The 72,089-nt window shown below is 40.2% G+C and overlaps 1 protein-coding gene and 1 long non-coding RNA gene across 2 annotated transcripts; one reads left to right on the top strand and one right to left on the bottom strand.

Moving 5' to 3' along the window:
- The first annotated feature begins 29,839 nt into the window (after positions 1-29,839).
- Positions 29,840-32,391, top strand: LOC118595134 (disintegrin and metalloproteinase domain-containing protein 21-like). Its single transcript, XM_036205380.1, has one exon. It carries the CDS (start codon positions 29,849-29,851, stop codon positions 32,099-32,101), a length of 2,253 nt encoding a protein of 750 aa, XP_036061273.1. The 5' UTR covers positions 29,840-29,848; the 3' UTR covers positions 32,102-32,391.
- A 1,198-nt stretch (positions 32,392-33,589) lies between these two features.
- Positions 33,590-65,821, bottom strand: LOC118595135. The gene is made up of 5 exons (XR_004946477.1): positions 65,443-65,821; positions 64,866-64,928; positions 55,836-56,044; positions 42,367-42,542; positions 33,590-33,708 (listed from the first exon to the last, which is right to left on the bottom strand). It is a non-coding gene; the product is annotated as an uncharacterized LOC118595135 (long non-coding RNA).
- Positions 65,822-72,089: the final 6,268 nt, after the last annotated feature.

Raw genomic sequence — 72,089 nt, 5'->3', positions numbered from 1 at the left:
CTAGGCAGGGGGTGCAACAGGAGTAGCAAGAAGGCGGATAACGTTGGAGACGATGGATCTGGGAGAAAGGAGAGATGAAGCCAGAGGGAAAGGAAAGAGAGAAGAAACAAAGGTCTCACTGGACACTTGAAGGCCTGGAGCATCATAGATCATATATGTCTCTCTAGAGACACACATGTAGGATTGAGGAATGCATTTGATTTGAGCCAAGGCCTCGTTCAGATTGTCTTGCACATTACATCTACAGCAGATGAAATATGGTCTTGTGGTCACAGAATATGTAAAGAATATGGTCACAGAAGAAGTAAAGTCCCAGGCCAACTATGGAGTCAGCTGGAGAGACAGGCTTTTGCGGTGATAAATTGTGTATCAAATAAAGCTTGCCTGAGGATCAGAGGCCAGAAATAGCCACTAGATTAAACATAGAGGCCAGGCAGCGGTGGCACACACACCTTTAATCCGAACACTCAGGAGGCAGAGCTTCATCTGGATCTCTGTGAGTTCAAAGCCACCCTGGACTACATGAGATTGATTCAGTCTAGTAGAGAAACAGAGCCAGGCAGTGGTGGCACACACCTTTAATCCCAGTACTTGGGAGTCACATGCCTTTAATCCCAGCATTTGAGATCTCAAGCCTTTGCTACCAGTGTTTGGGAAGCACACACGCCATTAATCCCAGCACTAGGAAGGAAGTGGAATGGCAGGGCAGAGAAAGGTATATAAGGTGTGAGGAGACAGGAACTAGAGCTCTTCAGCTGAGGACTCAGAGGCTTTCAGTCAGAGGATCTGTGGAGACAGGATCTCGCCTTCCATTCAGCCTGAGGATTTGGAAGTGGTGAGAAGTTTCTCTAGTGGCTTGTTCCTTTGTCTCTGATCCCCAGGCAAGCTTTATTTGATACACAATGTATCACCATAGGCTTTTAATAGTCTTGAGATGGAATACCAGAAACCATTCCCAAACCCCTCCAGCGACTGCCCAAGTCATGCTTCAGAAGTGTGCTTACTCCAATTTGCCACTCCAAGGATGCTAACCCTTATTATGTAGTAGTGTCCCTTGGTTCTTTCAGTGGACACAGGCAGAGAAGCCCTAATAACATTTGTTTTCTTTATCTCCTTACAGCTGTGTTGTCTTTTTTCCCCAGAAGCAGCAAAGAAACCACTTTCAAACATGTGTACCCAGATTACTTTCCAGGACTGATACAGTTGAGGCTCCAGCATAGGAGAATTCATTAAAATCAGTCAGCAAATGCTTATTAAACACCGCCTTTCATTAACAACTTTTCTAGAAGTGAGGGGGTTCAACAGGATTCTCTTTTCATATTGCTTGTATAAGTGCCTTGGTACGATATGCATGACTCGAAGGCTCTCAGGAGGGAGTGGTTTCCATGCCTGAAGAATAGGGAGGTTTTATAAATTTGATTTCTCTGAAAATGCATTGTAAACTTTGAAAAATTCGTGGAATGCTGAAGGAAGGTTGTCTACTCTAGGATGGACTGTGCGGTAATTGGGAGATGATGGCAGAAAGGTCACAGTTGTCTTCCATTACCTACTAAGGAAATCAGAGGGAACAGTAGGCAAGAGAAAGATAATTCTGCAAGTGTGTTTAGCTATTAGGTAACTTTCAGCAGAGTGAAAAACGGCCTTGAGAATTCAAGTTCTCTTTCATGAGAAATGTTGCTGTCACCTGCACTCTAAGACTGTGCCACCTCAGCTAGAACTTGAGACTTGTCCAACAGACAAATGGCACATTCATTGGCTGTTTCCTAATCCAACATTGTTGTAACCTAACATTGTACTTTCTGTGCCAGGTTCTTTAAGATAGGTACATCTTTTCTTATCAGCAGGCCTAGAGCTTTACAATAACATGTAAAGCAGCAGGCTGCTTTAAATTAAATGATAGAGGGTAAACATTTTTTGTTTTGGTTTTTGCTGTTTTGTTTGTTTGGTTTTTTTTTTTTTTCCATTTTTGGAACTGAGGACCGAACCCAGGGCCTTGCACTTGCTAGACAAGCGCTCTACCACTGAGCTAAATCCCCAACCCCAAGAGTAAACATTTTTAAATGACTGGAGGTAGTAGCTTACCTCCCAGGATAAGCATTTACATTGAGTCAATGATAGTAAGATAGTCATAGCATCAATAGAATAATTTTTCATAGCATTAAAACATTTTAAAAAATATGGTTCTTTATCCCTCAAGTAGACTTACAGAGTACTTGCTTCAGAATACCCTTTCTTTTCTTAGCTGATTTTATCAGCTAGTCCTTGTAGTCTAGTGAGTGTTTCAAGAAGACAGTGGTCAAGACCCATAATGTGGGAGGCACTGGCATTGCTATTAACAGTGACCAGAACCCTAATTCAACTTCTTAAATCCCAACTGCATGACAGCATTCCAGAACTGAAGTGCCGAAGCCCCCGTCTCTGGTCTGATATGGAAGTGTATTAGAATGATTCTATTGCTTTTGCCTGGTGGAGTCTTTCATCAGGGACAACCTGCACTAATTGGTTCAGGAAGGCTCAGTGAGTCTCTGATGGTCTTGTGGCCTGACTTGAGACCGTTCTGGACCTGGTTGGCAGGTGTTCAGCCTGCAGGAGATTTACTGAGGTTTGCAGCAACTATCATGTTACCAGTGTAGAATGTGAGCTTGAGCAACATCATAGTCTACAGAGGTCTTAGGCAATGGAGTTGGAGCAGTGAGAGCAGGGACCGCTTCAACACTTCCTCATCTTTATCTACCTGACTGTTCAATGGTGTGTATTACTAATATCATGCCCTGGATTTGGGAAACCTGTATCTTACATAAAAATTTTGTGCTACATTGTTTTATTAGCTGAAGATGTTTCCCCATTTTCATTTATGGGTTTCTTGGGTCTGTCTGTTAACCAGTGTTTTTTTCAGTACTCCATCCTAAAGCCACTTCATTTTAAACATAAAATAATCTACTTTTAGAAAGGTTGTGTGATGGTTAATTTTAATGTCTTCTTTCCATACATAAATTAGAATTACTCAAGTGTGAGGCCTCATCTGCAGAATCACCCTGATTGCTTTAATTGGTGCGGAAAGACTCACTCCAACTCTGGGTAGCGCCTTCTGGTAGCAGCCTGGCTAAAAAGGGGCATGGCAGAAAGAAGACGGTTTGCCTTCTGTGCACTTGACCTTCCTTCTTGCCCACTTCTTCCTCCCTTTGGCCACAGGGTTGGTTTACCTTGTTGCTGCTGCTGCTGGTGGTGGTGGTTCTTAGCTGGTATCAGCACCAGCATTTCCAGGCCTCCATTGTTGATTAAGTGCTAATGGTTCCCAATGAAGCTCCCAGGTTTTCAGCATCAGATTGGGACTGCTGAAGTACCTAGCCTCGTGGACTGAGTGGCTACCAAGTCGTTGGTCTGTGCAGTGACACCAGCCAGTGTGGTACTGCCCCAGCTGCGGAGGCACACAGCCTCTCAGATGTGAGACCACTGCTGTTCCTATTGTAATTTGAGCTAATTTAATAAATTCTTTTAGTATATATCCACCCTTTCAGTTACGTTCCTCTGAAGAATCGTGCCTCTATAAACGGAAGTACAATTAGAATCAGCTCAAGTATTAAGTCTTTCCCGGGTACGACTCGTATGTGAAGAACAGTCAGGGAAAGGTGCTCCAGATTCTGGTTAACTAAAGTTCTCTGTTATGGAGTTAGCTTAATAGGAAATTTCACCTGAAGCAAGGGAAGGCCAGAGACAGTCATCTTTTAAATAGGCAGATGGGGTGACAGTCCTGCCATTGCCACATCCTTGCATGGCCTCATAACTGGGGACAATGAAGGAATGAAGAAATGACAGACAGAAATGCTGGGCTTGCATGTCCTGGGCCCTCTGATGGAGAAGCTGCAGTGGCCCGAAGCTCACCATTTTTACTATGTACAGGCAAACGAACAGAGAGGATGGGTTCTCTCCTACAGTTGGACAGGGGCCAGGACTAGATGGTCTCAATAGGAGCAGCTTCTGAAGGGCAACAGTCTTGAGGCTGTAAATACCCAGTGGAGAAAGCTACAGTGGTCATTTTCTACACAACTGCCAGCATTGGCCTTCAGACCAAGAAGGAAACACTGCTATTGCCCTGTGGGTCTGAGGCTTAGGGGTCGTTGATGGCTCTACCCATTTCAGCAGCACATACTCACTCAGGGTGTCCTCTGCTCCTTAGTGCCATTTACTTTTGAACTGAGATGGCCTTTTTTGGGGTTATTGTCCAAAAGAAACCTTGTTGGGGAGGCTTTTTGTCTCTCGGGCAGGATGGCAGAACACCCTGCCCACCCCTATCTCACCCAGTCAGGTTCCTGCTGTCATTCAAAATGACCCCGTCTGAAAAGTGCATTCTGCCTGGTTCGATTCTAGGAGAAAGGGGATCGTGCTGGCTACTTTTATGTCAACTGGACACAAGCTAGTGTTATCTGAGAGGAGAGAACCTCAATTGAGAAAATGCCTCACTAAGATCCAGCTGTAAGGGATTTTCTTAATTAGTGACTGATGGGGGAGGGCCCAGCTCACTGTGGGTGGTGCCATCCCTGAGCTGGTGGTCCTGGGTTCTATAAAAAGGTAGGCTCAGCAAGTCAGAGGGAGGAAGCCAGTAAGCAGCATTCCCCCATGGCTTCTGCTTCAGCTCCTGCCTCCAGGCTCCTGCCCTGTTTGAGTTTCTGTCCTGGCTTCCTTCCATGTAGGACTACAACATGGAAGTGTGAGCCAAATGAACTCTCTCCTCCCCAAGCTGCTTTTGGTCATGGTGTTTCACTGAAGATAGGGACCCAGTCTGGTTCCACATCCTGTTGAAATATATAAAAACCCACACTCCCAGGGTGGGGAGCAAATGATGCTTCATCTCTGAGTCCTCCTCCTCATCCCATGTTTTACAGGGTATTCTGGCTTTGTGGACGTGTGTGTGTGTGTGTGTGTGTGTGTGTGTGTGTGTGTGTGTGCTGTGAATGTGTCTCTGCGTGTGTATGTGTGTGCTGTGTGTATATGTGTACATGTGTATGTGTCTCTGTGCATGGTGTGTGTGTGTGTGTATGTGTGCTGTGTGTGTGTGTCTCTGTGTGTGTGTGTGTGTGTATGTGTGTGTGTGTGTATGTGTGTTATATTTTGTTGGAGTCCATCTTGTGTGTAGTGGACTGCAAACTTCTTGTCATATAGTTCTCTACTTAGTGGAAAAATGGACTCAGGAAGGGAGTACTAGCAGACAGCAGAAATGTGAACTTAATTTTTTCTATGTCTGAGGTAACCTTGCTTGCCACTTGCCTAGACTCTAGGAGCAAAAATCTTACTGTCATTTGCTAGATAAATATGTGTCCATCAAATTGCCTTATAAATGATTATGTTTATATATATAAATTAGGGGTTCTGTCAGCTTTGAGGAAAGAAGCTTCTTTTTCCAGTGGGTATTGTTAATTGCAGCAGCTCATTCCTGGTCAGAATGCTGACAAGTGAGTGCTGTGTTGACTGTTCAACCCTAAGGGGGAAGCCTATATCACCTCCCTCCTCGAGGCTCCATATTGCGGAAGAGGGGCAGAAGGGAGGATGTAGGATGAGGGAGGAGCAGGGTACTGTACTGTGTCCTTCTGGGCATGGTATGGCAAGTTCTAGGCCAACCAGGGTTACCTAGTGAGACCTTGTCTTAAAACAAGAGCAACAAAACTTCATGGTTCACTGTGCCCATCTGGATGGTCCAAGGTGATTTTCTTAAAGTCAGCCATTAGAAACCCGAATTCCATCTTCATGTATAATTCATTTTTTTTCCCATGTAAAATAGCATGTTTACTTTTCAGGCACTAGAATGTGGACCTTAGCCTACCACAAGGATGGTTGTATTATTTGGAAATATATACACACACATATAGTCTCACCCACTAAATACTTGAATAATTTTATAAAACCACCTATATGTTAGTGCTGAACCTTTAGATTGTCTTCAGATAATATCAAGAGCAATGTGAACCAGCAGGGGTCTTTCTTTTTCTTAATGTATACTCATTGTGCAAAATCGGGGCTTTCACTATTAAAAGGAGGTCTGACTCCCCAGAACTGGTCCAGGACCTACCCAGACACCAAATTCTCAGCACAAAGGAGATTTATTATTCCTGAAGGACAAGCAAGGTGAGCAGGGCTGAGTGGGGGTGGGGAGGTGGGGGGTGGGAGGTGGGGAGGTGGGGGGTGGGAGGTGGGAGGTGGGGAGGTGGGGGGGGGGGGGGAGGCTGCAAAGGCAGCTGAGGTGGGGGCAGCAGCAACAAGAAAAGCAAGAGAACACGAGGAAGTGTTTCTGCAGGAGTGAGGATTTTAAGGGGAGAAGTGGGGAGTGTTGCTAGGGTGATTGGTAAGTCCTGATTGGACATGCTAGCTAAATAATTAAATTTTGATTGTTGGACCTTGGTGTTTTGTCTCAGGAATGAGTCAGTGATCAAGTAAGGGAATGAACCTTGGAGGCGAGCTTTAGGAATGGAACAGTTCTGAGCAAGGGGGAAGAAGAGGGCAAAAAGGCAAAACCTGCCTGCAATATTTGCCATGCTCGGGCCTGTAGCAGCCCTGTCAGCTATGCCATTTACATACATGTATGTCATGTACGTTGTCCAGTGGCCATGCCAGAGGAGTTGCAGTCAGCAATGGAGCTGATGGGATACAACCCAACAGTGCCATGGTGGGTGCATCCTGGAGGGGCAGAGCCCAGAACGCCCCTGGCTTCTGCTGTGCTTCCTCCTGCCTGCTGCTCGTATGCCCCTGCTGTATTTGGCATGGTGTGGTTACTATTCGAAAGGGTCCCTCTGTATCTAGTACAGTGTGGTTGCTTTGTGGAGAAATCCCACTCCTCACTGGGCAATCGACTTTCCGACCATAACAAAGATGATTTTTTTTTTTTTTTCCAGAGCTGAGGACCGAACCCAGGGCCTTGTGCTTGCTAGGCAAGCGCTCTACCACTGAGCTAAATCCCCAGCCCCGATTTTTTTTTTTTTTTAATAAGAGCACCAATGCTCAGTTAAATCAATAATTTAACTGAACTTTCTGAGTCAGCTCAAAAGATACAGGTGCCGAAGACAGTGAGGATGATTGGGGAAATGGTTTGGGTTGTTTTGCCAATTGCTCCAATAAGAGATACAAAAAGGCAAAAATAGTCTAGAAGTCACCTTCTCCTTTGTTAGATGTGAGATGTGCCACGGATGTAAAATAAGAACAAGGAAGCCTCATGCATTATAGCATGAATTCTACCTGTGGAGAAATAGGCTGAAGATCAAAGAATGTAATTAAGCCCCTACACCCAAGATTAGGCCTGAGTTCCTTGGCCATGTAGCTTACAGAATTAATCATAGGTTTCAGTATGCACCTTGGAAAAATGAAGTTGTGAAAGAAGATTAAAAGACCCTATTGTGTGTAAAGAAAAATAGATGGTTGGCTGACTACTTGAGTAAAGTTTTGTAGGGATCCTCTACACTGAACCGCAAATAGTGACCTGCCACTACAAAAGGGGCTGGCTGAAATAGACTTGCTTTCAACTTTATTAACCAGTAAAAAAAGCAGCATTGCTTTGGGGTAAAGATGTTATGGTGGTAGAATTAATATAAAAGAAAATGTTGAACCACCTGTGGGCTTCTGAGAAGACCATCTACCTTGTGATCATAATATGATTTCTTCCTGTAAGAAGATTCTCATTTGTATTTGGAAATTATGCCCTGTGAAGTGATCTCCTCCTTTCGTAGAAATCTTTGTGTTAGGAGCTATAAAAGGGACAAGAAGGAGAAGAACAGGGAGGAAGGATAAAGAGAAAGAGGAGAGGAGGAGAGGAGGAGGAGAGGAGGAGGAAGAGAGGAGGAGAGGAGGAATCATCTCAGGTTTCTATACATTTACTTCTTAGCTTTGGAAGTGTTGTGTTCATAGACAAGCTGGCTGAGAACCAGAGGGCAGCTATGTAGGAATTTCTAGGTCCTATTCAGGCAGTCTAAAGAAACATTCTTGTTAAACTGCATCTGTGCAGGTAGGAGGGAAATAGAATTTTTATTAGCAGCTCTCTAGTTCTATTTGAAAGTCACTGACATAGTAAGACATTGGCAGTCACTATGGACCCTTTGAAAGTAATAGAATTAAGTTCAATGAATAACAACAGAGAATGGTCATAGGATTTGTAGGGAAAAGGGTGTGTGGGGTCCTGGTCCTCTTAAGTAGGGAATGCTAAGTCCAGGAAAGAAGGGGGGTCACATATTTGGTCCTGGATTGCTTATTTACTTCTATCATCTGCCCCTCAGAAATGCAGTGATTCATGGAGAATGAATGAATCAAGAATAGATGTAATTCCATTCAGCTCCTCCACAGAATCACCCTTCTCCAAACTTCATCACAACCTCAACCTACTCTTTCTCCCTTGCTTTCCTTCATCATCCTCTTTCCATCCATGTCTTTCCTCAGGAGTCCTTTTAAGCAGTAGTAACCACTTGCCTGAGAACACTTGTAGCACGAGTGGTGGCATCTAACTTTAGTACACTGGTGCTACAAGCTGTAGAGTTTGGGCTTACAAAGTGATCAGCTGGGCCATCTGTGGAATCTGGATTGCTACTGGCTTCCTAGTCACCATGGTTGACTCTCTGTGAGCAACTTAAGCCACCCAGATTAGGTTGATACTTGAAAGCAAGAACCCCAAAATGCTGTAAATATCTACAAAGCATTCACTGTATGATGAGATCCACTGCTACAAAATGGCCACTGCACAGTCTGTCCTTCCTATAAAGCAATTTATGGTGGAGTTAAAGAAATCTGGCAACTTGAGAGATGACTCCAGAACCTGCACTATCAATAGGAATAGATGAGGTCACTTAAATAAACCTCTGAGAAAATTAGAGAACCTAGGTCAAAGTCATATTAAAAACTTGCATAGAGGCATGAAGCTTAACAAGATAGGGCCATTTATCTAGCTGGAAACAGAGAAAAGAAAGCAAGAAAGAGAGAGAGAGAGAGAGAGAGAGAGAGAGAGAGAGAGAGAGAGAGAGGGAGGGAAGGAGGGAAAGAAAAGAAAGAAAGAAAGAAAGAAAGAAAGAAAGAAGGAAAGAAAGAAAGAAAGAAAAAGAAAGAAAGAAAGAAAGAAAGAAAGAAAGAAAGAAAGAAAGAAAGAAAGAAAGAAGGAAAGAAAGAAAACAAACCCAGGGAGTTAAATGTGGAATTTGGTGTTAATGTTCCTGGGAAATGTTTCCTGCTCTGAAGGCTGTATGTGAGCTGCTGCACAGCAGAGCAACACTAACAGCATCATTATACAAGGCAGGAAGACACAAATCCTGGGCTATCGAGAGGGTGACCTAAGAAGCCATCTTGGCTTTTCATTAGAAGGCCAGAGAACTGCCTCCCCATTCAAATACACTTATGGCTCTGGAGGAACATCATTGCAAATACTTTCCAAACTTCTTCTCTTGGAGGCACACAGCACTTAGAGTGCCAGAGGTTACTGACTATCAAGGGTGTATTCGCATGGCATTCGACAAACTAGTTGCTATTCAGACATTCCTGTTAACCCCAACACAAGATGTCTAGCTCCTTAATTTTTTTGTGGAATCCAATTTCTTGATCTGTAGCTTGGCTACGCCCACCATCTCTTGAGTATAAATATATTCTAACTTTAGGTATAAAAGACAACAAAGTTACTTTGTCTAAATCTTTAAGTTGGACATGAAACCAAGAATGTAACTATGCATTGCTGTCTATATTCCCATCATCCAATGCAGTTAAAGCTTTGCCTGGGATGGCTCCTCTAATTTGGCACTTATACTCTCTTTGCTAACTTTATCACTCTGGGTCCTATTTTTTCTCATCAGTTAAGGATAAAGTGAATAAATAAATGTAGACCACTTAGGATGACACCCGATGTCTCAGATCTAGTCCAAATAAGGGATATGTACATGTAACAATGTTTGCACATATGTACAGTCACTTAAGTTGAAATTGATCCTTCACAGTTGAAAGTGGAATTAAAAATACTCTTTCCTTTCATTAAGTGTTCTCTTCCCAGGGGTCCAGAGTATAAATACTGCAAGTAACATGGGAGTAGGAAAGCTTGCAGAGGATGAGAAACAGGGACAAGTTGAATGCTGCCAGCCTAGGATTGAGACCTATTTGAAATGTCTCCATTTTACTTCAGACTTTATCTACAAGGTTGCTTTTCACATAGATGCCATACAGGGCTTTATAAGGCAGATTGACAGCATGTCAATAGTAAGAGACCTTGATGAGTTGGGAACTAAAGAATGAGTGTGACATTTAACCAAGGAAACAGTGCATACAGACCCAGCTTGGGCTTAAGAGGAGCATGGCTAGGACCAGAGGTAAGTAGAGCAGGGAAATATTGACAACATTGTTTCCTGGCTTTTCTGTGTGTGTTCAGGGAATTGAACTGAGGGCCTTACACATGCAGGGCAAGCACTTTAATACTGAGCGATAGTGCCATCACTTCCCTGGATTTTATCTTTACTTACAGCTATGTTTTAAATGTGGACGGGTGACCTCAGAGGTCCATGTGTTAAAGGCATAGTCTCTCAGAGTGGTAGGATTGGGAGGTGGTGGAACCTTTGAAAAGCAGAGCCTAGCAGGAGTCCTTAGATCACTTAGGGGTGTGCTACTAAAGGGGTTACGATATTCTACCAGTCCTATCTCTCCCTGCTTCATTGTTGAAGTGTTATTGGTTTATTTTTCAATGTTCTCATAGCCTCTGTCATCTGGTTCCCTCAGCAGAGGTCCTAAGCAAAGAGGCCATCAAACTTGTACGAGAATCTCCAGAACCATGAGCTAATTACTTGTTTCAAGCTAATTATCCCATGTGTTTACCATAACTAAACTAATACATTTAGGAATTGTTGGAAGAAAATAAGTGTATTCAGCCAGACAAGGTGGCACATGCCTAAAATCACTTCAGAGGCCAAGGCAAGAGGATAGAAAGTTTCCAAGCCTGGACTATGAAGTGAAACATTGTCAATAAAATAATATAAAATAAAAGAAGAAAATTGAAGTAAGGATGGTGGAAATAAGAAAACAAAAAAAAAAATAGTAACAGTAGAGTGTGTTCATGTAAATCTTTGTTAAATGAGGGAGATAATGAATTTTCATTTTATTTGTGCCCAAACTGTAATATTTCGGGATTTATAATTCTATTCTTTAAAGTTATTCAGAGATTTCTACTTTGAATTTACCATCTTCTCCTTCCCCATGAGTTCCATCTATTTTAACTTAGGAAGATAAGTGCATAGTAACTTAGCTATCTTTTGTCCACCATTAGCTCTGTTAACTCAGAGACTCAGTCTTATCATTGATCCCAACCTGTTGTCAATAATTTGGAGGCTAGGGAGATTGTTGTTGTATTAACTTTTCCTGAGGAGACGAACTGAAAGGTTTAAACGTTCCCACTTTTACAACTGAATTTAGGTTTCAGTTCTCTGAGAGGGGCAAACAGGTGTCTCTCCAAACAAAGGGCCATTTATCAACAAATGACATTCAGGAATGAGGGAGTGAGCAGGAACAGGACCCGAGTCAGCCCTACAATGTCTCAAGGACAAATCCTACAACCCCCTTGAAACTTAACCAAGGATGTCCAAAGATAAAACCTCAGCCAACTAAAAGTGTACTAATGTAACTGCTTCTTGCTTAACCAATTATGTTTGAGATGACCTAACTGTCCCTGAAATTACTCCAGCTGTGTTTAAAAGGAGCCTGCCATTTTGTACAGGTGTAGTAATAAACACCCTTTGCTCTTGTATACTATTTGATTTTGGGGTCTCCTTCAGGGTTTTCTCAGACCCTTACATTTGGTGTGTTGGCTGGGAAACACGAGGGACCCCCAACTCATTAGTGGAGTTTTTTTTAGGGGAACACATTTTGATCTCTGCCAGTTGGTGACTCTGGGTGTATCCGGGTGTGTCTTTATACAGGTCAATGACCCCACATATGCCTGACTATTAATAAACGCTCTTTGTTCTTGCATACTATTTGAGTCTGGGGCCTCCTTCAGTGTTTTCTTGGACCCTTACAGAACAAATGTCTATTCTTTCCAGACAGGGAACCAGTTAGGTTTATTTACAGGATCATGGATGACTAAAGGCAGATGTATCACTGAAAATCCTACCCTAGCCTTGATGACAACTCAAAAAAGCTGCATCCCTAGAGTTCCAGACTAGACAAGTCTCCTCCAGGCAGCTAGGATGGTCCAAGAGTCTTCTCTCCCCAGAAGTTTTTACTGCTTACATAACCTTGGGGAAGAGGCCTTGTGACTCCTGTCAGGAACCTGAGACTTCTGAGGTATTTGTTTCCTGAGTCTCGGAGTGTCCCTCCTTGCCTCCAGGGGGGAATGTTTCAAATGGGAAGAAACTGCTACACAACTGTGGTTCAGTGGGTAAAGTGCTCATGGTACAAAAATGGGGACTTGAGCTTAGCTCCCTAACATCTGTTTAATAACTGGATAGAATGTCAAAGATGTATAACCCTGGCACCGAGGGAATGGAAGAGATAGGCAGATCTCCTGAGCTCCAGTGCCAGCTAGTCTAGCAGAATTGGAGAGTTTCAGTTTCAGTGAAGAGACCGGAGCTCAAAAAATTAGGTGGAAAGTGGTAGCAGACACCCAAATGTCAGTCTCTGGCTTCCACACACATGTTCACACACACACACACACACACACACACACACACACACACACACACAAGCATGTGTATACAACATATATTTTTCTTAAGCCTAGTTATTTCCTTGTATTTTAACATGCAGTAGATACAGTTCCTTAACAATTGTTTTCATTGATTTAATATTGAATGTATTGAAAGCAGTGAAACTATTTATCATTTTAAAACATCATTCAGACTTCAATTTAAATGTAACACCCCACTTTCATAGGGTAGGCCACCCACAAAAATAATACAAGAGACTGTCCTCAAAAAACAGAAAACAAAACAGTGGCTGAGCCCTTTTCATCCTTAGACCCCAAATAGGACCCAGTCGGTGGCTTGGAAATTGTAGTCCACAGAAAACCCTCGTTCTGGGAGAAGGCTTCAAAATCTCAAGCTCATTTGCAACCAGAGGTTCAATGGATATGAATTTTCTTCATAACCATGATGGGCTCAGCTAGCTAACAGCCTGGCTCAGAATATTGCAGCACAGTGCCAGGACATTCCAGCTTCACGGGCAATCCTCATTCCTTCCACGGATAGGCCTCCTTTCTAACTTCATGTTATTATTATACTAATCCCCTTGGCATTTTGTTTCTTCTGAGGAGTGGTAAATTCAATTTTCTGCTGTACTTAACAATTTGACTACAGTAATTCCTCTGGTATGGTATTCCTAAGAGAAGAAAACCTCTGCAGACACATTTTTTCCCAACTGGCAAATATCCCTTTTGCTTCCTTTACAATATTGTGGAGATATATATATTGGTTTTTTTGAGACAGGGTTTCTCTGTGTAGCTTTGGAGGCTGTCCTGGAACTCGCTTTGTAGTCCAGGCTGTCCTCGAACTCACAGAGATCCGCCTGCCTCTGCCACCCGAGTGCTGGGATTACAGGCGTGCACCACCCCCACCCGGCTGTGAAAATATTTTTGTAATAAAGACCAGGACTGTATTTATTGTTCGACTATGACATCTTCTTTTTAATGTAATAGAAATTATGTGTGAGTGTGTGCCATGTGTCATAGTTATTGTTCTAATTGGGGCTTGTTTACAGTTTCAGAGGGTTAGTCCATGATCATGATAGGAAGCAGACAGGTACAGCAGTAGAGCAGTAAGTGAGAGTTTTATATCCTGCACTGCAGAGAGAGAGAGAGAGAGAGAGAGAGAGAGAGAGAGAGAGAGAGAGAGAGACTAGGCCTGGCATAGGCTTTGAAACCTCCTAGTGATACACTTACTCCAACAAGGCCACACCTCCTAACCTTCCCAAGCAATTCTACTCCCCGTGACTAAGTGTTCAAATATATGAACCAATGGGGATGATTCTCATTCAAACCACCACATTCCACTCCCTGGCTCCCATAGGCTTGTAGTCATATCATAGTACAAGATGCATTCAGTCCAACTTCAAAAGTCCCCATAGTCAAACAGTCTCAACACGGTTCAAACATCCAAAGTTCAAAGTCTCTTCTGAGACTCAAGGCAATTTCTTAACTTTAATCCCCTGTGAAATGAAAATTGAAAATTAGGTCATGCACTTCTAACATATAATGGCACATTACCATTCCAAAAGGTAGGAAAGCTGAGGACATAGTGAGGGAACATTGGACCAAAGCAAGACCAAAAACCAGCTGGGCAAACTGCAAATTTTGCAATTCCATGTCTAATTTAAAAGGTTTATTAGCTGGCTCTTCCCTTCCAGTTTGCTGACTATGACACCCCTCTCTCTTTTGGAATGGTTCCAAACCAAGTCTGCAGCTTTCCTTGGTAAGTATCCCATAGCTCAGGCATCTCCAACATCTTGGGATCTCTAATGCAAGTCAGGCTTTACCTTCAAGTTTCATGCAATGGCCTCACAGGGGCTCTATGCAGGGACTCCTCTGCTAAAACCTTTCCTCAGTAGCTTCCCTTAACTGTGGAGAAAGTCTCTAAATCCTTTTCCTGTATCCTTCTTGACTCTAAAGCCAGAACCACATGGCTGAAGCTACTAAGTTCTGCTTGCTGGGGCTGGAAACTGGTCCCCTTCTTGAATTATATTTCTATAAACTTTTCAATGTTGTTTATGTCTAAGAAAACCCCCAGACCTTTCCTTTTACAGGTTACAGGATTAATTGGTTAGAGGTCTTGCCTTCAGACTATCACTCTCTATATTCTATTTGACATCAAGCTTTACTTTAAGCTTTTTATCTCCTTGAGTATAAGACTTGGCTCCAACATTGCATTCCATGATGATCCTCAAATTGTACATTTTGTATCTCTTTTCTCCGCTTGTGCCTTTTCATTGTAGATCTGCATAAAAGTAATCACTAACAAACATGCAATATAGTCAATAAGAGGCTGTCTTGAAATTTCCTCTGCCAAAGGCCTCAGTTCAAAACTTTTCAATTTGGCTTCAAGCATATTTTTTGGACAAGACCAGAAAGCAACCACATTCTTTGCCAAAACACCACAAGAATGGTCTCTACATCAGCTGCTAATATTCTTCCCTTCTGAAACCTCTTGAGTCAGGCATCCATGGTCCAAATTTCCCTCAGCACAACTGTCCTCCATTGCTACTACTAAGAATGGCCAATTGAAGCCCAATTAAAATGTTCAACCACATTCCTAGCCCAAAGTCCTAAAGTCTTTCATATTCCTCCAAACAACAGCATGGTCAGGGCTGTCATAGCAATAATCCAACCCCTGCTACCAAGTTTTCTCTTAGCTACTATACCATTGCTGTGAAAAGATACCATGAGCAAGGTAACACTTACAAAAGGAAGCATTTAATTGTGTCCTTAATACAATTTCAGAGGGTTACTCCATTATCATCATGGTGGTAGGCAGGAAGGCACAGTGCTAGAGTAGTTAGGAAATTATATCTTGATCCATAGCAGCAGGCAGAGAGAGAGAGAGAGAGAGAGAGAGAGAGAGAGAGAGAGAGAGAGAGACTGGGCCTGCCACCAGACTAGGTCAGTTTGGGCTTTCTCTTGACCATTGCCAGTAGTCTACAGTGGAGGTATCATTGTGGATTTCTGAGGACCTCTCTAGCACTTTGCCTCTTCCTAAATGCAAATCAAAACAACTCTGAGATACCACCTTACACCTGTCAGAATGGCTAAGATAAAAAACACTGAAGACAACTTATGCTGGAGAGGATGTGGAGCAAGGGGAACTTTCCTCCACTGCTGGTGGGAATGCAAGTTTGTACAGCCACTTTGGAAATCAATATGGTGCTTCCTTAGAAAACTGGGAATCCATCTCCCCCAAGACCCAGCTGTAGCACTCTTGGGCATATACCCAAGGAATGCTCAATCATACCACAAGGGCATTTGCTCAGCTATGTTCATATCAGTATTGTTTGTAATAGCCAGAACCTGGAAACAACCTAGATGCCCTTCAACTGAAGAATGGATAAAGAAAATGTGGTACATATACAAAATGGAGTACTACTCAGCAGAGAAAAACAATGACATCATGAGGTTTGTAGGCAAATGGATGGATCTAGAAAAAAATCATCCTGAGTGAGGTAACCCAGACTCAGAAAGACAAACATGGTATGTACTCACTCATAGGAGGATACTAGATGTAAAACAAAGATGACTAGACTGCTACTCACAACTCCTGGGAGGCTACCTAGAAAACGGGACCCTAAGAAAGACACAGGGATCGCCCAATGACAGAGAAATGGATGAGATTTACATGAACAACCTGGACGACAGTGGGAATAATGAAGGGCAAGGTTTGAGGGAAAGAGAGCTTAGGGGATCAGGAGATCCCAGCTGGATCAAGAACAGAAAGGGAGAACAAGGAATAACAGACCATGATAAATGAAGACCACATGAGAACAGGAAGCCAGCTTTAAATTTTAATTGAACTGGGACTACAAGAAGACCAATAGAATTAAATTTCTTTAAAGAAGAGCAGAAACAAACATTTAGGAAGACTTATGATATTTTGTAGATGATATACCAATAGGCCATTTTACTCTTTTACTTGGAACATTTTTTTTCCTAGATTATTTTTCCTTTTTCTTCGGATGTCTCATTTGTCCAGGGTTCTTCAGATTCCTTAGCCTTCATTCTCCTAAAAGACAAAAACAAAAACCTTTCTTTAAGACTAATTTTGGGGAGGTTCTCTTTTGGCAAGTTATATCTGATTAAATGAAAAGGCATGTGTTAATGGTCTAAGTTACTTTAAATTGGATCGTCATACTGGTTGATTAACTATCACCTCTTCTAATTAATTAAGAGGTCTGTCTCTCTTGTTCAAATCAAACCTTTATCAATTTTGATGGTATCCACAGCTTATCTTCTATAGAAACAAAAGCACAACTTCATCCCTAATGTAACACATATCCTGGTTTCCATTCTGAGGTCAGCATATCCTTAAAGTATATAGGCTGTTTTAATTGTGTAGTTTTTTTTCTATTATCCAATGTCTCTCTGCAGCTGTTGTTCCTTTCTCATTAGCACTGAGAAAATTCCAAGTTAATAGAGCATTATGCAGCCTATTTCTGTTCCTTTTGTTACCCCTTTCTGTTTATTTAGCATATCCTTCAGTGTTCTGTTTGATCTTTCTATAACTGCTTGGCCTGTAGGATTATGTGGTATACCTGTAATATGCTTTATATTGTAATAAGCAAAGATCTGTTTCATTTTGACAGAGACATATGCTGGAACACTGTCAGTTTTAATTTTTGCAGGTATATCTGTGATGGCCATAACTTCTAGCAAATTCATGATTACAGAATCAGCTTTTTCAGAACTCAAAGCAGTTGTCCATTGAAATCCTGAATAATTATCAATGGTATGGTGTACATATTTCAATTTTCCAAATTCTGCAAAGTGAAACACATCCATCTGCCAGATTTCATTCCTCTGAGTACCCTTTGGGTTACATCCTGCTGGTAATGGCATCTAATTGTAGAAGGAACAAGTAGGACATTTCCTTACAATTTCCTTGGCTTCTTGCCAGGTTATGGAAAAATCTTTTTTAAACCTTTACTATGGACATGATGTTTTTTATGAAATTCTGAGGCCTCCAGCACATTTCCTATCAATAATTTATTAATCTCATCATTACCTCGTGCTAGAGGGCCTGGCAGACCCGTATGAGATCAGATGTGAGTTATATATAAAGGACGACCCCTTTTCCTGATTGTATCTTGTAACTGAATAAATAGTGAAGTTAATTCTGACTCATCAGGGATAAAGTCTACAGTCTCAATATGTAATACCAGTCTTTCAGCATACTGAGAATCAGTAACTATGTTGAGAGGTTCTGAAAAATCCATTAATACCAACAGAATAGCATACAATTCCAATTTTTGAACTGAATTATAAGGACTTTGAACCACTTTACTTATATTTCCTGATTTGTAACCTGCCTTTTCTTGTTTGTTTGCATCTGTATAAAATGTACGAGCTCCAGATATGGGTTTTTCCTGTATAATTTGAGGCAAAATCCAATCAGCTCTTTTTATAAGATCAATTCTATCACTTTTGGGATATTTGCTGTTAATTTCTCCCAAAAAATTACTGCAAGCTCTTTGCTATGGTTCACTTTCTGTCCATAATTATCCAATGTCCTTCTTAGTTAAAGGTACAACAATTTCTGCTGGGTCTATTCCTGCTACTTGATGAAGTCTCAATTTTCCTTTCCAAATCAAGTCAGAAATGTTTTTCCACATAAATTTTAATTTTTTATTTTGTTTATTTGGGAAAAAATATCCATTCCAATATAGTATCTTCCCTCTGCATTAAAATTCCTGTAGGAGAATGGCTAGAGGGTAAAATAACCAAAATGCAATCCAGCTTTGGATGGATATGATCCACGTGTCGTTCATTACTTTCTTTTCTACCAAGGCCAATTCTTTCTCAGCTTCAGGTGATAATTCTCTTGGACTATTTAAGTCCTTGTCACCTTCTAAGGTTTTGAACAAATTATTCAGTTTATCATTTTTTACCCCAACAACAGTTTGTTGATGGGAAATCAATCTGTAACTTACACCTTTTGGGGTCTAATTTTTTGTAGCTCTATGTTATATCCTAAATAATTAATAGAATCTCCTCTTTGTATCTTTTCAGGAACAATTTGTAATCCCCAGCAAGGCAAAATTTTCTTTACTTCTTCAAACATTCTTTCTAAAGTATCTGCATTTGAGTTAGCTTGTAAAATATCATCCATATAATGATAAATTATAGATTTAGGAAAATTTTTATGTACCACTGCCAATGGCTGTTATAGAAAATATTGGCACAGGGTTGGGCTATTCAACATTCCCTGTGGGAGGACCCTCCATTGATATCTCTTAACCAGTTGAGAATTATTATAAGTAGGCACCGTGAAGGCAAATCTTTCTCTGTCTTTTTCTTGTAAGGGTATTGAAAAGAAACAGTCTTTTAAATCAATAACTATGAGAGGCCATTCTTTAGGTAACAGAGTAGGCAAAGGAATTCCAGATTGTAGAGAGCCCATTGGCTGAATTACTTTGTTAATTGCTCTAAGGTCTGTTACCATTCTCCATTTACCAGTTTCTTTTTAATAACAAATACAGGAGAATTCCAAGGGCTGGTTGATTCTTCAATATGCTGAGCATTTAACTGTTCTTCTACCAGCTCTTCTAAAGCCTGGAGTTTCTCTGTTGTTAAAAGCCATTGATGAACTCGTACAGGCCTGTCTGTTAACCATTTTAAAGGTAGAGCTGTTGGTGTCTTTGGAAGATCATCAGTTGTTTTGCCAGGTTCTTGTATAATATGGAAGGCTGGTGACCACTCATCACAATACCTTCTAATATTTCTCTCAGAAACATGTGCTAGTTTATGATTTGTTTCTTAGGTTGGAGGGATGTTAATCTGAGTATTCCATTGTTGTAGCAGGTCTTGACCCCACAAGTTCATAGCTATGTTAGCCACATATAGTTTTAATTTTCCTCTCTGTCCTTCTGGACCTATACATTTGAGCCATCTTGCACTCTGTTTCACTTGAGATAATGTTCCAATTCCTAACAGCTGAACATTTACCTCCTGAAGAGGCCAAGTTGGATGCCAAAATTGTGATGCAATTATGGTCATGTCAGTACCTGTGTCTATCAGACCAGACAATAAAACACCATTTATTTTTACTGTTAATTTTGGTCTTTGTTCATTTATAGAAGTTTGCCAAAAAATATTCTTCATAGTTTCTCCGGAATTTTCTGTTCTCTCTGTCTCAGTTGTTTCATTACCCTGAGCAGCCTGGTTTATTCCAATAGGCATTTGGTTATTTAATTGCTCTGAGTAGGGGGTTTAGTCATACCTCTATGACTGCAGGAAAGGTCTGAACTGGATTTGCTGTTGGGGCCTGCCTGAGGCCCCTCTGGGAGTTTTCCCAAGACTGAGGCAAAGTATTACCTTGTGTGTCCCTTGTTGATCTACATTCATTGGTCCAGTGTTTTCCCTTACCACACCTTCTACATACTCCTGAAGGAAGGGACATTCTGTTGCCATTGTTCCTGGAAGAAACATTGTTTCTAGGAATGCCCTGTTTACAGTCCTTTTTCAAATGTCCTTGCTTTCCACATCTAAAACATCTGACATTCCTCAAACCTCTTGAAATTGCTTCTCTGTAGAGAGCCGCGTGTAGCCGCACCCTAAAGATGGCTCTGGCTTCTACCCTCTGCCTTCCCGATGGCAAACACTCTTTAGGGTAAACAGCTCCTTATTTGGCTATGGCTGGATTCGTGTGTTGCTGGCATATGCGTGAACCTGTGGACAGTGCCCACGTGGCTGCTTGGGGTTGGCAGCCCAGCCCTACTTAGGTGCTGGGAGAGGCTTGCCCCAGCGAGAGAGACACAATGTAACTAATCAAAGGTCTGATTAAACTGTAATGAGAAGGATCCCGGTGTCGCGTCTTCCTTGCTGGTCGAGGCGGGCGCGACACTTCTCCTATCCACATATCATCATGGTCATGAGCCTCAACATTAAATGTGTTTCTAATCCAATCTTCCATGGGTACAGAGCTTGCCTTTAATGGCCTGATTATTTTCTTACATGCTGCATTCACCTTCTCAAAAGCCAAAGATTCTATTATTATCTCGCTAGCTTCTGAATTCAGGACCATTCTCTTTACTGCTGAAGTCAGTCTTTGTAAGAAATCCATGAAGGATTCTTTTGGGCCCTGTATAACCTTTGTAAATGACTCAGTTTTCTTTCCTGTTTCCTCAACTCTGTTTCATGCATTCAAGGCTGCCATTCAACACAGAATTAGGGTTTGGTATCATATAAACATTGTGTTTGTATTCCAGCATATTGGCCTTCTCCAACAAGCTTATCCTGGGAGATTTGTATACCTTTAGCCCTCCATCGATTTTCTCTGTTTTTAGCTTCCTCTTTGAACCACATGTGCCACTGCAGCTGTGCCCTGTGTTCCAGAACAGCATTTACCAGCTCTCACCAATCCTGTGGTATAATCTTATTATAAGTTGACCAGGAGTTTAACATTTGCTTTACTCATGTGGAATGCATCCATAAGATACTATTACCTCCTTAAACCTTCGTAAATCTAACATTTCAATTGGAGTCCAAATATTTTGTGCATTCACTTGACCAGGTAGGTGCTGTATGGTTACCGGATAAATTAAGGGTGATTGTGTGAAAACAGGCTTTCTTTCCGTAACCTTATAATCCAATCCTGAAACAATTTTACCATTAATTTCTTCTTTCTGAATCTGAATTTTTCTATAATTCATTTTAACAGGTTTTTCTAAAGCTTTTATCCTGACACTTAAATTGACTATCTTTTTAAATAGTAAAATAAGGATAAGGAAAGTAATAATGTGCATAATCCCATTAACATTAATCTTCTCATATAGTTGTTCCATTTTCAGACTGCCTAAAATTCTATCAAACAAAGCCCAATTTTGTTCCAATGTACACATAATACTCTTTCTTTAAATGTGGAAAAATTGCTTTTAAATAGTTTTTTTTCCTTTAAAATATCTGATATCCTAATTGACTTATCAAGTCTGTGTAGAACCGTAGAAATCTCAGGGAATTTAAAAACAGCTACTCCTGGCTTCCCAGGTGGGAATCCAAAGATAGAGAGAGAAAGAAAAGAAAGAAAAAAAAGAAAGCACCATGTGTTTTGGCTTAAGCTGAGTCAAGCCTGTGCTCTAGGTCTGACCACGAGTTGGTGTTTCTGCTGAAAGCAGCTGTATCTGCAGTTGCATGAGGCTGTTGCAACTACGGTCAGTGCACCCAGACCCGGTAGCTATGGCAGGGCCTGAGTTGTTAGTAGCACCAGCTTTTTTTTTTTTTTTTTTTTTTTAAGCCTGAGCCGCATGAGTTGGCAATTTGACTCCAAGTAGCTCCAGCTGTGGGTAACTGCTTGTAGCTACAGTAGGTTTGGCCTGGGGCCTAGGTCGAGTTGGGCCCAGGCAGGGAGCTGGGCCGGGCTGCTTAGCCAAGCCGAGTGGAGCGATTTTTAATGAAATTGTTGGGTGACAAATGTAGATGTAACAGTCTTATTAAATAAGAAACACAGAGCCAAATCAGAGTTAAAAGCCCAAGTGGTCAGAGCAGCAACCAAGAGCTGATACTAAATCCCTTTCTTAACCTTTGCTGCTGCTGCCATCCTTCCCCTGAGAAAGAAGCCTACTTCTTGTGTCTCTGTCTTTTTATTGACTCTGTTCTGCCTTCTTATTGACTGTAAACCCAACCACATGACCTCCTCGTTACTGCCTGTCTATACAGACCTCTAGGTCTCTATGGTTGGTGTTGAGATTAAAGGCATGTGTCTCCATGCTGGCTGTATCCTTGAGCACACAGACATCTGCCTGTCATGTGATCAGGATTATAGGTGTGCGCCACCACCCTCTGGCTTGCTATTAGCTCTGACCTCCAGGCAACTTTATTTATTAACATACAAATAAAATCACATTTCAGTACAAATGAAATATCACCATACTCTTCCCCTTCATGCATGTCTTGATTTGAAGGGTTTTCATGACTAATGTAGATCTAACTGTAAGACCTGGGATTTGAGGATATTAGGGAATGGGGAGGACTGTAGTGTAATTCTGTATACCATTTTACTTTACAGTGTATTTTTATACACAAATTATACAAATAAATCATCTGGTCACTGTGTACTGTATAGATCGTCAACATGGTTGTTTTTTTTTTTAAACCAATAATGGAGTTTTCTAGAACATAACTGTACATGTTGAGCATACCATATGAAATGGTGGTCACTGATTAAAAGATAAAGAGTAGGAAAATATGGGCTTCAGAGATAACTCAGGTGGTAAAACGTTTGTCACACAAGGATAGGACCTGAGTTCAGATCCCCAACACCCATTTTGAAGTCCAGAGGTGGTGGGGTTTATTTGTAATCCCAACATTGTAGTGGTTGAACCAGACAGATCTCTGGAGATCACTGGCCAAGCAATCTAGCCAAATTGGTGAGTTCCAGGTTCAGTCTGCCTCAAAGACTAACCAGAAAGAGAGTGAGAAAGATACCTGTTGTCAGCTGCTGGCTTCCAGAGGCACTGGTACACACATTTGCATTCACATCTACATTCACAAATCTTACAAGGTCTTATTAATGAAAATAAACCTGGAGCAAGGTATTGGTGTGAATGCTGGAAGATCAGAGAGGCAGAACAAGCCACAGCAACCTCACCTTGCCAATTCCTCAGCTGATCCTGTTTCCTCAGACTGAAAGCCTCTGAGTCCTCATCCAAATGGCTCTCAGCTGAACTATTACTCAGACGCCTTAAAGCTCTAGTTCCTGGTTTTCATGCTTTATACACCTTTCTGCTTTCAGCCATCACTTCCTGGGATTAAAGGCATGAGTCACCATGCATGGCTGTTTCCAGTGTGGCTTTTTAAAAAAATTTATTATATATGTGTTTTAATTTTACACATCAGCCATGGGTTCCCCTGTCCTTCCCCCTCCTGCCCCCGCCCCCACCTTTCCCCCAGCCCCTCCCCTCCATTCCCATGTCCTCCAGGACCAAGACACCCCTGGGGATTCATTTAAACCTGGTGGATTCAGTACAGGCAGGTCCTGTCACCTCCTTCCAGACTGAGCAAAGTGTCCCTGTGTAAGCCCAAGGTTCCAAATAGCCAGCTCATGCACTAAGGACAGGTCCTGGTCCCACAGACTGGGTGCCTCCCAAACAGTTCAAGCTATTCAATTGTCTCACTTATCCAGAGGGCCTGATCCAGCTGGGGGCTCCACAGCCTTTAGTTCATAATTCATGTGCTTCCATACATTTGGCTATTTGTCCCTGTGCTTTTCCAATCTTGGTCTCAACAATTCACACTCTTACAATCCCTCCTCTTTCTCGACAAATGGACTCCTGGAGCTCCACCTGGAGCCTGGCCAAGGATCTCTGCATCCACTTCCATCAGTTACTGGATGAGAGTTCCAGCATGACTATTAGGGTGTTTGGCCATCCAACCACCAGACTAGGTCAGATCAGGTTTTCTCTCGACCATTGCAAGCAGTCTATAGAGGATGTATCATTGTGGATTTCTGGGGGGAACTCTCCTCCACTGCTGGTGGGAATGCAAGTTTGTACAGCCACTTTGGAAATCAATATGGTGCTTCCTTAGAAAACTGGGAATCCATCTCCCCCAAGACCCAGCTGTAGCACTCTTGGGCATATACCCAAGGAATGCTCAATCATACCACAAGGGCATTTGCTCAGCTATGTTCATATCAGTATTGTTTGTAATAGCCAGAACCTGGAAACAACCTAGATGCCCTTCAACTGAAGAATGGATAAAGAAAATGTAGTACATATACACAATGAAGTACTACTCAGCAGAGAAAAACAATGACATCATGAGGTTTGTAGGCAAATGGATGGATCTAGAAAAAAATCATCCTGAGTGAGGTAACCCAGACTCAGAAAGACAAACACGGTATGTACTCACTCATAGGAGGATACTAGATGTAAAACAAAGATGACAAGACTGCTACACAACTCCAGGGAGGCTACCTAGAAAACGGGACCCTAAGAAAGACACAGGGATTGCCCAATGACAGAGAAATGGATGAGATCTACATGAACAACCTGGATGACAGTGGGAGTAATGAAGGGCAAGGTTGGAGGGAAAGAAAGCTTAGGGGAGCAGGAGATCCCAGCTGGATCAAGAACAGAAAGGGAGAACAAGGAATAACAGACCATGATAAATGATGACCACATGAGAACAGGAATAGGCAGAGTGCTGGAGATGTCCCCAGAAATCCACAATGATACATCCTCCAGTATGGCTTTGAATTCATAGATCCAAATGGATCTCTGCCTCCCAAGTGATAGAATTAAAGGCATGTTTGCCACCATTTTCTGGCCTCTATACTATCTAGTGGCTGTTCTGTTCTCTGACCCCAGATAAGTTTATTAGGATGCACAATATATTTGGGGACACAGTTTATCACCACAACACACAAAATACTCCATAAACACATGCACATGTATGCACATATGCATGTACAAAGAAAATTAGGAAGGCTAGACAGTCAAAGCATGGATTAGGAGATAAGGAAACAGATGAATCCATCTTCAGGGTAGAGAGATGGCTCTTTGGTTAAGAGCTGGTACTACTCTTATGGAGGACATGAGTCTAGTTCTTAGCACCCATTTCAAGTTGCTCAAAACCATCTGGAACTCCAGCTCCAGGGGATCCAGTGTATGGTGATATTTTATTTGTGCTGAAATGTGGTTTTATTTGTATGTTAATAAATAAAGTTGCCTGGAGGTCAGAGCTAATAGCAAGCCATAGCAGAAGTCTGGCAGTGGTAGCACATGCCCTCAATCCCGATCACATGACAGGTAGGTGTGTTCAAGGACACCACCAGCATGGAGACAAACACCTTTAACCTCAATACCAACCATAAAAGACTTGGAGGTCTGTATAGACAGGCAATGACGAGGAGATCATGTGGTTGGGTTTACAACCAATGAGAAGGCAGAACAGAAAGTCAATAAAAAGACAGATACACAGGAAGTAAGTCTCTTTCTCAGGGGAAGGACAGCAGCGGCAGTGACGGGTAAGAAGGCAGTTTTAGTATCAGCTCCTAGCTACTGCTCTGACCTTGTGGGCTTTTAACTCTGCATTTGACTCTGTGTTTCCTATTTAATAAGATAGTTACATCTACACCAATGCTTTTGGTAGGTGTAGTTTGCTTTCTATTTTTGTGGAAAAGTATCATGACCAAAAACCATTTGGGGAGAAAAGGAGGAAGTCAAGGCAGGAACTCAAGCAGGACAAGAAGCAGAAGGCAGGAATTTCAAGGAGTTTGGCCCGGAGAGATGGCTCAGAGGTTAAGAGCACTGACTGCTCTTCCAGAGGTCCTGAGTTCAATTCCCAGCAACGACATGGTGGCTCACAACCATCTATAATGAGATCTGGTGCCCTGTTCTGGCCTGCAGTCAAACATGCTGTATATATAATAAATCAATAAATCTTAAAAAAAAATATTTCCAGCCCCTGTTTACTTTAAAACAACCCTTCTGATTGCTGCTGGACACTGACTGGACTCAAAGAGTTTAGTGGAGGCATTTTCTCAATTGAGGTTCCTTTACTTATTTAAATCTAGCTTTTATCAAGTTGACAAAAAACTTACCAGCACAATAGGATAGTCATTTTTATGATATTAATTCTTCCAGTCCTTGAGCAAGCAAAGTCTTTTCATCTTCTGATATCTTCCTCAATTTCTTTTTCAGTATCTTAAAGTTTTCATTATAGAGTTCTTTTTTTTTTTTTTTTTTTTTTTGGTAAGATTTTTTTCCCCAAGTATTTATCTGTTTATTTGATATTTATTGATTTTGTGTGTATCTATTGTGAAAGAGAATATCTACCCGACTTATTTTTCAGTATGATTGTCATTGGTACATAGGGAATCTCTGGATTTTTGGGTGTTCATTTTGAATCCTCATACTCTGCTAGAAGTGTTTATCAGCTCTAAGGGTTTCTTATATATAGAATCATGACATCTACTTTGAGTTTCTTTATTTGTGTCTCTTCTTTCTTTCTCTTTTCTTATTGTTCTAGCTAAGACTTCAAGCTATTGGATAGGAATGAAGAGGGTGGACACCTTTGACTTTCCTGGTCATCTTGTGAACATTGAGTTTTTCCTCTACTTAGCATGCTGCTAACTATAGTTTTATTGTATACATCCTGTATGCACCCCCTACCTCTAATAATCAGGAAAGGATTATAGATTTTGTCAACAGCCTTTCTGCATCTAATGAGATAATCATGTGGTTTCTGTTTTTGAATTTAATATGTGGTGGATTATATCTATTGATTTATATTTGCTGTACCATCCCTGTATTACTGTAAAAAAACCTAACTTTATCATGGTGAATAATCTTTTTAATGAAATATTGAATTCAGTTTGCCAGTATTATATTGACAATTTTTGAATCTATATTCATCAGGGAGATTGGTCTAAAATAATCCTCCTTCTCCTCCTCTTCTTTTTCCTTTTGTGTGCCTTTATCTGGTGTTTTGGTATGAAGGTAATCCTGGATAATAAAAAGAACAGCATGGAAGTTGAATTTTGAAAGGGGCTTTAAATATTTTAGAGACCAAACTTTTTAAAGATATGGACTTTTAAAGTTATTTAATGGCTTATGTTGAAATATTAATATTAACATGCCATCTTGGGGACTAATGGGAAAGAAAAAATTCTTGAATACTGAAGTATCTTCATGTCAAGTTGACAAGAAGTCAGTCATGCTGGCCAGTCTCATGTCAGCCTGACACAGCTAGAGTCATTCTGGAAAAGGGAACCTCAATTGAGAAAACACACCTATCAGGCTGGCCTGTGGGCAAGCCTATGGTACATTTTCTTGATTAATTGATGTGAGAGGGTCCAGCTAACTGGGTAGTGCCACTCCTGGGATATTTGTCCTGGGTGCTATAAAAAAGAAGGCTGAGCAAGTAACAGAGCACAAGCCAGTAAGCATTACTCCTCTGTGGCCTCTGTGCAAGTTTCTGCCTCCACTTCTTGCCCTGCTTGAGGCTCTGTCTCAAATTCCCTCCATGATAGAGTGAGACCTGAGAGTTGTAAGATGAAGTAAATCATCTCCTCCCCAAGTTGTCTTTGTTCACATCACAGCAATAGAAACTCTAAGACAGATCCCAACTAGATAGTATAAGAAGATAGAGAAATGAAGGAGGTAAGTTAAGTCAGTAATTTTCTGTACTGTGTTCAATCGACATATATGTAATCCAGTGTTAAAATGATATTTTTAAAGGGGAGGAAGGTGTCTTCTGAGATGTCAATGGTGTATGAATGATGAAAGAATTTTAAAAATGCTAAACTCAGAGACTTTATCGGACACACTCATTTAAGTGTACCTAGCATGCAGTCACATACAAACACTTAAAATGAGCACGATGAGATAGATTTCCTTGGAGGCCATCATGTGAGAATACCTGACTGCTACTTTCTACAGCTCCAGACATGTCTCTCCATGTGCTATTACACCATACATGAGGAAATTACTGTCTCACTAATCCCATCAATCAGTTTGCATTGTTCTACAGCTCCTTTCAAATGAAAACATTTATAGAGGATAACCTTTGGTCTGCCTTTTTTCCCAAGTCATATTCTCTGTGAGATTCCCCCATGCCATTGCAGATGTCAGAAATGTGTTGATGTTAAGGCAGAGGATCATTCAATGGAAAAGTTTAGCTGTCACTGATTGAGGGGTGGTTCTTTTTGGAGTGTTTGTAATAAACTTAGAAATGATAATGCTATGAACATTTATAGGTTAGAATATGTTTACGACCTTCTGCGGACTGGAATCACTCACTGGAATTTGAAGAGAAATTATGCTTTACAACCTGAGTTTTTCTTTTTCTTTTTTTAAAATTTATTTGTTATGTATACAGAAGAGGGCGCCAGATCTCATTACAGATGGTTGTGAGCCACCAAGTGGTTGCTGGGAATTGAACTCAGGACCTCTGGAAGAGCAGTCAGTGCTCTTAACCCCTGAGCCATCTCTCCAGCCCAAGTTTTTCTTTTCATAGCATCTGTGTAGTCTTTCATTCCATGTATCACTTCTAGCTGCTTTAGTTTTTTAGTTGGTTTTTTTTTTTTTTTTACTGAAAAAATTTTATATAATGTGTTCTGATCAGGTTTCTGTAAGTATTACAGTTCAGATGGAAAGGCATCCTGGCAGTTGGGAGCCAGGGAATACCACAAAATCACACCACACAACATACCTCACACAAGAGATTTATTGGGAGGGAAACAACCCAGGAGGGTGGCTGCCTCTGCTCAGGTGAGAAACATCAGGGAACTGAGCAGAAGCAGGGTTTATATAGAGTTTCCTGGGGTGGGGACTGGTGGGATTTTTGAATCCAGAGCTTGGGCTTATTACTCTGTAAGGCAAGGGCTGAGTCCCAGCCCTTAGGGCAGTTGGAATGTTCTGTGGGTGGAACCTAATAGTTAGAAGTCTTTGGGAAAGGGGCCTGGCCACACAGGTGTCTTGAGAGGCTTACAGTTTCCCATTCTCCAGTTCCTTTCAGATCTTCCACACATCTCCACCCACACAGTTCCATGCCCTTTCTCTCTTGAGAAAATAAACCATAATTTAAATGTACAAATTGAAAAAAGCCACAAGAAATATGTGTGTATATTCACACACAGAGATACACACACATAGATGCACACCCCCCCCATAAACTAGAAAACCACAAATTGAGAAATTATAATATTCAAGCAAAAGACAATATAAAAAAAGCCCAAATGAAGCTCTATCCACAAACATTTCTTCCCACAAGATCCCTGGTGGAGGAACATCTACTGTCTTACTGTTGTTTCCTGACATAAATAAATGTCCAGTCCTTCCCTTTCCCCATCTCGTATTTGGCAAAAAGAAAAAGAAAAATGAAACAAAGAAAAGTCTTATCTGTGCTAAAACCAGAATTTTTTTCCCCACTTGTTCTCACATTTGGATATAAGATGATTTACCACACACACGTATATATGCATTTCTTCAAGTGCCTCCCACTTTTTGCTGTTCCCTGGAGCTCCTACCATAGGCTCTCCAGATCGCTGAGCACACAATGCTTGGATGAGCACAGCATTGTTAGGTAACAGCTTCTCTTCCTTTACTTATCAGAGGTTGGAAACCTCTTGCCACACTCTGCTCTCCTCATGACCTGGTGTGAACTTTGAGGTCTTAGTCTTGTCTGCCTCCCAGTAGACCACATTTGCTTTGGTCCATGGCCCCCTTCCTCCGGGCATCTACCTGGACTCAAGTCCTCCTGGGAGGTTCTCTCTGGCTATCTGTGCTCTGGGTCCTGTTGTGCCCTGTCTGTTGCTCCCAGGGCCCACCCAAATGGCGCTTCACTACCTCTGAAGTTGTGACCCCCAGGAAGGTTCCCCAAAGAATGGGTGGAAGTGATAGGCCAGACCAGCTCACCTACAGCATGCGCTTCAGAGGACAAAGACACGTGGTCCACATGAAACTCAAGAAGAACATGATTCCTGAAAATCTTCCGGTATACACTATGAATGATCAAGGAGCAGAGCAGGAGGACTACCCATTTGTTCCTCGAGACTGTTACTTCTACAGCTACTTGGAAGGGGTCCCTGGGTCCCTCGCTACACTAGATACCTGCAATGGAGGTCTGAATGGTATGCTACAGGTGGATGACTTCACTTATGAAATCAAACCATTGGCATCTTCTTCCAAATTTGAGCATGTTATTTCTCTGCTTGTGGTGGAAGAAGGGTTTCGTAAGTCTAAAAAGTGTACCAATGAAGAGAATGCGGCAGAGGCAGATGAATTCCTTGAAGAGATGCAGCTTGCTGGAATTCCCAGAGCAGCTCCAGTGTATTTGTGGCGTGTGCATATGAAGTTAGTAAGAATATACTACACAGCAACTGCTGAAGTAAGCCTATATATAGGTAACCGCACCGCCTTACTTGAGTTTATATTGACTATGAACAACATAGCAAACAGCATTTATAAAGATGTCGGCTTACATATCTTTCCCTATGTTATAGAAATTTGGGAAGAAAGAAATGGATTGGATATAAACCAGTGGCAAAATAATGCTCAAGAAGTTTTGGTAAACTTTGGCGTATATAAAAATAATAATTACAGAAATATGAATTTAAGGCCCACCGCTTACGTTCTTTTAGCGGGGAAGCAATATGGAGGTGTAGATTACGCAGCCATGCAAAATAACGCGTGCTCAAAATCTAAAGGAGTAATATATATACATCTTGTAAACATGCATAGATTTTTGAGTACAACTTTGATGTGTCATGCACTAGGTCACAGTCTGGGTTTACACCATGATAAACCAGGCTGTATTTGTTTCAGAAGAAGAAGTTGTGTCATGAATCAATTTCCTGTTCTTATGGATATGATGAGCAACTGTTCCCAGGCCGGCATACAAATTATGATAAGTGGTTCTGACAATTGCCTGACTTTAAATGGTTCTCATTTTTATGCTGTGACATATGAAGTTCCTCGCTGTGGAGATAACAAGGTGAATAGCAATGAAAAATGCGACTGTGGCCCCTTGAAAGCGTGCGTCAATAACAGCTGCTGTTCAACTAATTGTCAATTTACTCCGGGAAGTAACTGTGATGTAGGAGGTTGCTGCAGGCAATGTTCCTTTTCAGTCCCTGGAACTTTATGCAGAGACAAACTTGGTGTTTGTGATCTGCCAGAGTACTGTGATGGAAACTCACAGAATTGCCCCCCAAATTTATACATCCAGGATGGAACTCCCTGCTCACCACTAGCAGTTTGCATGTCAGGAAACTGCAGTGACCGTCATTTGCAGTGTCAAGCTCTTTTTGGATACCAAGTAAAGGATGCAAAACCAGCATGCTATAAACAGTTAAATACAAAAGGTGACCGATTTGGAAACTGTGGGTTGAAGATGTTTCGAACAGGAACCAGACTTTATGCATGTCAAGATGACGATATTTTTTGTGGACTGCTGCACTGTGATGGTGTCATTCGTGTACCTGGTGGAGGTGAGCACACTACATTTCATCACATAAAGGTACAAGATATTCAAGAAGAAAACTGCTTTGGGTATGACTTACACTATGGGACAGACATTCCAACTATGGGGTTTGTAGTGGATGGTGCAACCTGTGGCCCAGGGAAATACTGTCATCAAAAATCTTGTGTTTTTCATCAAAAATTTAATTATTCATGCGATGTCAAGGCCTGTAATTACAGAGGGGTGTGTAACAACAGAGGCCATTGTCACTGTGTGCGTGGTTGGCTACCACCAAACTGTGAAGAAGAAGGTTCAGGTGGTAGTGTAGAAAGTGGCCCTCCACCTGCCTCTGAGGAAATGCTTCGAGCCAAAATACGTGTGAATATAAACAAGATACTGGCTGTTTTGTTTACTCGTATGATTCTTGTTTTGGCTTCACTTCTTCTTGGTGGAATTTCAAAAGCAGTAATTTTTCTGGACAGCAGACGGAGAGCTCGTCGTGCATGATCATTGATTTCATCCCATACTAACTGGAGCCACACAATGAACAAAATCCATGTCAAATACTACAAGAAATTGTTAATGATTTCCTCTGACAGCCATGTAAACATCTGAGGTTTTCATCTTGAAATAAAATTACTGGGGAATTATAGTTGTGCCTCTATGTTTAAATTTGCTCTTCATAATTCTTCCCCCAGCCCCCTTCTGTCTCTCTCTTCTCCATCCCCCTGCTTTATCTTATTCCATCTCTCTATTTGTAAACATGAGTGCAGATGCTTGTGGAGGCCAGAGTCAGAGCCCCTGGAGTTGGAGTTACAGGTAGTTGTGGGTCATCCATCATGAATACTGAGAACCAAACTCAGGGTCTCTACAGGAGCAACATTTTAACTGCTGTGTCAGCACTCCAGCCTCTTTTTTTTTTGTTTTTTTCTTCAAGACAGGGTTTCTCTGTGTAGTTTTGCACCTTTCCTGGAACTCACTCTGTAGCCCAGGCTGGCCTCGAACTCACAGAGATCCACCTGCCTCTGCCTCTTGAGTGCTGGGATTACAGGCCTGTGCTACCACCACTTGGTGTCTCCAGTCTCTTAAGATCACATAATTTATCACTTCTGAGGTTTTGTTTTGATTTTAATTTTTTATTGTCCTGTTTTGTGCTAAGAACACAGCCAAGAAACCAGGGCCCTTCCAAAGCCAGGTAAATGCCCCACTCTACTGTACCCCAATATTTGGTCACATTCTTTATACTCCTATATGTAAAATCTAACTTTCAGATATCTTTTCATGAAAAAAAGTATGTATTTATGATGTTCATGTTTTCTAGATGCCTCTGTATCAAATTGGGGTGCATTAGTATATGCTACTGTCACTGCTGTCATGGCCAGCTGGAAATTGAATTAGATTATCATCTATTTTATTGTTAATGTAAAATAAGCATCAAGAGGGACATTTATGAGTTATATAGATGCACAAAAGAAATAAACATGCATGTTACAGAAATCTGAATTTCAGTAGTGGTGTTGAACTGTGTTATGTGACAATGGGAAAACTTTTTTCCTCCACAAATATCCAGTGATTACACTCAACATGCTGAGATGAGATATACTTCTCCAAAAGTATCAAAATTGATGCAAGTATCAAGAACAATGCTGGAGTATTTTAGGGGCTGAATACACATATTATCTTCCTCCATTGTCTAGGTTGTACAATATTAAGAACTGTAGTTGTGGGGAAGTGTGTAACAACAACAAGTATTGTCATTATACGTGTTTGGAGACCACCAACATGTGATCATAGAAGAGAGGGTCATAGTGAAGATGGGGCCCTCCACCTTATAGCCAAATGGTCTGTGAGTCATGATATCCATGTAAATCAGGCATTTATCTGGTACTCATTGTGTTCTTTTTATGGTTTCAGTGCTTGCCCAGTGATCTTCCTAAAGGAAGAGGGGATTTGTGGGGGAGGGAAAATCATTTAAAGGAGAATTTGAAAGTAGAAATTCTTTTTACATACCAGAGGAAGCTCCATTATGAAGGAAATCACTGTCAACTACAGGAAGGAGTCATCTACATCTCTCTGACAATTTCATATTCTCCAAGAAGCCTGGGGTTTACACCCTGAAATAAATTCATAGTGGAGTTTAAAAAATTAGCTTCTGTGTTTAACTTCATCTAAAACATAATTTCTGAAGGTTATACTCTCTTTTCCTTGGTTTGGTTGCTTTTCTTTCTGTTGTACCGTCCTGTGCTGTACTCCAATGCCTGGCCATGGTGTGTACAGATGAAATTTTGGTGGAAGGGTTTAGAATAAATCAGTTCAGAAATAATTTCACAGAATTAGGTATGGATAATAAGGATTATATTCCTTCCTTTGAAGTGTAAGTCTTCAAGCAAATGTGTTTTCTGAATCAGGGCTCTACATTTAGTGTTGCCATCAAATGAGAAGGAATGATTAATAAGCAAGAGAACCAGTGTGGTTTCCACTTGTGACAATTTTAATCATCTACTTGACAGAATCAAGAATCAGCTGGGTTCGGCACCTCAGTGAGGGACTATCTAGATTAAGCTGGGCTGTGAGCAGGTCTGTGGAGGATTGTCTTAATGTTGTTAATTGATGTGGGAAGACACATCCACTGTGGGAGGCACCCTTCCCTAGAAGGAGGATTCCAAACTATGTGGAGTGGCAAAAATGAGCAGATGCTAGTACTCATGCACCAGTGTCATGCTCTCTGCTCAAGACAGTGGATGCAATGTGACTTACTACTTCAAATTCTTTTTACCTTGCTTTTCTTGAAGTGATGGGCCATAGCCTGGAATTGTGAGACAATTAAGGTGCTCTCCCCAGGATATTTGATCAACAGGAGAGGAAACTAACATATCATTTAAACATTATAGTTTGTCCATTTTCTTTAGAGCTCTGTGGAGGCTGAATTTCTTGGCTTATGTAGAAGAGTTATCTGTGTTTTCATTGAATGTTGTAGAGTTTTTCTTAAGATATGTTACATTTGTGCTATGGAACATGTCTTTAATGATGCAAAGATGTGTTTCCTCTTTTATATTGCATTTGTTTAACTCTGTGAAGCTGTGTTACTTTGCCTGTCTAAAACACTTGATTGGTTCTTCACTTACTTAGAGTTACCCCAAGGTATTTTATATCATTTGTGGCTATTGTAAAGGGTGATGTATCTCTGATTTCCTTCTCAGCCTGTTTGTCTATTGTATATAGGAGGGCTACTGATTTTTTTGAGTTGATCTTGTATTCTGCTATGTTGCTGAAGGTGTTTATAAGCTGTATCAGTTCCTTGGTTGAATTTTTGGGGTCACTTATGTATACTATCATGTCATCTGCAAATAGGGAAAGCTTGACTTCTTCCTTTCCAATTTGTATCCCCTTAATCTCCTTATGTTGTCTTATTGTTCTGGCTAGAACTTCAAGTACTATATTGAATAAGTATGGGGAGAGTGGGCAGCCTTGCCTTGTTCCTGATTTTAGTGGTATTGCTTTAAGTTTCTCTCCATTTAATTTGATGTTGGCTGTTGGCTTGCTGTAAATTGCCTTTATTATGTTTAGGTATGTTCCCTGTATTCCTGATAGCTCCAAGACCTTTATCATGAAGGGGTGTTGGATTTTGTCAAATGCCTTTTCTGTGTCTAGTGAAATGATCTTGTGGTTTTTTTCTTTGAGTTTGTTTATATGGTGTATTACATTGATGGACTTTCATATGTTGAACCACCCTTGCATCCCTGGGATGAAGCCTACTTGATCATGGTGGATAATTGTTTTGTGTTTTTGGAGTCTGTTTGCCAGTATTTTATTGAGTATTTTTGCATCAATGTTCATGAGGGAGATGTGTCTGTAGTTCTCTTTCTTTGTTGCATCTTTGTTTGGTTTGGGTGTCAGGGTAATTGTAGCCTCATAGAAGGAGTTTGGTAATATTCCTTCTGCTTCTATTGTGTGGAACAATTTAAAGAGTATTGGTATTAAGTCTTCTTTGAAGATCTGGTAGAATTCTGCGTTGAAACCATCTGGTCCTGGGCTGTTTTGGTTGGGAGACTTTTTAATGACTGATTCTATTTCCTTAGGGGTTATTGGACTATTTAAATGGTTTATCTGGTCTTGATTTAACTTAGGTATGTGGTACCTATCCAGAAAATTATCCATTTCTTTTAGATTTTCCAGTTTTGTGGAGTAGAGGTTTTTGAAGTATGACCTGATGATTCTCTGGATTTCCTCATTGTCTGTTGTTATGTCCCCCTTTTCATTTCTGATTTTGTTAATTTGGATGCTCTTTCTGTATCTTTTGGTTTGTTTGGATAAGGGCTTGTCTATCTCGTTGATTTTCTCAAAGAAAATCTTTCATTGATTTTTTTTGTATTGTTCTCTTTTTCTATTTATTAATTTCAGCTCTCAATTTGATAATTTCCTGGCATCTATTCTTCCTGGGAGACTTCGCTTCTTCTTGTTCTAGAGCTTTCAGGTGTGCTGTTAAGCCACTAGTGTGAGATTTCTCCAACTTCTTTCTGTGGGCATTTAGTGCTATGAATTTCCCTCTTAGCACTACTTTCATAGTGTCCCATAAGTTTGGGTATGTGGTGTATTAATTTTTGTTGATCTCTAGGAAGTCTTTAATTTCTTTCTTATTTCTTCCTTAACCCATTGATGATTCAGTTGAGCATTATTCAGTTTCCATGAGATTGTAGGTTTTCTGTAGTTTTTGTTGTTGTTGAAATCTAACTTTAAACCATGGTGGTCTGATAGAATGCAGGAGGTTATTCCAATTGTTTTGTATCTGTTGAGATTTGCTTTGTGGCCAAGTATGTGGTCGATTTTAGAGAAGGTTCCATGGGGTGCTGAGAAGAAGGTATATTCTTTTTTGTTTGGATGGAATGTTCTGTAGATATTGATTAAGTTCTTTTGAGTCATAACATCAGTTGAATCCTTTATTTCTCTGTTAAGTTTAAATTTGGCATATCTGTCCATAGGTGAAAGTGAGGTGTTGAAGACTCCCACTATTAATGTGTGGGGTTTTATATGTGATTTAAGCTTTAGTAATGTTTCTTTTATATATGTGGGTATCCTTGTGTTTGGGGCATAAATGTTCAGAATTAATACTTCATCTTGGTGGATCTTTCCTGTGATGAGTATATAATGTCCTTCTTGATCTCTTTTGATTGATTTTAGTTTGAAGTCTATTTTGCTGGATATTAGGATGGCTACACCAGCTTTCTTCTTAAGACCATTTGATTGGAAAGTTTTTTCCCAGCCTTTTATTCTTAGGTAGTGTCTATATTGTGAATCAAAGACCTCAAAATAAATCCCGTTACTCTGAACCTGATAGAAGAGAAAGGAGGAAGTAGTCTTGAATGCATTGGCATAGGAGATCACTTCCTAAATATAACACCAGTAGCACAGACACTGAGAGAAACAATCAATCAATGGGACCTCTTGAAACTGAGAAGCTTTTGTAGAACAAAGGACATGGTCAACAAGACAAAGCAACAGCCTACAGAATGGGAAAAGGTCTTCACCAACCCCACATCTGACAGAAGGCTGATATCCAGAATATACAAAGAACTCCAGAAATTAGACATCAAAATGCCCAACAGTCCAATTAAGAAATGGGCTATAGAACTAAACAGCGAATTCTCGAAAGAGGAAGCTCAAATGGCTGAAAGACATTTAAGGAATTGCTCAACATCCCTAACTATCCAGAAAATGCAAATCAGAATGACTCTGAGATACCACCTTATACCTGTCAGAATGGCTAAGATCAAAAACACTGAAGACAGCTTATGCTGGTGAGGATGTGGAGCAAGGAGAACTCTCCTCCACTGCTGGTGGGAATGCAAGCTTGTACAGCCACTTTGGAAATCAATATGGTGCTTCCTTAGAAAACTGGGAATCCATCTCCCCCAAGACCCAGCTGTAGCACTCTTGGGCATATACCCAAGGAATGCTCAATCATACCACAAGGGCATTTGCTCAGCTATGTTCATATCAGCATTGTTTGTAATAGCCAGAACCTGGAAACAACCTAGATGTCCTTCAACTGAAGAATGGATAAAGAAAATGTAGTACATATACACAATGAAGTACTACTCAGCAGAGAAAAACAATGACATCATGAGGTTTGTAGGCAAATGGATGGATCTAGAAAAAAATCATCCTGAGTGAGGTAACCAAGACTCAGAAAGACAAACATGGTATGTACTCACTCATAGGAGGATACTAGATGTAAAACAAAGATGACAAGACTGCTACACAACTCCAGGGAGGCTACCTAGAAAACGGGACCCTAGGAAAGACACAGGGATTGCCCAATGACAGAGAAATGGATGAGATCTACATGAACAACCTGGACGACAGTGGGAGTAATGAAGGGCAAGGTTTGAGGGAAAGAGAGCTTAGGGGAGCAGGAGATCCCAGCTGGATCAAGAACAGAAAGGGAGAACAAGGAATAACAGACCATGATAAATGAAGACCACATGAGAATAGGAAGAAGCAAAGTGCTAGAGAGGTCCCCAGAAATCCACTGTAGACTACTGGCAATGGTCGAGAGAAAGCCTGAACTGACCTAGTCTGGTGATTGGATGGCCAAACACCCTAACTCTTGTGCTAGAACTCTCATCCAATAACTGATGGAAGTGGATGCAGAGATCTTGGCCAGTCCCCAGGTAGAGCTCCAGGAGTCCATTTGTCGAGAAAGAGGAGGGATTGTAAGAGTGTGAATTGTTGAGACCAAGATTGGGAAAAGCACAGGGACAAATGGCCAGACTAATGGAGGCACATGAACTATGAACCAAAGGCTGTGGAGCCCTCCCACATTGATCAGGCCCTCTAGATAAGCGAGACATTTGAATAGCTTGAACTGTTTGGGAGGCACCCAGGCATTGGGACCCACACCTGTCCTTAGTGCATGAGCTGGCTGTTTGGAACCTGGGGCATATGCGGGGACACATTGCTCAGCCTGGAAGGAGGGGACTGAACCTGCCTATACTGAATATACCAGGTTGAGCTGAATCCCCAGGGGAGTCTTTGCCCTGGAGGAGATAGGAATGAGGGGGGGCTGAGGGAAGGTGGGAGTGGGGGGTGGAGGGGGAGGACAGGGGAACCGATGGCTAATATGTAAATTTAAATTAAAAAATTTAAAAAAAGAGAAAAAAAGCAAAAGCAAAAAACAAATAACAACAACCAAAAACAAAAACAAAAACAAACAACAACAACAAAACCACCTGATTGGTCTAATAAGGAACTTAACAATCAATAGTGAGGTATGAGAAAGGATACAAGGGGCTGACAGGCAGACAGAATAAATAGAAGAAGAAATCTGGGAGGAAAAAGAAAAGAGGAGAGAGGACACCAGGGGCCAGCCACCCAGCTACACAGCCAGCCATGAAATAAGAGTGATAGTAAGGTTATAGAGGTATGAGAAAGATAAAAGCCTATTGTTGAAGGACAAACAGGTAATTTAAGAAAAGCTGGCTAGAAACATGCCAAGCTAAGGCTGGGCATTTATAATGAAGAATAAGCCTCTGTGTGTGATTTATTTTGGAGCTGGGTTGTGGCCCTCCCTCAAAAGAGTAAAAACAAAAAACAAAAAACAAAAAACAAACAAAAAACCAACCCAAGAACAGCAACACATTGGTGCTCTAATGGTTATCAGACCCACAGAGAGGGAGGGGTCATGCCAACTGGCTCTGCTGCATCTGCCTTCTGGACCTCTCCAAGCTAGCAGTCAGCTGCCTCTTGCTCAGAGAAGTCAACAGAATTGGTGAGAGACTTAGGAGAGTAGGAAAAAATTAAATAATATTGAAAAGATTTTTTTATATTAGGAATGGGAAACATAACAAAGCAGAGTGCTAGAACCCTGTATACTGACTGTTACCTTAGAAAGCTTGAAATTAGAATCAGAATATGGGAAGATTAATGATTTAACTGACATTGATATAGTACTGGGAATACATACTATCAATATGGTAATTCATATTTTTATCACTAATAATAGCCTTGTTAGGTTTTTTGTGCTAAATATGACAAGTGGGTTAATAGGATGCAGGCACTGGAAAGATATACTAATGAAAAAAGAAAGATGTTCAGACACAGAGGAATTTAGAGCAGAACTTACCATACCATTGCATTGTGAAACTGGAGAGAAATGGCATAGGGTTATTAGAACACCAACTTTAATATATCCAGTTATTGTTCAACAACAACCACCAGATGATATGTATCCCCAAGGCTATGCACAAGTTTAGTGGAATCTTGTGGATATGTTGGACTTAAAGGGATTTAAGGAAGCAGTAGTTTCATATGCTATGCATTCACCCTTTGTAAGATTAACACCCTTTGTTAAATTCATGGGCAACTAGGAATAGAATTATTCCATAAGACTGGAAGGATTTAGGTTCAGCAGTATTAGAAGCTGATACTTAATTACAATGGTGAACTTGGTGGAGAGAGGAAGCCAGGGCCCTGGAACAATGAGGTTGGGCTAGAGGTCATGAGATTTTCCAAGACCAAATTCTTGGTGAGGGTCAGTATGCTGATTTGCAAAGAGTGTGTGTTGGATGATAACACCATGATTCTATGTCTTATAGCATATTTGACTGCTTGGGACAGGGTTGAAAAATCAGGAAAGAGGACTGAATCATTTACTAAAATTATAAAAGGCCTGCAAAAAGGTTTCACTGATATTTTATACAGATTAACATCAGCTGTAAATAGAATAATATTGGATCCAGATGCTAGAAAAATATTAATTGAATCTTTGTCTTTTGAAAATGCAGAATGCAAAATGGTGATTAAGCCTTTAAAGGCAAGATCAGCGCCTATAGAGGAAAGGATCAGAAGTACAGTTGACATTGGCCCCCCTATTTCTAATGAAGATTCTTGGATAGGCGCACTGCTTTCTAAGAATATGAAGAAGAATCAAAATGTTAGGTGTTTTAATTGTGCTAGACAAGTTCATCTGAAAAGGGGGTATAGGCAAATTGTTTCTAGAAACAATATTTATTTTTATTTTGAAATAATTCAAACAGATGGCCTTAACCTTCTGGAGGATGAGAGGGTTTGGCAAATGCCAGCATTGGACTAATGAATTTAGATCAACAAGGGTTTACAAATTGCTTCTGAAAATAAAATACAAAGAGGAGATTCTATTAATTACTTAGGATATAAAATAAGTTTACAAAAAATTCAACCCCAAAAGATACAAATCAGGAAAGATCAATTGCAGACTCTTAATGACTTTCAAAAATTGCTAGAAGACATTACCTAAAGGGTCACTATTGGAGTAACAACTCAAGAACTCAGTAATTTGTTTCAAACCTTAAAAGATGACAAGGACTTAAATAGTCTAAGAGAATTATCAGTTGAAACTGAGAGAGAATTTAGTGAAAAAGAAATTACAGGATGCACATGTGGATCATTTGGATTTGGAGCTTGATTTCATTCTGGTTATTTTACCCTCTATGCATTCCCCTACTGGGATTTTAATGAATAGAAAAGATATTATCTTAGAGTGGATACTTTCACCACACAGAGTAAAAAAATTAAATACATATTGGAGAACGTTTCTGAGTTGATTCAAGAGGGAAAATTAAGACTTCATCAATTGACAGGAATGTACCCAGCAGAAATTATAATACCTTCTACTAATACTTCATTGTGGGCAGAAAATGAAAATTGGCAAGGAGCTTGCAGTAATTTTTTGGGAGAGATAAGTAACACATATCCAAAAAACAAGATATTTTAGTTTATAAAAATTAATTGTATTTTACCTCATATAGTAAAAGGGGCTCATCCAGGGGCTCCCAATTTCTGGAGCCTCTACATTCTACACTGATGCAAATAAATCAGGAAAGGTAGGTTATGGGTCAGGAAAAACAAGTAAACTGGCTCAAAACCCTTATGATTCAATTCAGAAATCTGAATTGTATGCTATTCTCATGGTATTATTAGATTTTTCAGAACCTCTTAATATAATTACTGACTCTTACAATGCAGAAAGAGTTGTCTTACATATTGAAACCACTGAACATATATATATATATATATATATATATATATATATATATATATATTATATATATATATTTGTGTATGTATATATGTGTGTGTATGTGTGTATGTATGTATGTATGTATGTATGTATGTATGTATGTATGTATATGATCCCATATGCATCTGCCGGGCTCTCTATCACAAGGAAATGATAAAATTAATCAGTTCTTAATAAAAATGAGGCCTCAGAGTTTCATTAAAAAAAAACCCACCATGTCAATTACATGGGTTTATGAAAGGATTTTTCCATCACTTGGCAATAAGTCCAGGAAATTATAAGAAAATGTCCTACTTGTTCCCTGTATATCCAAACTCTACTACCTGCAGGAAGTAAGCCAAAGGGTACTCAAATAAATGGAATTTGGCAAATGGATGTGTTTCATTGTGTAGAATTTGGAAAATTAAAATGCATACACTATACCATAGATACATATTCAGGATTTCAATGGGCAACTGCTTTGAGCTCTGAAAAGGTTCACTCTATAATTGCACATATATTAGACATCATGGTCATTATGAGAATAATTGTATAATTTAACACTGACAATGCTTCTAGGTGGTGGTATTTAGGTAATTTTTTTTGGCAATTTTATGCACATCTGTTTTCCAAACAGCACATAACTGCTCTCTTTGTTGAGTAAAAATAATCATTAGTGGAGTGTTTCCTTTTGGTAATGAGTGTCGCCAAGGCAGAAGATAGTATAACAGCTTACCTGAGCTCTCCATGGGAATCAGTAAACCTTTCAAGGGCTGTTTTCTTGTCTACAAGTGGTGGGTTGCTCAGTATGAATGGGAACATGATAGATAGATCAGCACCAGAAGTTGTGTGATAATTTCTGTCCAGGAGCCTGGAGTTTGTCAAGTTTGGCCCAATGCTGCTCCTCCACCTCTGCAGAAATTATCAGGTTAATCACTGTACTCCTTAACAGAATGTCCTTCAGGTTCCTGTGCAATTATAATGGGTCAATCAAAATAAAGTAACACTCTTTTAAAGAGCACAGTGCTTGATTTAAAAAAGAGACTTTAATCACTGCAGCTTTATTTCCTTGAAATGGTAGACAAATGCAACAGACAAAAGACCCCTTTATCTATTAAAAAAAAAAAAAAGCAGTCTTCCATTAGGAAGAGGAGTAATCAAGCCAGGTGGAAGAAGGGTATACTATCTTAGGTAGAAGACATATAGGATTGCAGGCTGTGTGGCTTCACCAGTAGTCAAAGCTGTGTGTTCTGTCTTCCCCTCTCTCCACCTCAGCTCTAACAATGATGGCTGCTTTTTATTCCTGGGACAAGGACACAGCCACTGCTCTGCCTCACAACCCACACTGTTTGATTCCATTCAAGTCACCATATAAATGTCACCTCTTTAGAGAGACCTCTGAAAGATGGGCAGAGAAACTTCTAATAGAAACCAAATACACTGTAGTGAGTTCAGGATGATGTGACAAAAGTACTACAGACTGGGGTGGCTTAAACAACAGTCTCAAAGGCTGGAAAGGCCAAGATGAAAGTGCTGGTTTATGTTGTTTCTGTTGGAAGATACCTGGTTTTCAGAGAGATGCCACCTTGCTGTGTCCTCATAGGAGGAGGGAAGAAATACATCCCTGATTTGCAGTCCTTAAGGACCTCTCTCTATATAAATTTTCTCCATGATAATATCCCTCACTATGGTCACTCTCTGAAACCCTACCTGGCCTGAGTATCCTTCACAGCACACTTACTTTTTATCTTAAGTCCATGAACATATACCTTAGTTCACTTGTTTACTGTCCTCCATTGTTAACAGACATACAGTAAGGGATTTATGGCCGCCTTCTTGACTCTGATCAAAGTGAGATGCTCAGGTGAATGGATGGGAGATAATGCTGAGTGATGTTGTGTTTGCCCCGTCTACTACCATCACAGTACATCAGCATGCCAAGTAGCAGTCCCCTGTCCTTTCTATTCTTCCTTCTGATGCTGTTTCACGTTATACCATGATCATCATCATCATCATCAGCAGCAGCAGCAGCAGCAGCATTTTTTAATTGAAATAGAATTAACACAATTTTCCCCTTCCTTTCCTCCCTCCAACTTCTCCCAGCTACCCTCCCTCAAAATTCTCCCATGCCCTCCACTCTTAATGTGATAATTCCTTTTTGGTCATTATTATTATGTATGTGCATATATGTGTGCACAAATATATAAAAATACAATCTGCAGGATCTGTTGTTGTTGTTGTTGTTGGTAGTGTATATGTGCTTTCAAGACTGACCACTCTGCATTGGACAACAACTGGACATCAACCCCTGAGAGATGCTCATTCTTCTCCCAGCCAAAATTATGCAACTGTAGTTATTTGTTTAGAAGTGGTACTGGTGAACATCTCCCCCTTCCACACTAACCTGTCCATTGATATTGCCATTGTCATGGTCTTGCTTCTGAAGCCATTTCTAGGAGAAGCTATTTCTCAGAGGACTTCCTGGTGTTCTGAATATCACAGACAACTCCACATTGAACAAAAGGTTCAACAGATCAAGAAGAGCCCAGTCACAACAGATCCATCTATATCACAGCTCCTGCATCTATGGTCGGGGAACATCTTGGAAGAGGGCCTGGCAAGATTGTAAAAGGTGGAATGCCAGGATTTTTTTTTTTTTTTTGGTTAATTATTCTCTGGTTTATCTCTTTACCTTCTGCTCTGGGAGAAGTTTCTTAGTCCCTCTCTGGGTATCTTCATAAGGACACAAACATGCTCTCTCTCTGTAGAACTTGCCAAGAAAATGCAGAGCCTTTGAGTGGAGTCCACAAGCTGTGATGTGGTGAGAAGGCCATACATAATAGTGTGTTCCTTGCTATGAAAACTTCTTTAGGACTTTATTTATCCCCAGTTCATCACAGATCATCAAGAAAACGTTTCTCCCCTGAAAATACAGAGTAGGCTATAGCTTGAATTGTGTTTTTTTTTTTTTTTTTTTTTTTGAGACAGGGTTTCTCTGTGCAGTTTTGGATCCTGTGCTCGAACTCACTTTGTAGATCAGGTTGGCCTCAAACTCATAGAGATCCACCTGCCTTTGCTTCCCAAGTGCTGGGATTAAAGGCATGTACCACCACCACCCAGCCCTAATTGCTTTTAATAATAAAAACTTGGAACCAAATATCAGAGTAAATGCTGAAAGATCAGAGAGACAAAGGAGCAAGCCACAGCCATCTCTTACTTCTATGCCTTCTCAGACCAAATGGGCCCTAGCTCCTGTCTCCTCTTACCTTTTATTCCTCTCTGCCCAGCCATATCACTTCCTGTCTCCCCAGCCATATCACATCCTCTCTCCATCTCCCTAGTTCTGTGATTAAAGGTATATGCCACCACTGCCTAGCCTCTATGGTTAACTAGTGGCTAGCTCTGCCCTCTGATCTTCAGGCAAGCTTTTTTGGAAGAGACAAACAAAATATCAACACAATTGGCCCTCCTGTACTAAAACTTTCCACAGGAATGTTTTGTCTTTATTTTGGCTTTATATATATATTATTAGAGACCACAAAATGCTACCTGAAAATACTGTACTGAAGAAGAATTAGCCTGGAGGTAGAAGTCTGAGCCATAGTGTCTTGTCTCAACACTTCTAATAGGCATATGACCCCTAAGTAAATCACTTAATCATTTATGGATATATGTGTCTTGGGCTTTCAAACTGAAGAACATCTACCTTCAGGGCTCACTATTACTATCTAAGGAGATAACATCAATGAATATAATTTCAAAGAATAAAATGCTACATAAATGTCAGATCACTATACCTGGCACCTGTGCCATGGGGTCTGCCATCCCACTCTTGCTCCTTCTTTTGCTTCTGTTCCCAACTACTGAAGTCCATTGGAAACTGATAGAGGACAACATGTTGCCTACAGGTGGGGTTGCCAAGAATCACAATCTGAGGTCCCTGCTGACAACAGGGGCCACCCCAGGGCTCTAGGAGCTTGTTCAGCAAATATCCAAAGAGAGAGGACAGGATATTTTTAACCATTAAGAAATACAAGCCATTCTAAAGAGTTTACCCAGTTGATAGCCAGCAGGGAAAAGTCCTGTGGTAAGTCCCCCCCCCATTGGACCCTGCATTCCAGGGACACAGCCAGTCCCCAGGAACCCCCACCAAACAGCCAGCAGGGAAAACTCCTGTGGGAAGTCCCCTAAACCCCCCCCCCTCCATTGGACCCTGCAGGTCCAGGGACACAGCCAGTCCCTAGGAACCCCCACCAAACTGTTCCCCAGTTGCCAGCCAGCAGGGAAACCTTCTACAGAAAGCCCCCCAACCAGAACTCCCCATCGAACCCTGCAATCTACAACTTCCGTGCCCTACTTCAATACCCATTGACCTGTGACCACAGTAACTTCCTGAGTCATGGAAACTGAACCACCAACTCTCATTGAACCAAGAATGACTTCCTGAGACAAAGAATCTGCCAGCTCTGACTGGACCAAGAGCCCTGATAATAGCAATACCAAGAGTGGCTCTATGAGTCACAGAATCAGCTGGCTTGGATTGGACCAAGAGCAGCTCCCAGAGATATAGAATCTGCCAGCTCCAATTAGACCAAGAACTAAGATTGGACCCAGAGGGGCCCCCTGAGACACAGACACAGCAAGCATAGATTGGACCAATAGCAGCTCACTCAGACACAAGCACCTCTTGCACCTATTGGAGTAAGAGGTGGGTACACAGTGCAAAAATACATACAACAACATAAAGAGACATATGGTATCACCAGAACCTAGCCCTTTTACAACAGCAAGACCTGAACATCACAATGTAGAACAGAAGAAAACAACCTTAAATACAACTTCATGAAGAAACTAGAGGCCTTTAAAGAGCAAATGAAAAATTCCCTTAAAAATTGAGGAAAAGACAAACAAAAAAATGGGAAGAATTCAATAAATCCCTTAAGGAAAACCATGAAAAAGCAATTAAACTTGTGAAAGAAACAGTCCAAGACCTGAAAACTGAAATAAAAACAATGAAGAAGACACAAACAGAGGGAATGCTGGAAATAGAAAATCTGAGTAAGTGAACAGGAAACACAGATGCAAGCATAACCAACAGAATACAAGAGACTGAAGAGAGAATCTCTAGTGTAGAGGATACAATAGATGAAATAGATTCATCAGTCAAAGAAAACACCAAAGGCAAAAAGTCATAACATAAAATGTCCAGGAAATCTGGGACATCATGAAAAGACCAAACCTAAGAATAATAGGGATAGAAAAAGAATACCAACTCAAAGGCACAGAAAATATATTTAACAAAATCATAGAATAAAACTTTCCCAACTTAAGGAAATACCTATGAAGATACAAGAAGTCTATAGAACACCAAACAGACTAGACAACCCCCCCAAAGTCCCCTTGCCACATAATAATTAAACCACTAAACCTACAGAATAAAGAAAGAATATTAAGAGCAGCAAAGGAAAAAGGCCAAGTGACGGATAAAGGCAGACCCATCAGAATAACACCTGTCTTCTCAATAGAGACTGAAAGCTAGAAGGTCCTGGACAGATGTAATGCAGACACTGAGAGACCATGGATGCCAGCCTAAACTAATATATCCAGCAAAACTTTCAGTCACCATAGATGGAGTGAACAAGACATTCCAAGACAAAGCCAGATTTAAACAATACCTATCCACGAATCCAGCCCTACAGAAAGCACTAGAAGGAAAATTCCAACCTAAAGAAGTCAAATACACCCACAAAAACACAGACAACAGATAATCCCATAGCAGTAAATCCCAAAGAAGAGAAATACACACACACTACCACCAAAAGATAACAGGAATTAACTATCACTTGTAATTAATATCCCTTAATATACCAAGGACTTAATTCACCTATAAAAAGACACAGGCTAACAGAATGGATACAAAAGAAGGACCCATCTTTCTCCTGCATACAAGAAACATACCTCAACTTCAAAGATAGACACTACCTCAGAGTAAAAGGCTGGGAAAAGTCTTCCCAATCAAATAGTCTTAAGTAGCAAGCTGGTGTAGCTGTCCTAATATCTAACAAAATAGAGTCAATCAAAAGAGATCTAGAAGGACATTACGTATCCATCACAGGAAAGATCCACCAAGATGAAGTTTCAATTCTGAACATTTATGCCCCAAATACAAGGGCACCCACATATGTAAAAGAAACATTACTACAGCTTAAATCTCACATCAAACCCCACACATTAATAGTGGGAGACCTCAACACCCCACTCTTACCACTGGACAGATCTACTAGACAGAAACTTAACAGAGAAATAAGGGACATAACTGATACTATGATTCAAATGGACCTAACCAATATCTACAGAACATTCCACCCTAACACAAAAGAATATACTTTATTCTCAGCACCCCATGGAATCTTCTCTAAAATCAACCACATACTCAGTCACAAAACAAATCTCAACAAATACAAAAAAAAAATTGGAATAACCTCCTGTATTCTGTCAGACCACCATGGTTTAAAGTTAGATTTCTACAACAATAAAAATTACAGAAATCTTACAATCTCATGGAAACTGAATAATGCTCAATTGAATCACCAATGGGTCAAGGAAGAAATAAAAAAGAAATTAAAGACTTTCTATAGTTTAATGAAAATTAATGTACTACATACCCAAACTTATGGGACACTATGAAAGCAGTGCTTAGAGGAAAATTCATAGCACCACAGAAAGAAGATGGAGAAATCTTACACTAGTGACTTACTGGCACACCTGAAAGATCTAGAACAAGAAGAAGCAAAGGCACCCAGGAGGAATAGATGCCAGGAAATAATCAAATTGAGGGCTGAAATCAATAAAATAGAAACAAAGACAACAATACAAAGAATCAATGAAACAAAGAGTTGGTTCTTTGAGAAAATCAACAAGATATACAAGCCCTTATCCAGACTAACCAAAAAGCAGAGAGAGAGCATCCAAATCAACAAAATCAGAAATGTAAAGGGAGACATAACAACTGACAACAGGGAAATCCAGAGAATCATCAGGTCAGATCATACTTCAAAAACCTGTACTCCATAAAATTGGAAAATCTGAAAGAAATGGACAATTTTCTGGATAGGTACTAAATTAAAGTTAAATCAAGACCAGATAAACAATTTAAATAGACCAATAACCCCTAAGGAAATAGAAGCAGTCATTAAAAGTCCCCCCCCCCCAAAAAAAAAGCCTAGGACCAGATAGTTTCTACACAGAATTCTACCATATTTTCAAAGTAGATTGAATACCAATACTCTTCAAATTGTTCCATACAATACAAACAGAAGGAATATTACCAAACTCTTTTCATGAGGCTACAGTTACTCTGATTCCCAAGCCACACACAAGATGCAACAAAGAAAGAGAATTACAGACCAATCTCCCTCATTGATGCAAAAATACTCAATAAAATATTGGCAAACAGACTCCAAGAACACATCAAAAAAATTATCCACTATGATCAAGTTGGCATCATCCCAGAGATGCAAATTTGGTTCAGCATATGAAAGTTTGTCAATATAATACACCATATAAACAACTGAAAGAAAAAAAAACCTCATGGTCATTTTGATAGCTGCTGAAAAGGCCTTTGTCAAAATCCAACACACCTTCATGATAAAGGTCTTGGAGAGATCAGGAATACAGGGAACATACCTAAACATAATAAAGGCAATTTGCAGCAAGCCAACATCAAATTAAATGGAGAGAAACTCAAAGAGATTCCACTAAAATCAGGAACAAGACAAGGCTGTCCACTCTTCCCATATTTATTCAATATAGTGCTTGAAGTTCTAGCTAGAGCAATAAGACAACAAAAGTAGATAAAGGGGATATAAATTGGAAGGGAAGAAGTGAAACTTTCACTATTTGCAGACAATATGAGAGTATACATAAGTAGCCCCAAAAATTCGATCAAGGAACTCCTACAGCTGATAAACACCTTCAGTGATATGGCAGGATACAAGATTAACAACAACAACAAAAAAACTTCAGTAGCCCTTGTATATACAAATGATAAATGGGTTGAGAAAGAATCAGAGAAACATCACCCTTTATAATAGCCACAAATTATATAAAATACCTTGGGGTAACTCTAAGCAAGTGAAAGACCTGTATGACAAGAACTTTAAGTCTCTGAAGAAAGAAATTAAAGAAGATATCAGAAAATGGAAAGATCTCCCATGCTCATGGATAAGTAGGATTAACATAGTAAAAAATGGCAATCTTACCAAAAGCAATCTACACATTCAATGCAATGCCCATCAAAATCCCAACACAATTCTTCACAGACCTGGAAAGAACAATACTTAACTTCATATGGAAAAACAAAAACCCCAGGATAGCTAAAAGAATCCTGTACAATAAAGCAACTTCTGGAGCCATCATGTTCCCTGACTTCAAGCTCTACTATAGAGCTACAGTTTGGTACTGGCATAAAAACCAACATGTGGGTCAATGGGATCAAATTGAAGACTCTGACATTAATCCACACATGTATTAACACCCAATTTTTGACAAAGAAGCCAAAATTGTACCATGGAAAATAGAAAGCATATTCAACAAAGGTGCTGGCGTAACTGGATGTCAACATGTTGAAGATTACAAATAGATCCAAATCTGTCACCATGCACAAAACTTAAGTTCAAGTGAATCAAAGACCTCAACATAAATCCAGTTACTCTGAACCTGATGGAAGAGAAAGTAGGAAGTAGTCTTGAATGTGTTTGCACCAGAGATCACTTTCTAAATATAACAACACTGGGAGAAACAATTAATACATGGGACCTCTTGAAACTGAGAAGCTTTTGTAGGGCAAAGGGCACAGTCAATAAGACAAAACAGCCTACAGAATGGGAAAAGATCTTCGCCAACTCCACATCTGACAGAGGGCTGATATCCAGAATATATAAAGAACTCAAGAAACTAGGCATCATAATACCTAACAGTCCAATTAAAAAAAAATGGGCTACAGAGCTAAACAGATAATTCTCAACAGAAGAAGCTCAAATGGCTGAAAGACATTTAAGGAATTGCTCAACATCCTTAGTCATCAGGGAAATGCAAATCAAAATGACTCTGAGATATCATCTTACACCTGTCAGAATGGCTAAAGTCAAAACCACTGAAGACAGCTTATATTGGAGAGGATGTGGCACAAGGGCAACACCCCTACACTGTTGATGGGAATGCAAACTTGTACATCCACTTTGGAAATCAGTATTGTGGTTTCTCAGAAAATTGGGAATCAATCTTCCTCAAGTACCAACTCTACCATTCTTGGGCATATACCCAAGGAATGCTTAATAATACCACAAGGACACATGCTCAGCTATGTTCATAGCATCATTATTTTTAATATCCAGAAGCTGGAAACACCCTCGATGCCCCTCAACTGAAGAATGGATAAAGAAATGTGGGGCATATACACAATAGAGTACTACTCAGCAATAAAAAACAATGACATTATAAAATTTACAAGCAAATGGATGGAACTAGAAAATATCATCCTGAGTGAGGTAACCCAAACTCAGAAGGACAAATATGGTATGTACTCACTTATATGTAGATACTAAATGTAAAGCAAAGGATAACCAGAGTACAACCTAGAGCTCCAGGGAGGCTAGCTAGTAAGGAGGACTCTAGGAAAGACACATGGATTGCCCAGTGATGGAGAAATGGATGGAATCTACATGAGCAAACTGGGGGTGAAGGGGGAGTAATGGAGGGCAAGGGACGGGGGATGAGAGCTTAAGGGAGTGGGAGATTTGAGCTGGAAATGGAACAGAGTGGGAGAGCAAGGAAAAAGATACCATGATAAATGAAGACACCATGGGAATAGGGAGAAGCAGAGTGCTAGAGAGGTTCCCAGAAAATCACAAGGGTGACTCCACCATAGACTGCTAGCAATAGTCGAGAGGGTGCCTGAGCTGGCCTACTCTGGTGATTGGATGGGTGAATACCCTAACTGTCACCATAGAACCCTCATCCAGTGACTGATGGAAGCAGATGCAGAGATTCACAGCCAGGTCCCAAGCAGAGCTCCAGGAGTCTAATTGATGAGAGAGAGGAAGGATTCTATGAGCAAGAGATATTGAGACCATGATAGTAAAAAGTACAGAGACAACTAGCCAAACTAGTGGAGACACATGAACTGTGGACCAATAGCCGAGGAGCCTCCATGGTACTGGACTAGTCTCCTGGATAATCGACGATAATTGTTTAGCTTGAACTGTTTAGGGGGCCCCCAGACAGTGGGATCAGAACCTGTTAGTAGGGTATGAACTTGCTTTTTGGAGCCTAGTGGCTATGGGGAGACACTTGGCGCAGCCTTGGTGCAGGGAGAAGGGACTTGGACCTGCCTCAACTGAATGTTCTAGGCTCTGCTGGCTCCCCATGGGAGACTTTGCCTTGGAGGATGTGGGAATGGGGGGTGGGTAAAGAGAGAAGACTCAGGGGCAGGAGGAGGGAGGACAGGGAAATCTGTGGTTGGTATGTAAAATGAATAGAAAATCTATTAATTAAAAAAAAGAAAATACAAATAAAAAAAAAGAGTTTACTCTGAAAGGTGAGGGGACTAAAGTATGAGGTTGGCCATCTTGTAGTCAAGACAACCACAGGAGGAAAGTATTGCTTAGAAAGACAAAAAAAAAAAAAAAAAAAAAAAAAAAAAAAAAAAAAAAAAGAAAAAAAGAAGATGATAAGAGAAGTCACTATCTTAGGTGTCAAGTCAGAGGGGGAGAGGGGAACTTTAAACTCTAAGTACTGTGGTCGTTTGAGTGAGAATACCCCCATAGGCTCATAGGTTGGACTGCTTGGTCACCAGGGAGTGGCACTATTTGAAAGGATTAGGAAGTGTGTCCTTGTTGGAGGAAGTGTGTCACTAGGGGTGGGGTTTGGAGTTTCAGAAGGCCATGCCAAACCTAGAGTCTCTTTCTTCCTGCTACCTTCAGATCAATATGTAGAACTCTTGACTGCTACATTTGCTTGCATGCTGACATGCTCCATCTCATGAGATGATAATGAACTAAATCTCTGAAACTGTGAGCAAGCCCCAGTTAAATGCCTTCCTTTATAAGAGTTGTATGGTTGTGGTGTCTCCTCACAGCAATAGAACAGTTATTAAAGAAAGTACTGTTCAGAGGCTGAGTATGGTGCATATAGCCCTAGATTACTTACTGAAGCACAGTGAAGGACAGTAATTAATATGCCATATATAATATTTTTATGTGCAGATATAATAAAGAATTGCACATAGTATAGGCAGTTATAAAAGCTAGCTAAATTTAAACTTCTCTGTAATTCAATTCCATTGGAAATCTAAACTTTATGTACTGAAGAGTTTTAACAAAAAGATGCTTTGTGTCTCTACAACACAGGCACTAACTTAGCTGTATTATGTGCTAAGATGCACTGTTGTTGAAATTCATAGCCATATCAAGATTGGGGCTCAAATTATCGTAATAGCATGACCCTAGTAAATTTGAATCATATATCATTGATTGTGAGAAGGTAACTGGCTATAAACAAAAGAAAATGAGTATGTGTAGGTAGGACTTTCTATCCTGCAAGCAGCTCCCAAGTAACTACACAGAGACTTATATTAATTATAAATTGTTGGCCAGTAGCTCAGGCTTGTTACTAGATAATTCTTACATTTTAAATCAACCCATATTTCTTATCTATGCTTTGTCACATAGCTTGGTACCTTTTCTCAGTGTGGCAACCCATCTTGCTTCTCTCTGCATGTGCTGGCAACTCCTGATTCCACCCTTCTTCCTCCCAGCATTCTCAGTTTGATTCTCCCACCCAACCTTATCCTGTTCAGCTATTGGCCAGTCAGCTTCTTTATTACACCAATCAGAGTAATACATATTCACAGTGTACAGGATTATTCCACAGCAAGTATGCCTCACTTTATCCATAGCCTTGTCAGTAATATCCCATCATAGACCATTTGCTGTAAAAGATTTTATGTTGAGAACAAATACTCTGACCAGATAACTAGTAGATTAAAACAAAGGGGCTCTTTTAACACTTAGACATTGGCTCAATGAAATGGGGCCCTATGAACCCTCAGTGAAAGTAGTTAAAATGGCCTAATATAAGTTAAAAAGGGAACTTTAGGTATGGAAACCCATTATAGAAAGCCTGGTCAATAAAAGGGCTATTATCACCACTGTTTCTCTATTTGATAGCCCATTTTGATGTATTATTTCTGGGAAAAAATAAACAGTGTGTCACCATAGACTACTACAATCCCCACTCTGTATCCATCCATTGAGATTCCTATGCCAAATATTATTAAAAGTGCCGATTCTAAGCCAGGCCTTGTGATGCAAACCTGTAATCTTGGCTAATTTGGAGGCTGAGGTGGGAGAATTACAAAGAATCATAATTTTGAAGCCAGGTTGGGCAACTAAGTGCCATCCTATCTCAAAAAAAAAAAAAAAAAAAAAGTTAAAAAAAAAAGACCTAGTTTGGTGGCAGAGCACTTGCTAGGTGTCTGCAAGACCTGTGTTAAGTCCTCAGGTCTGGAGTAGAGGCCAATTCTGTCAATCAACTTGTCTACATTTTCTTCTTATGGATTTGGCTAACATGCTCTGTTAAAAGCCTATCTCAACAGCTTCTCCATTACAGTTTGCCTCTGTCTCTGAAGGGGCACAATAACTATCTATCAGTACCCCAAAGAATAAGATAACGAAGCCTTTTATCTGATAAAGGCTTTGGCAGCCTTTTTTTGTGCTTCCTGGAGTCTTGACTACTTAGGATGGTCATTAACAGCTTCAGGGATTCTGGTGCAAGAAAATTTGTGCACCTAGCCTCTTGTTCTTCACCATCAAAACAATAAACAGTAGGCCACTTGTTGGTCTTCAGAAAAACAGAGACTGTCAAAATCTCTGAGCTTGTGAACTTCCCTACCTGGATGCCCATTATGCTTTAGTTCAAGGAAATACCCTTGAGCTGGCCTTAAATTTCACTGCTTGTGAAAGCATGGCTTTGTATGATACCTGTGATCTCACCACTGGAGATGATTTTGCCTCCTGTGTTGGAAGCAACCCCACCACACGTCTCTGTGTGCCTCTACCCCAGTGATGTCCAAAGCTCTTACAGCTACCACAGTATCATGAGATAGGAGTTAGCCAATATGGCCCTCTAGAATATTCCACCTGCAAGATGATTTCCATTGAAAAGTACTATAATGTAGTGGGAATTACCTTCTTGTGGGTCCTTGACTATTTGAAGAGCACTTTGGGAGTTACTGGGTACACAAAAATGGGAATTTATGATTATAGTATGCTTTTGCTAACAATCCCAAGCAAGGGATCTTAATGAGCTATTGTTAATTTTAATCATTTAGCCCGAATGTCCCTGCTAAAGGATGAAGACACAAAACAGAAAATGTGCCTAATGTTAGGCAGTCACCTTAGCCCTGGACGCCTGGGTTATCAATGGTCTCCTTTTCATATTATTATAAACTACTGGGTCATTACTTGAAAAGAGCTCTCTTAATGGGGAAAACACTGAGATGTTCCTGCCTCATGAATACCCAAGATAGAAGTAAAAACAGCTTTGTCTATACATATATGCTAAGGTCTAGATGTGCAGTCTTTCTAGGACATGCCTTATTATATTCAGATATCACTGGCAATAACCAAGACACACATTTTATTTCTTAAAATACACAATCCCAGGCTCTTGGGAAAAGGCATTAAGGAAAATTTCATTTCAAAAGGCCCCAGATATTTGGTTTAATTAAAAGACATAAAGCTCTCCTCAAATAACTCCTCTGCAAATTCCAACAAATAAGGCCCTAAATAAGTTTCTGTTTCCTCCAGGTCTTATATTTAAGCATTTTGAGGCTTGTCTTCTTAGGGCCCGAGGCTAACTTCAGGATACATGCTTTCCTGGGACTCAGTGAGCATAGATTGTCCCATGGCTAGGAAGTGTTTATCAGATAATAGGACTTGTTTCAAACTCAGCACCAGGGAAAGAAGTAAAGTGCCCACACCCTGTCAGACACACCTATAGCTATTGTTCTAACTGTCAGTTTGGGCATTTTTCTTGGTTTACAGTCTGGAAGCCCACAGAAAGGTCTCCACCTAGAAAGAATATGCTAGTGGTCCACCTCAAACAACTACCCTGACAAAGGCATTAGTCCCAAAGTTTCCTCACCTCAATCTCTCCCACTCTTGATCAGATGGTTTGACTCCTGTAGTCTTTGGACTTGTCTCTCAGCCCCAGTGGGTACCTGTTTTCTTGCTTGGATCTGTGAGCAAAAGATGGCTTCTATTTCTTCTGACATTCTCCTGTTATGCTTGACTGACACATCCAAGTCTTCTGGCTCCTGGACTCTCCTAGAGACTGATGGTCTTTACACCAGTCTGTTCTCAAAAAGAAAGACAACAAGATTTAGAAAAAAAAATCACATTTCTATTAAAATCAGAAACTCAAAAATACATCCGTTTTCTATTATTCAACATTGCTTTATAAGTTTTAGTCAATACAATAAAAGTGAAACAACCATTTTTTAAGTTTACATTTAGATTCATATTCTTATAGTAAATTTAAAGTTGAACTACAATTCATAAATATGGTTAAACAACAAATTAAAAATTTTTTTAGTCTAGAGGGCTAATTTCCTAAAACAATTGAGGAATTTTGCTATGGACCCAGGTTTCCTCGTCTGTAGATCTAATGTGATGACATCATCTATATGGAACTGTCATGAGACGGACAAAGCTTGCCCCATTGTTAGTTGTCCATCAGCACCAAAGTTCATTGTCGAAGGAGTCATATTAAGTGATAAGATATAGAATAAAATATGGAAACTCATAGTTTCCATTAACAGACATTTAAATGTTAGGAGGATTAAATTTTATTTTTAATAAAAACCCCAACTGAAAAAATACCTTACAAAGACTCTCACAAGAAAGGAAAAAAACGAAGACAGGGCTGATGGTGCATGCTTCTAAAGCCAGCATTTGGATTAACATGAGCTCAAGATCAACCTGGTCTGTATAATGAATGCCAGGTCAGAAGATTCTTTCTTCACTGGCCCACCCCTGACAGAGAAAGGTAAAAGGTCTAAGAAGAAAAACTATAAAGTATTTGGGGAATATGGGGGAAGCTGGTATTTGCTAACTATGGTAGCATGTGCTTGTAACCCTAGCACATGGATGGGTAAAGAGGAAGAGATTTCTAAACAGACAAGTTTCCAAGATAGAATGTTAAAATACCATTCTTTGCCAAATTAATGTATGTATTTAAATAAAATTGCAACCAGAATTCTAGTTTGGTATTTGTATACTGGCTATGACCATTTTACATTATTACACAAAATCTATAGAGCTAAATAGTCTTTTTTAAAAAATAATTTTAAAAGACAAAAGTTTATCAACACTGTTCAAAAAAGAAAACAATGTGGCCTCAATTATCTACATTAAAATTCTAAATAAAGGCTAGGGATGAACCTCAATTGGTGAATAGAGTATTTTTCTATCATGCATGATTTGGGGGTTCAATTTCCAATCACACACACATAATACAGACACACAACACACACAAAAAGCCATATAACACACACACATACACACACACATACACACACACAAACATATACACATACACACACATACACACACATACACACATATACACACACATACACACATATACACACACATACACATACATACACACACATACACACACACATACAAACACACATACATACACACACACAGAAAAAAGCCATATAACACACACACACATACACACAAAAAAAGCCATATAACACACACACAACACACACACATACACACATACACACACATATACACACACATACACACACATACACACACATACACATACACACACATACACACATATACATACATACACACACATACACACATACACACACACCACACACACATACACACATACACACACCACACACACATATACACACATACACACACATACACACACACACACACACACATACACACACACATACACACACACATACACACACATACATACACACACACATACACACACACCACACACACCACACACACACATACACACATACACAACATACACACACATACACACATACACACACACATACACACATACACACACATACACACACAAAAACACACCACACACACCACACACACACATACACACAGATACACACACATACACATACATACACACCACACACATACACACACACCACACACACATACACACATACACACACATACACACACCACACACACATACCCACACATACACACACACCACACACATACACACACCACACACACATACCCACACATACACACACACCACACACATACACACACACATACACACACATACATACACCACACACACATACACACACATACACACACATACACACACATACACACACATACACACACATACATACACCACACACACATACACACACAAAAACACACCACACACACCACACACACACATACACACAGATACACACACATACCCACACACACATACACACATACACACACATACACAACATACACACACACATACACACATACACACATGCACACACACATACACACACATACACACACATACACATACACACATACACACACATACACACACACATACCCACACACATACACACACATACACACACATACACACATACACACACCCATACACACACCCATACACACACATACACACACACATACACACACCCATACACACACACACACAGAGAAAGAGTGTGATCAAGAGCAGTGAGAGCTAGAGAGCAAGGGGAGAGACGACAGAGACAGAGACTAGAAGAGATATCCAAAGCAAGAGATGAATAAGTCAGAAATGCAGGAAGCGTGAAAAAGCAAGGGCACGTGATCATAACTCCGCAACCACTAAACTCAAAGATATCAAAACAGGTCAAATACCAGGTAAGTTTTCTAGTTGAAAAAATGATCTGTGATCTGGAAAAAGACATAATAAAGATGAATGTTATCAACATAAAGGAGAACCTCAGCCAAGTGGAAGAGAAAAATCATCATATGGATAAAAAGTCAGAAACAGCAGAGAACAATTCAGCAAGAAAATTGAAACTTTGAGAAAAATAATAGAAATATGGAAATGAGAAACACAACAGATCAAATATGAAACATGGGAAATGGACCCAGAGGACTGGACCCAGCAGGGGAAAGAACATCAAATATGGATAACAAAAATGACAAAATATTTCATTCACATATCAATTAGGAAACAAATATAATTGACTATATCAACAAAAGCCAAGAATTCTGGGATACGACCAAGAGACGAAACTTAAGAATAGGTTAGACTTGAAACTAAAGGCAGAATGAATTCATGCAATGAGTTTACAAATGTCTCCAAATCTAGAGAAAGAAATAGACATTCAAGCATAAGGCCCACATAATAAAATTAGAGATGAATAAAAACAGAGGTTAGTATAGCTTCCAATGTAATACTGAGAATTATTACAGTATACTTTAAAAGCTTATATTTCAAAAAAACCTGGAAAATATCAAAGAAATGAGTAAGTTCGTAGACCAATATGAACTACTAACTTACAAAGATCTAAACAATCTGCACAGATCCATAACAATAAATGGGACTGAAGTGGTAATAAAATGTCTCCCAACAAAGAAAAGCCAAGATACAAATGAATGCACTGTCAAATCCTCCAAAATCTCAAAGGAAGAGCTATCACCAACACTCTTCAAACTATTAATACCATAGAAAGGAAAGAAGTATAACCGAATTCACACCACACGGCCAACATTGTCTCAATACCTAGACAGGATAAGGACACACTGAGAAAGGAAGCTATAGAACAATTTCCAATTGGCCACTGAATTCTTGAAACCTAATTCAAGAATACATTTGGGTTGGGGATTTAGCTCAGTGGTAGAGCACTTGCCTAGCAAGCGCAAGGCCCTGGGTTGGATCCTCAGCTTAAAAAAAAAAAAAAAAGAATACATAAAGTAGGCAGGGAATATAGTTTAGTCGATAGATTTTCTGCCTAGCTAGCATGTATGAAGCCCTAGATTCAATCCTAGCACCATAAACTGGGTGTGGTAATGCATAAATCTTAGTAAAGGCAGAAGAATCATGAATTCAAGCCTATCCTTGGCTATAGAGTGAGTTCCAGGCCAGCCTGAGATACCTGAGATCATGTCTTTAAAAAAAAAAAAATTGAGACCATGATTGGAAAAAGTACAGAGACTAGCCAAACTAATGGAAACCCATGAACTGTGGACCAATAGCTAACAAGCTCCATGGTACTGGACTAGGCCCTCTGGATAAGCAAGACTGTTGTTTAGCTTGAACTGTTTAGAGGGCCCCCAGGCAGTGGGATCAGGACCTGTCCTTAGTGCATGAGCCAGCTCTTTGGAGCTTAGTGCCTATGGTGAGACACTTTGCACAGCCTCAGTGCAGGGAGGAGGGGCTTCCATCTGCCTCAACTGAATGTACCAGGCTCTGCTGACTCCCCATGGGAGACCTTGCCTTGGAGGAGGTGAGAATGGGGGTGGGGTGGGAGCAGAGGGAATCTGTGGTTGGTATGTAAAATGAATAGAAAAATCTCTTAATAAAAAAAAAGAATAACAGAAATGTATAGAAACCATGTGATCAGAAGAAGTCAGATAAGGGACATATGAGTCTTTCTGCAAGTTTCTTACAACCAACTACTTGTGACTTACAACCACTTATGAACATTTGTCTCAAAATGGCAGTTTTAATTTTTAAAAACGTGATGTGATAAAAACAATTCATGAAAATACTGTTTTGACAAAACTAAAAGAAAACAAAAGAAATAAAAGAAAAGGAAAACAGAAAAAAGAACACATTTTTAAAAAATGTATACCATGGCTGAGTTATTTTCATTCTAGGAATGATGCAAGGTTGGTTCAATATATGCAAATCAATAAATGAAATTCAGCACATAAATGGATGCAAGGACAGAAATCATATGACCATGCCAATCAATGCAGGAAAGACCTTGACAGAGTTAAACATCCTTTCATGATAGAAACCTCGAATAAATGGAAATAGAAGGAATATACCTCAACATAATAAAGGCTGTATATGACAAACCTATAGCCAACGTTATACTAACAGGAGAAAAACTGGGACCATTTACTCTAAAATCTGGAATGAGACAAGCATGCACCCTCTCTCCACTCTTACTCAAAAATGAACTTGAAGTCTTCCACCAATAATATAAGAGAAGCAAACAAAAGTGATACAGATAGAAAAGGGAGAAGTCAATGTATCTATTTTTGGGTGACATAACCCTTCAGTCACATGACCCTGCAGAGATACACGATCCTAAAGACACCATCAAAGAACTTCTAGGCCCGATAAACACTTTCAGCAGGGTAGGGGTGACAAACTCAACATACAAAAATCAATAGCAGTATATCAATAACAAGCCTGCTGGCAAAGAAATCAAGGGGAAAGTATAATTCACAATAGTTAAAAAAAAAAAAAAAAACCAGAAGTAAACATAACCAAGAAAGTGGAAGACCTCTCTCTACATTGAAAACTTTAGATACTCAAGAAATTAAAGATTCTAAGAGAAAGACCTCCCCTATTCATGGATGGGTGGGATTAACATTAAGAAAATTGTTAAACTACTGAAAACCATCTACTTATTCAAAGAAGTTCTTACATTCTTCACTGAAATGGAAAAAAAACCCTAAAATTCATATGTAAGCACAAAAGACCCTGAATATTTTACGTAAACCTTAGCAGAAAGATGCTAGAGGCATCAGAGTGTCTGGTGTCAAAGTATGTTTTAGAGCTATTGTAATAAAAACAGCATGGCACTATCACAAAAGCAGACATGAAGATGAATAAAATAGATAGGACCTAGAAATAAACCCACAGTTATAGACAACAAATCTTTGACAAAGCTGCCCAAAACATACAATGGGGGAAAGAAAATGTGTTCAACAAATGGTGCTGGGAAAACTAGATTTCCATATGTAGAAGAATCAAAATGGATGAAAGGCCTATACGCAGGATCTGAAACTTTGAAATTGTCAGGAATGACACTGGGCAATATTTGAATTTAGAGGCACAGGCAAATGTTTTTGGAAAAGGATTCTGATAGCACATGGGATAATCCCCCAGATTTACAGAGGGATTGAGTGAATGTCAAAAGCTTCTGCAGAGCCAAGGACTCATGAGAAGAAAGAGACAGTTTACAGGATGGGAAGAATGTTTTCTTGCTACACATCAGACAGGGAAATTCATACAGAGGATATATAAAGAATATCAAACCTCGAAATCATCCAATCACCATAGAGCCTAATAGACTGAACTACAATTGTGAGTTAGTAGATACTTGCTCGATATTCTTAGCCATCACAGGAAAGTAAATAAAAAATGCTTGGAAATTCTGTCTCTCCCCAAGTCTAAGTGGCTGTCATAAAAAACAAATACATGAAACCAATGAGGGACTGGAAAGATGGGTGAGCAGTTCAGGCTGCTCTTCCTGAGGACCACATTTGGTTACCAGCACCCACATACATGGTGTCTCACACCATTTGTAAACTCCAGATCTGATACCTTCTTTTGGCTTCTGTGGTCATCAGGCACACATGTGGTGCACAGCCATAAATGCAGTTAAAACACATATGCACATGAAATAAATTATAACAAGACAAGAAGTACTATTGAGAATGTGGGGAAGAGGGCTGTCATTCACTGCAGGTGGGTATGGAAATTTGAGTGGTCACTGCTGAAATCAGTGTGGAAGTACCTTGCAAAACTGAAAATAGAAATACTATATGGCAAGTCCCAATGTCTAACAAAAGATGAATGGGTAAAGAAAATGTGATATATATACACAATATAGTTTTATGCAGCCACAATAAAAACTGAAATAATAACATTTGCAGAAAAATGGATGCAACTGGAAATCATGTTAAAGTAAAATAATTGAGATTCAGAAAAACAGATAGTGTGCATTTTCTCTCATATGTGAAAACTAGATTTAAAATTATATTTATGTGCATACATATATGATGTGCATTTATATATGTGGGATGAGGTCATAAATCAAAAAGGGCATCATGAGATGGGAGGGAGAGATTTTAAGTGAGATGAGAAACTGGGTAATAACACAATAAGAAATCAGAAGTGGGGCCATGAGTGGTGGTACATGCCTTTAATCCCATCACTAGGGAGGCAGAGACAGGTGGATCTCTATGAGTTTGAGGCCACCTTGGTCTACAGAGTGGGTTCCAGGACAGCCAAAGATATGTAGAAAAACACTACATCAAAAAGAAGGAAGGAAGGAAGAGAGGGACAGAGGGAGGAAGAGAGGAACAGAAGGAAGGAAGGAAGGAAGGAAGGAAGGAAGGAAGGAAGGAAGGAAGGAAGGAAGGAAGAAGTGGGAACTACCTGGGGACAGGGAACCAGCTGGAGAAGACGAGAGAGTATGGGAGGAAGGGGACAAGTAAGAGCAAAGTATGACAACACATATTCATGGAAATGTATGAAGGAGCCCATTATTTTATACACTAGCCTATTCAATTAATTAAAAAATGTATTACAAGATAGTGCCAACTAACATGACTCTATGTGAAATCAATAAATTCCTTGAAAACTTACTACACCGAAACAAAAACTAGTGACTACATGTATTTTAAGTTTAAATGTTATGCTGCTGGTTCCAAAGACAGAAGAAAGGCCCATGAGCCAAAGCTGAAGCTGATAGAAGCCAGAAAAGATGAAGAAGGAATTTTTTTTTTTCCTTCAACATGTGTTATACCTTAGTTTTAGCACAGGGAAACCATGCTGAACAGCCAACCCAGCAAACAAGATAATTTCCTTTTCAACTATTTTTAAAATTTTGAGACAGGGCTATGCTATGTAACGCAGGCTGGCTTCTCACTCTACTTGTTTGAGATGTTCATGGTGGCACACACTTTAAATCCCATCACTTGGGGAGCAGAGGCAGACAAACTCTTGAGAGTTCAAGGCTAACCTGCTCTACACAGCAAATTCCAGGCCAGCCAGAGGCTGTTATCTCAAAACAAAGCAGACAAACAAACAAAAATAAAAACAAAAAGAAACTCACACCAGCTTCCTCAATATTTTGTAAATTCGTCTAAAGCACAAAGAAAAGTGAACACCTCTCAGTCCACTGGATAAGTCTAAAAACCTTGATATCCAAGTATGAGTCATTGTTAGAACAGAAAATTGTAGGCCATCTTGGATTTGAATGTAGACAAAGAAATCAACAAATTGCAAGAAACAAAATTGAGCAGTACACTTAAAGGATAGTAGAACAGCCAGCTCATGGGCTTACACAGGGACACTTTGCTCAGTCTGGAAGGAGGTGACAGGACCTGCCTGTACTGAATCCACCAGGTTTAAATGAATCCCCAGGGGTGCCTTGATCCTGGAGGACATGGGAATGGAGGGGAGGGGCTGGGGGGAAGGTGGGGGTGGGGACGGGAGCGGGGAGGACAGGGGAACCCATGGCTGATGTATAAAATTTAAAACACATAATAATAAAGAAAAAAAAAGGATAATAGAACACAGCACTGTGATTATTCCAGGATCATAAAGATGCTGTTATTAAAAGCGAGTCATAATCCTTAACCATTTAGGAAAGTAAGGAGATGTCTCACACAGCCATCTCAATAAACGGTGTAGGGAAGCATTTCCTAACGTTCAACACACATTCATGATTTAAAAACAAAATAGTGAAAAAAGCTTAAGAAACTGAGGAGGGAGGTATTCTACTCTTCCTAAGATTTTCTGTAAGGCACAAATAGGATCATCACAGTTAATGGGATGTGATTGAAAGCACTTTCACTGAGCTTAAGAAAGAAACAGAGACTCCTGCTATGTCCATTTCTATTTAGCATATTTTAATTCCTAACCAGTGAAAAAAAATAAAAGATTCCAAAGAAAGATCCCTGTAAGCTCAGTTACACCCAAAGGGGGAAAAAATAAAACAGTAAAACATCTATAAATATTTATATCATTAAACTTAGTATCACCATAAACAAGATCATTAACAAAGATGAATTTTGTCTGCATTGTAAAAAATTGTTTAACTATGAATGGAAGAAAAATAGCATTTATTTGGCACCATGAAACTGAATATGTGAGACATACCTAAATAAACATGTATATGATTTGTAGGAGTGGAAGTCCAGAACAGATAGACATCTCATGTTCCTGTGTCAGAAGATTCAATATGGTTAGGCACGTTAATGCTCTTCAAATTGACCTACAAATTTAATTCACTTTTGATTACATTCCCGGTAGATGTTCTTCTGAAGACTGACTAAATGCTAAAACATATATGCAACACAGTTATTTATGAGGACTAACACAGCAAACATTATTCCTGTTCTACTCAGCACTAATATTTTAAGATAAATTTTAATAAGTGAAACTGTATAGTATGGTTATAAAAGCAGAAAACATGCTAATAAAACAGTCCACCACAGACACATACACAGGAACACTTGATTTATATCAAAGGGGTCACAGCAGCAGACTCTTTTCAGTAAACTATATGCATCTATATTATTTATGCTATTTTATATTATTTATAACTACATTGTTATATTTATATTATAAATATACTATTTGTATATTTGTACAGAAAAAAGGACAGTGTTCAACTCCTACTCTACAGTAAATATGAAAATTCTGTATAAAAACTGTGCTGAGCATACTAGCCCACCTTACAAGCTTCTTTTGGATTAAGGTTAACTTCCAGTGGAGTTCAGGTCTAAATTGTATGAGCCCTAAACTTGTACACAGAACAGCATCTTCATGACCTCAGATAGACAAACAGCAAACAGAAAGCACTGGAAAGAAAAAAGAAAATCATAAGAAATGTAATTTGTTAAAAGTAAGAACTTCTGCTCATCCAAAGACATAATGTAGAAGATAAGACAGCAAGGACAGGCTGAGGAGACATCTGCAGGGTGCAACGTGAGAAGACTCATCCCGAGCACTGGGGATGGGATTTGGTGGTCAGATTCTTCTGAAAAAAGAAAGAAAAAGAGAAAGAAAGAGAGAGAAAATCCAAATAAGATCTTACCCAGAATGTGCAAAGACGCTACACACCACAGCAAGGAAAACACAGACAAACTCATACAGAATTAAGCCACGGAATGGGGACATACTTAAGAGTGAATATGTAAAGGCCAATGTATGTATGAAAACATTTCTAGTTCAATAGTCATTAGGATAATGTAAATTAAAACTGTAAAATAAAGTATACATCTACCAGAATGGTTAAAATTAAGTAGACTGTAAGAGACAAGAATGTGACAAAATAATTCGGGAGAGCTAAAATAGGAATCAGAATGAACAGCTGAAAACAGCCATTGTCAATAAATGTTGCATACTCATCAACCCTGTATACCAGAGATTCTGTCCCCAGGTGCATATGTGAACCAAGAGACACAAGTGGATATATAAACCTGCACAGTGGCACTGTAAATGATAGTTAAAGAATGACAGTGACCTGGACACCAGAAAGGATGAACATTATAAAGGCTCAGTTAGAGGAGCCCCTTCTGGTGTCTTACGGCACAATGTGATGTCTACAGGAAACAATAATAACAGTGTGCTGTGGACCTCCAAACAGCTGATTTCATCACAGAGTAATGGTGGATGTTTGGATGGATGGATATGACAACTAGCCTGAATTGATCTTTCCATAATATATCCAACCATTGAGACAATATATTATATACATGGCTATACAGCCATTTGTCAACTAAAAACTTAAAAACCTGAAATCTGTGTTCCTTGGACATGAAGACTGTTGAGCAAAGGAGATTAATTCCTTCTGTATACAACACTGATGAATCTCACAAAAGTTGTGCTGAACTTGATAGCCCATTTTATACGTGCGTCTTTACGTAAAGCTCAAAAATCACGTAAGACCAATGTGTAGGGGCTGGAGAGATGGCTCGGTGGTGCTCCAGCAGAGGATAGAGGGTTGAATTCCCAGCATCCACTGGAAGCTTAACAATCATCTGTAACTCCAATTCTAAGAGATCTGATACCCTCTTCAGGCCTGTGTAGAGTGTTTTGCATGCATGCAAAGCACTCTTTTTAAAAGGACTAATGTTGAGTTTCAGAAGTCAGAATAGATGCCAGGTGGTGGTGGTGCACACCTTTAATCCCAGCACTCTAGAGGCAGAGGCAGGAGGATCTCTGTGAGTTTGAGGCCAGCCTGGTCTGCCAAAGGAGTTCCAGGACATCCAGGGCTACATGGAGAAAACCTGTTGAAAATGGAAGGGGAGGTTAGGATAGAGGAGAGGAGAAAGCAGGGTGGGGAGATGCAAGAAAGGAACCCATATGGGTAATATTTGTTATTTGGGTATTGGTTAGACACAGTTCTCTGAATACCTTTCAAAATAGAAAACAATTTTCTTAAAGGGCATAAGAAAAAACAATTAAGAGACTTTTCTTAAAATTCAAGTTATGATAAGATTAAAACTAATGTAAACAATAGGAAAGAATTATGTTGCATCAAATTACTTACTAAATTGTTTCTTCTCTCCAGGGCTTCCCTGGAACTTTCCTTAAAATTCAATTTATCTGCTTTATTCTCTATCATTTTGCTTATTTATTGTGTGTGTGTGCTGGTATACACACTTATGTGTATATGTGTGGGCATGCTACAGCAATTCAGGGGACAGCTTTCAATAGTCTATTTTCTCCTTCTACCATGTGGGTCCTGGGAGTTGAGCCCATGTTGCCAGGCTTGGGGCAAGTGTCTTTACTAGACAAGGCATCTCACTGGTCCAGATTACCTGCTTCTGTGGCTCCTGTTGTCATATTGTAAAGGCCTGTGGAATGCTGGCACCTAGGCTGCCTATTAGCAGCAACACTGCAGCCTACATTGAATTTAGAGCCTAGGATAGGGGAGCAAGCATGGCTGATCTTCATGAAATGCCAGGGACCTCAGTTGTGAAGTTCTGGGGCATGACAGGAAGTAATGAACCATTATTGTGAAGCTTCATGGTCCTTTCCTGTTAGTTATCCTACCTGCCTCTCTGAGCATGCTACTCAGCCTAGGAGAAAGAAAGACACTCTATGACAGACACTCAAAAAGCCAGTCAGAATACTTGCATCCTTCGCTAGGATTGTGCCATGGTTTAGGTAGGTGTTCCTCAAAGACTATGTGTTAAAAGCTTTGTTATCATCCTGTGGTGCTGTTGGGAAGTGTTGGAATGTTTAGGAAGTTAGATCTCACAGAAGGAAGTGAGATCACTGAGGTCCTATCCTTGAAGGAGATATTGTGTCCTGTCTTAGAGTTTCTGTTGCTGTGAAGAGACATCATGACCATGGCAACTCTTATAGTTGGAGAGCTTCTCTCCAGGTTCCACCAAGCCCCTGCGGTCCCACAACCCACATATAAAATAATCATACAGACAACTTATATTATTTAAACTGCTTGGCCATTAGCTCAGGCCTACCATTGTCTAGCTCTTACTCTTATATTTAGCCCATTTCTGTTAGTCTATACTTTGCCACATGGCTTGTGGCTTACAAGTGTCTTTACACATTGCTTCTCATGGCAGCAGCTGGCAGTGTCTCCTCCCAGCCTTTCTGTTCCCAGCCTTCTCCTCCTCCTTGTCCCGCCTACCCTATCCTTCCTGCCTGGCTACTGGCCAATCAGCACTTTATTTATACAGAGTAATATCCACAGTAAACTCTTATAAAGGAAAACATGTAATGGGGTGGCTTACAGTTTCAGAGATTTAGTCCATTGTCATCAAGGTGGGACATGGTGGTATACAGGCTGACATGGTGCTGAAGAAGGAGCTGAGAGTTCCGTATCTTGACCACAGTCAACATGAAGTAAATTGAGATACTGGGTGTCCATAGTGATACACTTCTTCCAAAGGCTATACCTACTGCAACAAAGCCATACCTCCTAATAGTACCACTCCCTATAAGCCTATGGGGGCCAATTACATTCAAACCATCACAGGACCCCAGGGTCTCCCTCTTTCCCTCAACTGCCAGCTGCCATTTACCAAGCACAAGAGTGAAAAGTCTCCTCCCCCATGTGGACACTGTGATGTATTGTGCACCACAGGCCCAGACAATAGAGATAGACAACCATTGGATTAGAAACCTCTGAAATCGTGAGCCAAAATAAACATTTCCTTTATTAAATTTATTATCTCAGGTATTTTATATGCAGCAACATACAGATGACTAGCACATGGAGATATTTTTTTTTCTTACACTTTCTGGAGGCTAGAAGTTCAAGATCAAGTCACTAGCACATTTGGTTTCTTTCTCTCTAGCCGGCTAATGGCTGCCCTCTTGGTGTTCTTCCAAGGTCACCCACCTGTCTGTATCCTAATCTTTTCCTATAGACACTTGTCAGTCTGTGTTGAAGCTTACCTCATCACCCAGTTTCAGCTTGATTACTCTATTTTCAAATTATCACATTCTCTCTCTCTCTCTCTCTCTCTCTCTCTCTCTCTCTCTCTGTGTGTGTGTGTGTGTGTGTGTGTGTATGTGCACACACACACACACACACACACACACACACACACACACAGTATGCAAGCATGTGTTCATGGAGACCAGAGGTAGATATCAATTATCTACCTCAATTTTCTGTTTGTCTTACTTAAGGCAAGGTCTCTCACTGAACCTGTGAGACTGGCTGAAGACTGGCTGGTCACCTTCCTGTCTCTGCCTACCCAGGACTGAGATGACAACCATCTACTGCTGCATCCAGGTTTTACATGACTGCTGGCAATCAAATGCATTCTCACACAACAAGTACTTCCCAGACCTAGCTGTCTCGCCAGCCCTCTAAATGATCACACTCTAAGTGAGGCACTGGTGGTTAAGGCTTGGATATCAGTTTTGAGGCACATAATTCAAATCCATAAGAAGAGTCTGACTTTCCCTCTTTCAGCTCTATGGTTGGGTTGTGTAACTTAACTTTTCTATTGAACAGGAGCTTCACAAGGCTTCCAATGCTGACAGTAAAGAGCGGTGTGCTTGCTATCCTATGATAATCCCCTTCTGTTCGAGCACAGCCAGGAATAAATAATGAATGATGACGGAAGCATAAGACAGTATCTCATCAAATTTGATGTTTTCCATGAAACAAGATCATTCAGAGTTCAGAGAAGCCTGAGACTTCATTGGCCACATGAAAGGAGCTGCTGAGCTTAAGAGGGGAGAAAGGCAGAGTGAAGAGAGAAAGCGCTGGAGAATGAAAAATAAAATTCACTTATGTTTAGGAATTACTTTGTAAACAAACAGAATCTCTCTGAATCTTCACAGCTCTTCTCAGTGAGTATTATTATGGTCATTATTAATATTTTCATTTTACTGATGAGGATGTTAAGGCCCAGAGTGTGAGGCTCACCTTTGCTGTTTTTAGCCTCCTAAGAACTCCTAGGACCCACACAAGTTCACCCTGCATAGAGCTGCAGTTTTGAGATGCATTGACATCTTCCTCCTCTCCCATCCTTCTGCTCAGCAGAAGTGCCCTGATAGGGGTTTAGAGGACACTGTGCTTCCTGCCTTGTGAGATATTTGATTACACTGTGTGAAGATGCATCACTGTGATTGGTTTAATAAAAAGCTAAACAGCCAATAGCTAGGCAGGAGATGTAGCTGGGTCTTCTGGAAAGAGAGAGCTCTGGGCAGAAGAAAGGTGAAGTTGCCGACCATATTCAGAATAAGCAGGATGGGCACAATGGAGACTAGGTAATGAGTGCAAGGAAAAATGTAGATTTAAAAATATGGGTTAATTTAAGTGATAAGTGCTAGTTAGAAACAAGCCCAAGCTAAGGCCGAGCTTTCATAACTAATAATAAGTCTCCATGTCATTTATCGTGAGTTGATGGCCCAAAGAAAATTCCACCTACACTGCCTGCTTTTTGATTTTGTTAGTTGTTAGTTTGCTTTTTAAAAGCCAAGACTAGCATTATTCTTAATATTGCTGGTGGTATGTGGTTTTAGAGAATAGTTAATGTTCATTGAAGACACACATGATGTGTGTCTTCTTCATGTGATGGTTACTATTGATTGACAGGAGCTGGAATCACCTAGGGAACAAGGGTAGGCACACCTATAAGGGATTGTCTATATTAGGTTAGGCTCTGGGCTTTCCAGTAAGGGATTATCTAGATATGTTCATCGACTGGGAATACCCACCCTAAAATGGGGTGGCACTACTCCCTAGGCCCTGGTCCTGAAGTGATTACAAAAGAGGAATATGGTTGACTGTGAACACTCTCTGCTCCCTGGTTGCAGGTGCAATGTGACCAGCTCCCAAGCTCCTGCCACCAAGACTTCCCATCATGATGGATGGACTGTACCAAGGAACATTGAACCCAAATAATAAAACCTTCTTTCATGAAGTTGCTTTTGTCAGAGTGTTTTGTCACAGCAATAGGAAAAGTAACTAAGATAAATATCAACAGATAAATATAATAAGGAAGACTCTGAAACAAACAAAACTATCTAGATAAGCATATCAGCAACCAGTAGAATGGAGAAGGGATGCACATAAGGAGCTGGGGAGGGCTTTGGATGTGGGAGACATTCTATACCCTGATTTTGTTGTTGCTTTACTTGTAAGCACTTATACCAGACTCATTGTGCTTGTCAGTGTAGCATTGCTATAATAAGTGTCTAAGATAATTAACTTCTAAAGAGAAAAGCTTGGGTCTGGAAGTTCTAACCCATGACTGTGGGGCTGCAGTTGCTTAGGGTCTGCTAAGGCAGCAGCATATCATGACCAGAGCACACATCAGAGCAAAAATGTTTACCTCATTTCCAGGAAATACCAAAGAGGAAAGGAGAAGTATAACCCCACAGTCCTGTATGTACATATGTGTGCTGGTGTGTGTGTGTGTGTGCGCGCGCGTGTGCGCGTGCGCGCACGCGTGCATGCTTTCTAATTTAATTTCTGAGACAGGTTCTCTCCCTGAACCTGGAAATGCCTCTTTGACTGGCCTGGCTGGCCAATGCACTCCAGGGTTCCTCCCATCTCTGCACCCTACCTACTGTCCAGCACTGGGATTACAGGCATGTGCCACCATACTTGGCTTTTTTTTTTTTTTTTTTATGGGCTCTGGGGGATCTAAACTTAGGTCTTGATTGCATGACAAATACATTACCATCTGAACCCCCTACCTATCTTCCCTCCCAATTGTTTCTGAGGGTATGTCTCTAATGACCTAAAGACTTGCTACTAAGCAACTCCTTACCACCTCTTAATAGCACCTTAAGAGCAAACCTTTATTTGGGGGTCGACATTGAAGATCCAAACTGTCACAACCATCAACCTATACACTTAAAGCAAGTGGTTTGATTGTACAT

Source organism: Onychomys torridus, chromosome 14 (genome assembly GCF_903995425.1).
Source record: "Onychomys torridus chromosome 14, mOncTor1.1, whole genome shotgun sequence".
NCBI classification, from domain to species: domain Eukaryota; kingdom Metazoa; phylum Chordata; class Mammalia; order Rodentia; family Cricetidae; genus Onychomys; species Onychomys torridus.
The sequence above is the reverse complement of the archived record's forward strand: the minus strand, read 5'-3'. Positions and strand labels throughout refer to the sequence as shown.

Coding starts and splice junctions, on each gene's coding strand:
- LOC118595134 (XM_036205380.1), top strand. CDS start 29,849: ATGGCCCCCTTCCTCCGGGCATCTACCTGGACTCAAGTCCTCCTGGGA.